The sequence below is a fragment of the Agelaius phoeniceus genome, chromosome 2 (genome assembly GCF_051311805.1).
Source record: "Agelaius phoeniceus isolate bAgePho1 chromosome 2, bAgePho1.hap1, whole genome shotgun sequence".
NCBI lineage: Eukaryota > Metazoa > Chordata > Aves > Passeriformes > Icteridae > Agelaius > Agelaius phoeniceus.
The window spans coordinates 36,607,353-36,679,441 of record NC_135266.1 but is presented as its reverse complement, the minus strand read 5'-3'; the positions used below and the strand labels follow the sequence as shown (position 1 = coordinate 36,679,441).

Below are 72,089 nucleotides of genomic sequence, written 5' to 3'. Positions count from 1 at the left end.
CATCATTACCACTGCAGTGCAAGTAGTCCGAGTTAATTTCTTTTCCTCAACAGAGCAAATTGCTCTAACTTTAGAGGAGATAGTCACAGAATAAGAAATTGCCAGTTTCCATAGACATGGTGTACAACCTCTTCTTGAAGTCAGCTTTTAATGTGGATACAGTAAATCATCATGAACATTTGTGTAATCTACTGGGGATTTTTCAAGTGGTGTCAGTTTTTCAGGTATGCAATAAAACTTTTTTTTTCCCTGTGAAGGAATGAAATGGTAAACCAAAACAGAACATTTAAAAATATTATCATTTGTGGTACTGAAATATCAAGTAGTAAAACTAAAGAGACAACCAGATGCACTTAGGGAAAAATCAATGCATATGAAATATTTCTTTGATGACACACGCCTAGTTTTAGACTCCAAAGAGGTGACAGGAGAGGGAGACCAGCTGCAGGGATGGAAAGGATGAGTGAAACAGAGATAAGGCACAAGAGAAACAGGATAATAACAAAGATAATGATTGAGTAATTGTGAAGACAGATATTAAGAGAGGAAGGAAGCATGGCAAGAACAGTGACTGCAGTAACAGGGTCTAATATATCAACTATTGGATATCATAGTGAATCACAAGTTTTAGTACAACATGCAAAAATAAGTAAGAAAAGGACGGACAAAAGAATTAAATGCAGGCTAAAATATTTTTCACTAGAGGAAAATGGAAATTATAGAAAGGAACACTGAGAAAGAGAGCGACCTTTCAAAGCAGAAAAAATATTGAAGCAAAAACATTGTGATTTTTTTCCCTTTAATTAAAGTTTATCTCTACTTTTTTGTCTCAGTCAGCAGTAGGTGCTGCTTATTTCTGAGTTTTATTTATATTGTATTGGAGGAGTATTAATATTATTACAAAGCCATGTTTCGTTAATAGCTGCCTTTGTTTCACAGGCACATTGTTGCTGGGAAGCATTTCATAAAGACTACCTCTGTTAGCAGGCATGCTCAGTGCCAAATCTACCCCTCAGGTATTTTCCTCCTGTAGGTGGGTAGAACTGCACAAGCTCAGCAAATGACAAGTCTGGGTAAAGCAGGCAGACATTCCACTGTGTGACAAACAATGCCAGTCAACATACCAGGACATGTGGCACACCTTCATGGCAGATTCATGTCACCAAAAGTGAAAGAAAGGTACTCAAGAGGAATAAGTAAAAGACACATCATGGGAGAATACTGGTCCACAAAGCCACAGCCATGCAGTGACTATTCTAGGGGAAGTTCTTTTCACATGAAGAAGATACACTCCATTTGTATTTGCAAAACACAGATTTGCTCAAAACATGAGGTGTGAAAGCTGCACTGAGGGGTTTTTTTCTCTTTATTTATAAACACTCTTAGTGAACTTCCAAAAATAAAACACAATATGATATTTTAAATATGCTAGGTTTTGTATTGCAGGTCCACAAGAAAAGGTCTATATACAGCTTAAGGTCTCCAGCACAGATCTCAACTTTATATTATGTACAGGACTTTACATAATACTTTATATTAAATGTATCAGAAACCATGGCCCTGTATATAGAATGAAATCAAACTTATCATATTGTGCATTAATTAATCTTCTTGAATTTTTGAGTGAGATCTAGAACAGAGTATGTGCTATGAGAATGTTTAGTTTTCTGACAGAAAATTTGCTTGTTGGTTGAAAATAGCAAAAAAACCCTGTTAGACCTATGTAAGTTTGTCTTTTTTTCCTTTCTCTCTAGAGTGAAAAAAATCCTATTTTCTTGATCTTTCTTACACCAAATGTAGTATTAATTATTAATCTACAGAAATTAGTCAAGCACTGAAATTAGTTCATTCTTTTTCTTATCATTATGATAATCACTTTCTTCATAGCTGCTTCTCCCAGTTAATTCAGCTGTAGATAATACCAAGCAAGCAGGTGTCAGTTCTTTTTTCTGAAATTTTAAAATATTTTCATTGAATTGCTCATACTGAAGCCACTGGATAATTTGGTCCCCCACACCATTCAGAAACTCTGTAACAGCCATTGTTTGCCTTCCATACAAATGAGGCTTAAGCATCACATTACCATGGGCTTCACTCACTGCAAACTGCATTTATAGTCAAGGAGACTGAAAGTTTAAATGGTTTGAAAGTACCAGCAAAGCTGCAAGTTTTCCAGTGGAAAAGAACTCTATCTTATTAGTTAAAACTCACACCTGTTCAGAGGACCATACCAGGTCCTTAAAAATTAATGTCTTCAGAATATTGCTATAAATTTAAGCAATAACTTATCATGTGATCCTTGAATTGGTTACAGAAACAGGAATGAATTTCACCTGTGGTGAGTGTTGTGTGAAGGGAAAAAAATGTATGAGAAAGATTCCACAGAACTAACAAGCTGATAAGTTAAACAAGAGGATTGGAAGAGAGCCTGCTATGATTGGTCATATTGGATAAACAATGTGAGAAAAGTAATGTGAGATATTTTAAAAGCCATTCTAAATCCTTACCTAGAAACAAAGGAGAGATATACTACTCTTTCTTTGTGTTAGCCAAGAAGAGGGAGTGAGGATATCATGCTTCCATTCATGCCTTTGTTGGGGCTCTGATTTTTCAAACATACTGAACTAAAGCCAAGAAGAAAATCTGAGCTCTAGAGATATGAAACAAATCAGTGATAAAGGAAAAGACTGTATAATAGGATAACTATTAAATACCATTTTCCACCAATTAATATCATAACAGATGCAGCTCTAATAGGATTAGAAGACTATAGTATGACATGGAATCTCTGTGATATAGAACACAAAACCCTCCAGGTCTATAGCTGAAGAAAGCTAAAAATGTTGAGTTGTATGAGCTAAACATTAGTAACTATCAAAACAACAAATATTTAATGCAAACAGCAAAAAGCTAGTAGCAGATACCTTAAAGTAGCTTGAAAATGTTTCATTGACCTGGTATTTGATCTGCAAGGCTGCTATTTCACACCTTGTCTGTGCTGCCAGCTTCAGCTTGCACTACATCTGTGCTTCATCTCTTTAGGCTCCTGACCACACAAACTACACATCTAAGTGCAGCTTGTACACTCATCTTCAAGCTTTTAGATGTGATTGATGCCTGTAACAAATAAGTGGATTTGAAATAAAGGTTAAATGAATTATCATATTTATCTGGGCCTATGAGCTGTTATCAAGCCTTCCACAAGCTGGCACTGCACTTAGAAATGAGTATTTCATAGTAAAAGGTTAAGGGTTTTATACAGAGAGAAAAATAATCAAGTAATTGACCGATTCTTTTGCTAAGTCAGGTGACAAAGACACTTTATCCTTAAGTGTCAGGACAGATGTAACATTGCTTGCAAAATCCTTTATGAAACTGAGAAACATTGAGCATTTTCTCTAAAACTTCATTGTTCAGTAGGAAATGCAATTCAGCTTAACAAGGTAATATATATGCTTGTGAATTACCTTCCTTTTGTTTTACAGTGACATCAAATTTTCTGACATAAGACTAGAACCAAGTACCATAGAAAGCAGACAAGGATTCTTGGTAGAAAATCAGCAAGTTTTGGAACTTAGGTTCACATTTGCAAGTACTCAAGTATGGATTTCACTTCAGGAAATACAGCATACAATTACAATATAACTGTCCAAACATTATTCCTGTATTGCAACCATATTTCATTCCCCCATTATGCATGATTTCTGAAAAAAGTTTGAAAGCTGTATTCTAGAAATGGCTCCATTCCAAGTCATTCTGTAGTGTACATTACTGAATATAATACAGCCCAGTTACTGCTGAAAATGAAATGGCTATTATTAATGTATTTGCTGTGCTAGTGACAAGCTTACCCTAAATTTGTGGTTAAACAAAGCAAAACTTGGTGCATGATGCAAGAAAAAAATGGAGATAATTAGTTATCTAAAGCTTATATGCTATCAGTAGTGATAATAAAATGCCTTTATTCACATTTACAGAGGCTCCATTTTACTGTTTAAATTTAAACCAGTATTTTGAGGGCTTAACTGTAGCTGTGCTCATTAGATAGAAGTAGAGTCATCCTTCATCTTGTTCTACCTGAGCAAAGCTTGTAAAAATGAACTGTAACTAGAGGAAAAAAAATGTTGCAACCTGTCAAGTCTGGGTATACAGACCTTCTTGTAGAGTGTGAATGTATAATACGAAGAATATATAATAGGCCACTTGGGTTTACTAGTTTCAAATATTCTGCATGCTTTTTATAAATGGCTTTTGTTCTGAGAAAGAGCAGTTGTTACATATTAACCACCTTTTTTTCCCCCCAAGTATTAATTTAATAAGTATTAATTAAATACAAGCATCTGAAGATTACAGGAGTGTGGACATGAAAGCACATACTGTGGCACATCCATGTGTACACATTACTTTTAGGAGAGGCTCAGTACATCTGCAAGTAAAAGATAAGGTCTAATTTGAGGGTTCTAAGTTCCATCTAATTTGAGGCTAAACCAATAAATAAATGAAACATAAGTTAGGGTAAAATTAAGTACACACTTTCTGGACCAAGCTATGTTTTCCTGTCCAGCAATCTACAATGTTTCACAGGGACAACAGGAATTAACTATGTCAGCCACGTGTAATGGATGAAAATGGCTGAATCAGTATTTCTCAATGTTAGTGATTATCTTTATTTCACCCTGCACTATGGGAGCTTATTTGAGTTAATTATGATTTTGCATTAAAAAAAAAACAAAACCAAAAACAAAACAAACAAAAAAACCCAAACAATTTTAAGTCTTTGAAGTAAAACTTTCTGGAGTTCTTCTACAGGAATCACATAATCATTATTATTGTGGTTTTTTTGACAGGCCCATTGTGTAGAACAAACTTATCGTTTCATTACTCCAGGACATTAAATTGCTCAGTGGAGTGAGCACATTGCCCTCTTGGTGTGTTGAATCATGAAGTATCTATGCAGGGTTTGCAAAATTCCTTTATCTCCAGTAACCTTTGTGACCCACCCCAATGACTGACTGGCACCCTCACTGTGTGGGGTTAGGATACCTCCAGACTTTCACTCCAAGGAGCTTTTGTAAACCGTTCTTTTAAAAGCTGACCAAGGCCTTCACAATTATGAAGTACTCCAGGAGCCTCTTCTGCCTTAATTCTTGCACAAGAGCCTGGTGTCAATAAAGCCCAAATGAGTGCCTAAATGAGCTCTACTACAAAGAGATAAAAACATTGAAATTGTGGTGTTTAAACTTACCTGTGATTACCTGAATTGAATCTGACACAGATATGCTCCATGCTAAAACTTCAGTGTCCACTTGCAGATTACTTAAACCCTGGCAATGCTACAAACATTTTCATTTTAATTGTATCAAAATGATGACCCAGTTCAAATCTTCCCATTTTCATCATCTGGGTTGGAAACATTGGCTGTAATGTCGTCAGTAAAATCAGCTATCCTAGCCAGAAAGCAGATAGCCCTGAGCAATGGTGCCCTCTCTCAATTAGCACTTTGCAAGCAAAGTTGGCCCATGAGTAAATTGGCATGAAAGCTCATTGAACTAAATCAGATGAGACTGAGCAGTCAAACACGTAAGAAGAGATGGTATTTATCCTGACCCATCTGCAAAAAATAAACTGAAAAAAAAAGTTGTGTTTTCTTTTTTTTTTTTTTTTTTGGTGTCTCCCCCCCCCCCAAAATCAATAGTACAACAATCTGTCTAATAATTCTGCCTCAGGGAAAAGGTATATGCACAAAGCTGTGGAGTTGATTTGTTTGAATTTGATTTTTTAACACAAATGTTCAAATAATAATCTAAAGAGGAAAAAACATATTCCACTATCTAATTTTTGGCTATGCAGGAAGTTTAAAAAGAGACATAGATGAAGTTACTTATTTTTCAATTAATTCTTTCATTTATATCCTTCTGAAATTACACAGTATTTTATATTGTGAGCACACCTAAAAATGAAGAGACAAAAGGAAGATAGTGCCACATCTATCCACAGAAGTTTTCTTTTGCCTTAAGAAAATTGAGAGAAGTTGTACAAAAAGACCCCAACAATCACAATCCTCCTGCAAGATGCAATGTAAGCCTACAGCCACAAAGCACTGAAGGGCTTTTGAATCATGTGATTATTCTTGTGGCAATGTAAATATGTTTCCTTGAAACAAGGTGGCACTAATATAGACTACTGTGACACTTTTGGTTAAAAAAAAAAAAAGGTATGGAAAATGCATTAAAATATTTGATAGAATAACAAAAAAAAAGTTGATCTGCTCTATACTAGGTGTATATACTACTACAAAACAAGTAAGAAATCAAATATAGCCAACAGAACAGTACTGCTTTCCACTTTTCTAGCACCCTGGATCTTAGAGGTTAAAAATCTTCAGGATATTTCTGATTAGTTGAGACTAGTTTTTAATATCTTTTTTACCACACTCTGTGAACAGCCATGTTGATTTCAAGCTGCCCATGCAGGGAATAGGGAACTGAGTGGAGATGCTGCGGATTTCTGCAGAGCATTGCTCCCTGCCTACCAGCATTCCCTCCTGCATTTTTCTTGCTGGACCTGTACATTATTGACCTCACTTGCTAAAACCACCCCAATCTTGCTTCCTGTCCTTCTTGAGGAATACCTGCCCTCTGGACAAGCAGCTCTTCAAACTCCTGATCTCCTGATGAAAGTATTTCTTGCCAGTACACTGTGCTGTGAAAACTGATGATGAGATAGGTGTCAGGTGGGGGACCAGTTCTCTGAATTGTTTCCTTTTCTGAGGCCAGAATGGCTGGAAAAAATCAAACTGGTTGACAGGTGTAAGATTACCAGAAAGTTATAGTTTATATTTGATGTCTCTACAAAAAAGGTTTTTCATGTTTGGTGATTGTGTTTGTTTTTTCAAATGGCCAGCAAAAGACACTTTGCATAGACATAGCTACTCAGTAGCACTTTGGGGTGGTGTTTCCAAGATACATTTACACTTAAAATGGCACAGTATTTTTCCTTATTTTGTTAGTCATTATATTCCTCTCATTTACCTTCTGAACATTTTTTTCTAGAAGCCTCCTCAAAGGCAGCCAAGTCTGCAAGTTACCTTTTATTTCATAGTTCCAAAAGGGAATATGGTAAATGCCTGCTCTGCTCTTTATTAATGCATAGTTTACAGTGGAGATGATCCACATGATCCAAGGAACAAAAACACCCACTTCATGCAGGTGCGTGGGCATGGCTGAGTTTCACTGTGCTGCCATAAATTTAACACAGGCCTTGAGATTTATTCACACTGGATAAATATGCAACCCTTCAAATGATTTTGCATCCAATATATCACTAATTTATAAACGTAAATAAATAAACAAAGAGCTGGCACTTGCCTCTTGGTAGAATCTTTGAAAAGCCTTGATACTTTAATTATTTATTTTGCTTAACAAGAGGAAAATAATGCCTAGTATGCAGTTGTTAACACTTTCTGTAAACCTCTAAACCATTTTTTTTTGCTCAGTGACAAGAGATCTTCACAGGTTTTTATACAAAATCTGTAAGCAGCTATCCAAGAACTGCAGGTTTTTTCCTCCAGCATTCTTCCTCCTTCTGTTTGCTATTCTACTTGGCTCTGCTCTTATGTGTTAGTAAGAGGTGCCATTCTAAACCAAAAAAAAGTTTAATCAAAAGCATATAAATTTGCTGATGTGATGACATATCAAATACAATGGCTGCTAGAGTAGGCTTTAAAGAAAACCCACAACATACATTGCACTGGATGACGTACATACTTCATTATGACATCTCAAGAACCAAATCCTCTATAACTTGACATAACGAGAAATTTAAAAATGGGGAAATAATAAACAAAACAAACAGGAGTAATTGTTTCCTGATTTGACCTTCATGGTACTGTCTCTGCACCTACTCCTGGTCACCTGCTGCTCTGGTTGTTTGCTCAGGTGGAGCAGAGTGTGGGTACAGAGAGAAAGCTTAGGCCACTAAGGGGTACTTGTGGCTTTTTTTCCACCTGTTTATGTGCCTTACCTAGAGAGCCCTCTCATAGCCAGAATATTATTCTTGGGTAAAGGCTGTTCAAATGTGACTTTGTTGTTTCTGGACAATTACTCCAAGTATTTGTGCAACACCTTGCTTAATCTATTATGTACAGCTAGAGCTACGGTTCTTTTGTGGAGTCATACCTGGCTTTACATCACGGCTGTAGTCATGTTTTACTGTACCTACTAAGAGCCCAAAACAAGGATTTCTCTCACTTCCTTAGACCTGACTATGTGTGTCCACAGCACATGGGAAGAAAGAGAGACTGGCGGTTGTCAGTGGCCAGTATTCTTTATCTCCTGATTCTCAAAGCAGCACAATATTCTTTGACACTGCTCTTTCTTACCTTCAAATGAAAGTGTTGAAAGTGGTAGAAGACAACTTTTACCCTTTCATTTTAATATATTTTTATAATGTACTTTACTTTGCACACTTAGGCTTACTCCACAAGACATCCCATTGATGTTATTAAAATGCCAGCATACAGTGATCAGTCTACTTTGAAGATCCTTCCTGGAAAAAAAATGGAGCAATTTTATCTCTATACATTTTATAATCTCATACAGATAAAAAAAAGCCTCTTCAAACAAATGCCCAATAGAACAGGTATCATAACAATTTATGTGGGGAGATAGTTATGTTAATTTGTTGTCATTTTTATTATTGCCTTTTATTATTACTAAACTGTTGCTTATTAAACAGATAAGCAATTTCCCCTTCACAAAAATTAAATAATCTTCATGTTAATACATTTCTAAAATAAAGGTACTCACAATACAAGAAACGTTGCAAGCAATGCATGATTCTGTTTTGGCTCACTACAGAAGTGAGTATCTGGGGGTCACAAGGAGTGCAAAACAGCAGACCTTGGTAAAGTGCAGAACCATGTGTGGGAGGAGCACATCAGACAACTGGGAAAGGTTATTTTTGCATAAGATATGTGTCTAGCAGTGTATAGGTTCATGATGTTTTTTTGTAACACTCCTCCATCTTCTATTGTTTACAATTCTCCATTGCCGTATCACATCTCTCATCAGAGTGCAGTGTTTGAGTCTGGGCTTGTGTCTAGCTGACACATCTCAAAGGCATCTGTGATACTACAGGGGTGTCACAAGTACATATTTTTAATCCTTTCTTCTTTCCAGTCCTACTCCCGTTTCTGTTTATTAACTGCCACTCTTTAGAAATCCTGGGCTTCAAGATTTGCCACCTCCCTGTTTCTTTCTCTTGTTGTGTGCTGCCTTCAATCTAAGCAACTAAATTAAGTCAGTGGCACCCAGCTTCTCTCTCAGGGTTTTCACCTGCTGCTTCTAGGCAGAAAAAAGAGCTGTTTGCCCCAGTCTGCAGCTGTAGGCTAATTATCTCTGGTCTGTCAGCAGAAAATTTAAAGAAATACACACTTTCACTCGTTTTGTCTTTTTTTTTTTCTTTCAAGTAAACCACAGGCTAAGTGTTTCCCATGTAATTTTTAATTTAACACTACTGGCTTCAGAGCTTGTGCATAATAGATGAATTTAGCTGGATAGGCTATGATTCACCTAATTCTTCTCCCTAGGCATCCAGTGGAGAATTCATGCACCATTTGGGTCTTGGATTCCACAACAGAAGTCAGACACCTAAAATTTAAGTTTGAGCATTGCAATGCCCACAAGTCTTTCTGCATCTGGGGCACAGAGATGTAACTCAGCTCTGCCTGAGGCTGCTTGTCCTTTCCCCACCCCTTCAGACTGAGGTTTCCCACCCCACCTCAGCAAATAAATGAATTAAGGGTATTAAACACATAAAGTCAGAGTGTCTCTTTCCCTCATTCAGATTATAAATGTTTAAGATTGTGCCTCTGATTTTAAGGGAAATTCAGCTTCATTTCTGAGGATACAGAGTTTTTCCAAAAGCAGGAAAATTTGATAAGAACTCTAGATGTATCAACAAGATAAGAAGCTTACTATTCCTCTTCATAGTAGAAGGAAGGAATCAAAATTTGTTTAATTTGTGACAGTTTCCTTTAATGACCCACTTAAACATGAAATAAATAAGGTCACTCAAAGTTTACACCTGTGCTGTTTGAACATCACTAAAAGAAGCATATGGAGCAACGTTGAATTCTCTGTTGACCTAGCAGTAATTTTATTCATGTTGCCAACAGGAATACACTGCTTATTAATTAGTTTATTCATCCTTAACTTTTTTTTTTTTGCATTAGTTTATAAATAGACATTTCTAGATTGAATCAATCATTTGTCAAAGATCTGAGGGGTCAGCCATGTCCTTGTCAGAGAAACTGGTTAACACTGCATTTAGCAGCTAAAAATTGTCTCTGCTAATGGAAGAGAAATAGGAATCCGTCCAAATCTCACGGAACTAATTCTAAAATAACAAGGCAAACCAGCCAGGCTTTCTTTTCCACCTTATAGTGGAGAACTGAAAGCAGTTGTAGACACCTAAGAAACTGAAGCCCATAGAAAAGACATATGGCATAGGATCCATCATGTGACTGCCTGGATGCAAAAAACCGAAGACATCTGAAAATGTCATCTGTGAATCTTGACTGTTGGTGGGAACATCCCTCACCCAGAGTTAAGCTTTTTGAAGTGCAAGGCCTCAGCTGTTTCCTTGGCACTTCCTGCTGACATCCTTGTCTTTGATGCCAGCACCAGCTCTGCCTCTTTTAGCATAAAGTACTTGTCTTTAACATGAGGATAGATTTTTACCTAAATTTTAAATGATTTTTAGCTCTTGCTCTGTTTTTCCCACGGTTGTTTATGTAATTTGGCTAAATAAATTTGGAACTGTGACTGTTATAAAGTGCCCCAAATGCTCCAGTGGGATGGTATTTTCTGCAAGTATTGTACCCTTTGCAAAAATTGTCCCTGCTGCCTGACCATTTGGCATAAGCCAGCTTGTTCTCTCCCTAAGTGTTAAAAAATGCACAAGAAAGTTGATTTCATAGATATGTTTATAACATTGTTCCTTTCTGCCTTTACTCTTTCTGAAAAAAAAGACCATTGATTTCCCATTTATTTTCCACTGTTTGGATTTTAAGCCCTTTGTAGTTGTATGAACATCAGGGGAATCTAAAACCACAGTGCTGAAAGAGTTAAGCATGTTTTAAGCAAAGAAAATATGTGTCCATACTTGTTGAAGCTTTTAAAATGCCATCTAAAAATCCGTGTAGAGGAGTCAGCACCGGCTCTGCCACTGAGCATAGAAAGCAGCACTTTGCAAAGAGCACTTTCTTGTTCAAGTACCCTAAAAGTGTATTTTTAAACATCTGGAGCTGTGAAGGCTGTTCGTCTGAGACTGTTTGTTACAGGAGGAGGCAGGGGATGGCAAGCAGCCATGGGATCAACAACACAACACCTGGTTTCTGACCTAAAGTGGCTAAGAAACTGAACATCTCATCATTGGCAGCCACAGCTTCCCTGCAACATGATCTCCTCTCTGATATATTTGTGTAGAGCTCTTTTTAGGCCTCCTGTAGGCTTTCACTCCAGAAAAAAAAAACCAACAACCCTCTGAATTCTTTCTTTCCCTGTAGAAACTGGCAGAGAGACAAAAAGCAGAGTATGAAAGACAGTAAATGGATCTCAGCAGGAGGAGCCCTGCTCCCCTTATAATGACCAGCCAGCATGTCTGTGGCTCCAGTGCAGAAATTCAAGTTTTGTCTTTAAAATCACCAGGCGTCTTCTAGACCTCATGGATTCCCTAATTTTTCCTCCAGTTCCATATTATAGCATTCACGCTTCCTGCTGCAGGGGTCTAACCATATCAAATGTTGCTCAGTCTGCCAGAAGGATTCCTTACAAGCACTGGGTATTTGTTTCGGTCCTACGCACTTCCATACATTTTTTGGTATAGACAAAATCAGTGGGAATTATGGTGTACGAAGTCAGTGGGAATTATGGCTGCGTAGGGCAGAGCTGAATGCAGCCCCAGACTCACTGTGTCATCCAGTGTTTGTAACACAATAGCGTTTGTCAAAGTGCCAGTGTGAAGTGCATGCGGATTTCAAACAGCTGTAGTGCTGCCATATGCTGCCCTTTGCTTAAGCCACGACTTAAAGTTCAGCTTCCCATTTAGAGCAAAAATTGACAGATTCATCTTTTTTTGGATCTTCAGAAGCAGTCAGGCTCTTTGTTCTGCATTTTCTCATCTGAATCTCTCTGATTGGTGCTGCTGACACCTCTCCCTGACATTGGCCCCTTGATTTCTGAAAAAAGAAACCTCCTGAAGGAGTCTACCGTTCACCTTTAGGGAAGAGTTTGGCATCTCAGCCCAAGACAAAAGCTCAGAGGAGAGTGCATTGCCAGTAAGACCCAATCTCTGACTTTAGGATGTGGCAAATTGGGACAATGTGAGGGTCAAATCAAACAAGATTTAGGCTGTGCAAGTGGGCTTGCAGTCTTCTCTGAGACGTGAACCATGCCCTCCATGTTAAAGGGGAACTCCCTAAATGTCAGGTTTGGGGATAACCTTGATCCACCTTTCTCACTGAGCAACAACAGGATAATGCCTCTGCAGGTGACTGGTGAGCAGAATTGCAGCCCGAGGCTGCTGGTTCATGACTTTTAGAGGCTTTTCTGAGCAACAGCTGTTTCATCTACCAAAAGTGATAAAACTGCAACAGAAAATAACTGACAGGGTACTAACCTGAAATCATAGCTCTGTTCTGAGTCATGCTAGCAGTGTGTTTCAACCCAGGACTCCTACATCCCTGGTGAATGACCTAAACTGCATGTTTTCAGAGGTCATGGAGATGGTCACAGTCTGGTTGCTAGCAGGGACTTTTAGGACGTGGGAAAGGACCCAGACTTAGCTCAGGGTGTGGTCTGTCTAAAAAAGATGGATTGAGAAATGAGGCAATTTGTTAGTACATGGGTGATTCATGTGGTTTGTGAGGAAAAGAATGGATTAAGAGGGCTATTTGAGAAAGGAGTTTTATGCATCTGGTTGGAAGATACAACAACAGCGCATTCAGAGAAATATTTCCTGTTAATATATTATAAAGGAAATATCCTGATTTTGCTATAGAGAAACAGAGGTAGAAACCTCTTAAGCTTTGCAACTGCAGCCAAAAATATAATCCTTTCTTTCTGGATAGGATAGCTAAGAGGTGCTGAGCAGTTTCAAATCCTGCTACTATTAATGCAAGCTTAAAGTGCTTTATCACCTTCCCGGATGTTTTACAGGAGTAGTTTCCTAAAATGCTGGGGACACAATAACTGGCCAGGATGGCATCCAAACTGTTTCTAATGCAGTTCCTCCTCAGCTTTACTAAGGTTATACATTAGGAAAGAGCCATGCAATTTTGACTAGTAAACTAGGGACTCCTCTCTCTTTCTTTTAAGGGACAAAGCAGAACTAAGGGAAGTTCAAAGTACAGGAAAAAAAAGTGTTTGGAGCATGGAAAATTCACTAAATGGAAATAGACAGGGAAGCATGGATACCACAAGAAAGAGAATGAGATGAATGAATTTTAACTTTTCTTTAAGGTAGAAATATGCTAACAAGTGATAGAATTTAGGAGTTGATTTTCCTGTCTCAGAAGAAAGGAATAGAGAGATTCAAAAGTGGAAAGCTAAAAATTGATCAAAGAAAACACTCTTTCATATGATGTGTGACTGAACTGTAAAACTCACCTCCACAAAAAGCCACATAGGCCTGGAATTCAGGGAGATTTTAAAAAAAATCATAATTTCAACATGCATTAAAAGTGCTTATAGTTCTAATTTTTCACCTCCCCTAAAGAAAAAAACCCTCAGTACACTTAACAATTATGTTTATCTTAGAACAGCTGGCAATGGATAGGATATTTCCAAGAGCCAGTATTTCTAGGGGACTTGGAAATGTTACTGAATGGGCCTTATATTTTATAGGGATTTAATTGCCACCTGATTAATGTCTGTCAGCTGGTTGGTAATCAGGGGCCAAATTCTTCAGGGCACCGAAATCAGTCGGCTGCACCAACGAGAAACTTCACTTTAGGCTTAAGAAATCCCGTTTGGGTCAGCCGCTGTTCCAGGAGCCGGCAGTAATGTTAAGTGGAGCCATCAAAGAATAAGCGGGAAGTGTAAACCTTCCCAGAGCTCCGTCTGCGGCCCACAAACAGCCTCTCCAGAGAGGTGCCGACCTCCGGGTCTGCAGAAGATGCTGCTGCGGCAGTCACAGCTGCTCGTCCCTGCATCCGTGATTCTCACCGCCCGGGAAGCTTCCAAGGGTTTAATTAAGGCGGATCCTCCTCATTGTTCCTTGCAAAGCGCGTCTGGCAGAGCGGCGCAGCAGCTGAGCTAAGGCACACCGAGGGCCCGGGCTCGGCCCCCACGTGCCTCCCTCACAGGCTCAGCCCACTGCCAAGGGATCTTTCGGATTCCGAGCGCTTTCTCTGCCGGCCGTGCACAGAGAGCTGAATGGCCCAACCTCATGGCTGGCAGCTCCAGCCCTGCGTCTGCCGCGCTCGGAGCCCGGCCAGAGCTGGGTCAAACTCCTGCCTTGTGCACCACGGAGCAGCTCTGCCCTTCGAGCGGGATTTATCAAAGTGCTGGGCAGTGGGACCTCGCCACCTCCTCTCCGCCTCCCTGCGAGAGCCTCGACTGCAAATCCCTCCCTGACTGCGGCCGAAAGAGAAAATAAAAGCGGTCTGTCTGACTTTGGTCAGCACTGATGGGGCCTTTCTGCAGCAAAGTGTGTTGGTTTTTCAATCCATCAGTAGCGTGACACAGCTAAAGTGCAGTGGTAAGATGTCTCAAAAAGCTGGTGCAAAAATGAGTCTCCCAAGTCTCATCTGGATGCTTGTAGGCACCAGTCTATTAATGGTGTCTTGTGTGAAGAGGATGCTGTGGAAACATTGCAAGCAGCCAGCTACACAGTTGTATAACTTGATAAATATAGTTCTGATGCTATCTTTGAAATATTTAGGCTGAGTAAAAAATCCAAAGTAAAAACGTCTGCTGGTTTGAAATGCAGCACTAGAACGGAGTGGAGGGAAGCTGGCAAAAGGGATTTATGTCTCTTCTGCAGGAACAATGTCCTAGTATAAATCCCTTGTATTGTGTGTAATCACATAGGTTACACCTTTCGGTGGCCAAAGCATCCAGAATTCAGTTTTATCACTAAGCTTGTCATAAGAGACTGAAAGGACAAAGCTACATAAAGAAGCTGGCTGCCACCAGACTGGGGCACTGGCAGTAAAAACAACAGCACTTTCTCCTCTCCAGTTTTGAGCTGGCTTAAGGAAACAAACCAAAACCAAGTATTGGTTATTGCCAAAAGTCATTCTGTCTTTTTCAAATATGCTCACTCAGTTTTGTGCTGCACATTGATAACTTCTTCTTAATTCTGCTCAAATGATGCTCTCCAAAGTGAACTGCTTACACTTTTCTGAGAAGAAATCATAATGTATTCAATAACTTTTCTTAAATTACAAGAAGCAGGACAAAGCAATCTGAGATATTTTTAGCTTAATGTATTGATAAATGGAAATGTAAAACCAAGTGGATTGAAACAAGCTATATTTAAATTGTATTTAGGAATTTTACAGCATGCTATTTTCCTTCAGATGCAACTGCATAAATACAAAAGGAAGAGATAAAGCCATATAAAAATTCAAACTAAAGCTGATTGAAAAATAAGGGGCTTATAAGAAAACACACTCTTGGTACAGGGACAGTTCCTGTGTTCCATCAGAATCTTATTTTTTTCAGGAAATGTCATCACCAGCTGAAATCCAGAGACAGGCATATAAAGGGAGGAAAGCCTAGGGCATATTTGAAAAGAAAGTTTCAGGGTGAGTAACAAAAGCTTTGTGCAGAAATTAAACCTCATTTGGGAACATATGAAGCCCCAGCGAGGGCTGGTGTGATGGGCAGGGCTGGTGTGATGAGCAGGTGATCAGGGCAAGGCATCTGGGTGTGCAATAAACAGGCTGAAGGAAAGCAGCCAGCATTTACTCAACAGTGGGAATTTGAGAAAAGACCTACAGACCCAGCCATATGCATCTCTACAGCTTGGACCCTGTTTTAAGACCTGGAAAATTCAGATATGCTTTGTTGGTTATGTATATAAAGAAAACATAACACATAATGAAGGGAAAGTGTGAAGCAAAGGCAGCACATGCATGATTTTTAACTCTTTCATCATCATTTGGATTTCCCCAAATCTCAGGATCTTTTAGTGTGACAAACAAAGGGCTCTTCTGGCCTCCTGGCCTCTCATCCTCCCATATTTCTCATGGCAATGAAAGCTGAAGTGCTATTGATTCCGAATGATTACTAAATTATTCATGTGGTCATACACGTCCAACAGCTGAGTTTAAAGACAGTCAGAATTAGGTATGTTGAACAAATTAAGAGATTTGGAAAGACTAGAAACATAGCATGTGGGCATGAACAGATAATGTAATAACACTGCACAGCTGACCTGCCTGTTAAGCATAAGAAATAGAATTGAATGCAGGAGTAGGAAGGAATGAGTTTAAATATTAAAGAGAGACCAAAAAGACTCATTAAAACATGAACAATTTTTATTACACATTTGCTAGTAATCCAACCTACTTTTAATGAACAGATACAGCAAATTGCTGACAATGTTCAGTAAAATACAAAATACATTTTTTATGGCATTGATAGCAGTATTTTATAAAAGCAAGTCACTGTTGGTATGTTTTTGAGTATGATCTTCATAATATTCAGAACAACACTCTTATAAAGCATTTCCTCATAGTTGAGGGCTATAGTAAAATCTGTATGAGTATTGCTTATCCATGTGCAACTCTGAACTGTGATACGTAGGATCAGATATCAAACTGAACTATGCTAATTTATAGCCACTGAAGGTCTGATCTAGAAGCAACTATCCTCCCACCCTCCAAGAATTCCCCATATTATTAATTTAATAATTGCACTTCTTCAGCAGTCTAAGCACATGAGGGTTTTTCAATGCACTTATGAAAACACAAGTTGTATTCCAGCTGTCTATGACAGCTCTGCACAAGGTTCTCTGCTTTCTGGAGTTTGACTTGTCCTACAGTTCTTGCAGATCCTTGATTTCTTTTTCACAGGATCCGAGGTTGCAGAAAGCACTGAGTTTTGGCTTGGGTTCTCCTTATTTAGGCTCAGTCTCCTCTCAGTGTCTAACAGAACAACCTGGCCTGATCTCCTCACCTACCTGAAACAACAACCAATACTTATCAAACACTACACTTGCTTTTCATCTGTCAACACTTTTCTTCTGCACGTGTTTTCCACCAAAGCCTTTCCCAGAGCTGTGAAGACCCTGTTTCTCTACCTCCACAGCTGCCACCTTGCTCTGATTTCTGCCTGGATTTTGTCATTGCAGATCTCCCTGAAGAAAGTCACTGCTCAGAAAGTCACTGCTCTCTCACACACTTTCCCTCTCTTGCCTCATCCCACTGTTCCACAGTCCTTCCTCCAGAAGCAGGCACCAGCAGCTCCACCTCCTCATCCTCACTGTGTATGGGCAGGCTCCAGCCCCTCCTTCTCAAGAGGGTTTCCTGTGGATTGCATTATGCCTTTATTACGCATCAAAGTATTTGCATGACTCATGTGAAAGACGAGTGTTATTATTTTGTTTCATAGACGATAGCTCAGTCAGCTGAATCCAGCACCATTTGGATTATGAATAGCACAACCATTAATACACTGTGCTATACGCTCCAACATCCTTTTTTTTTTCCAAAACAAATATTACTTGATTTCTGGTCTGATGCTTCATGTAATGACATACCAATTGTATAAGGAGTTTGTTTGGTGTTTTCAAACCTTGGGTATTTTCCCCACCAAAATTTGTATTGTGGCTGTGAAGATGGAGAGCAGCAGTTAGAAAGACTGCATTTTCATTGTCCTTTATTTTGCTAACCACTACAAAATTTTAAGCTTTTCTGCAAAAAGAAAATTTATGGTGCCCATAGAATCAAAACACGCGTGCTGCTGACTGAGTGAGCATTTGATCAATGCATCACAGCAAAGCTAAAGAGACAGGCTGAACAAGAGGTACAAGGTTTTAAACCAAGGCAGTAACATTGTTATGCTTACTTTGTGAGGCACTATTTTATATAACAGATCCTAATTCCACTCTAGGTGGATAACTACTGTGAATTATAATTTTATTTTCCACTTAGTGGAGCCTATTGATTTGGACTAGCTCTTGCCAGAGAACCAGTTTTGTAATAAAGGCAGTAAATTCTGATTTTGTGCTTGTTTGATAATTAATAGTGAGATGTCAGCAGCAGGAAAAAATGAAAGTATTTTTTTCCTCTGCAAGTTATAGAAGATGGGTTGTAAGACAATGACTTTATGCTGAGCGTCTAAGGCATCTTTTACTAAAATGAGTTCAGCAACTCAGTGGAGGTTCTGCTCTGTTTGGGAAGGTATGCGTGCAAGGCACTCCTGTTAACCAAGCATCCTTGGCCCCAGGCATAAATATACAGATAGTTATTACACTGGCAAGGATTTTTCCCTCCCAGTGGAGACACAGTTTTTTAGCAACAGCAATTTTCCCTTGTTGCTAAGACAGTGGCAAAAATAGGTGTCCATGGGTGTCAGTATACATGCTAGTTATAAATATATATTATAATATACTTGGAAAAAAGAGGCACAGTAATGAAAATGCCGTGTAAACTTGACACTATTGAAGTATTTGTTTATCAACAGCTTCCAGTATTTAACAAGGATTAAAATACAAACAATAGCCTTGGCCTTAACTAAGCTAGAGCCACAGCTCTAACAGATGGCTGTGCCAGACAGGCTCTCAGCACAGACCAGACCTGAGCACCTCACAGCAGATGACGACGTGGGAGCCCTCACGACAACCCACCGAGACCAGCAAGGGGAATTGCCGTGTGCAGCCATGGAGCAGGGAGTGAAACCACAATCCAGCTGAGTAGCTGTGTGCTCAGAGAACACAAGGCTACCTCCTTTGAAGTGGCTTACAGACCTAAATAGAGGATTAGGCCCAAGATTTACTGAGATGCCAGAGGATGCTCACATATTTCACTTATACCTTCTGCTGGACCAAATCTCCAAGGTCATCTGTACCAGAGCCAGGAGGTGAACCAAAGTGTCACTGTGACTTTCCCTTTAAGGTCAACTTCCAGCACAGATTCTGTGACCTGGATCTCCAAAAGGAGCTCCAACTGCAAGAAGTCATACTAGTTCAACCATCTTCCAGTCCAGGGGTTTCTGTACATCCCATTTCTGAGTACTTGCGTCATTGTGACATGCCAAGTGTGCTAGCTATACTGTCATTTTTCTCTGATTATTCAGAAAAAAATAAATAGTTTGACAAATGGGAATTGCATGACCCATACTACAAATAGCTAACTGTGAAATTTCTATGGCTAATTGGCATCTATTGTTAAAGTGACAAATGCATATTTGCCCTCTGTAGACCTTCCCACCTGTTACTCCATGGACCATCATACCATTTATGCGCTGCTAACAAACGGAAAGGTGCTTCACTTTCAGGGTGACTGGGCTTTGTCAGAAAATGAAGGTATTATTTTATAAGTGAATTTGTTACCCTAGTGAAAATTAGGGCAGCAGAATCACAGGAGTTGTATTAAGGCTCATGCTACCTGCACGTTGGCCCCCATCTCCCCCAGGCTGCAGTAAAAGAACCATGAAGAGATGTCTTGACTTTGCAGCACTTCCAATCCTTTGTTATCCTCCCAATGTCTTTCATCTCCTGTCCCTTCTTGCTCAGCCCTGTCACCCCAGGCTCACCATTGCCCCTCCTCAGGAGAAAGCTTCAGGTGTTTTTTTTTTCCTCTGATTCTGCCCACAGAGTACATCCACCACATAATGTCTGGGAATTATTTATGTGGTTGTACTCTCAACTCCAAGATCATCCAAGAAACCTGGCTACCGCATCTAACTGCAGTTCACTGCCTTCCAAGGGCATAAGATGCCAAGGTGATTCCTAAAATCTGCTGATATATGGAAGAGAGAATTTTATAGAAGTAGGCTAACAGAAGTCAGTGTACTCTTAAGGAGATTTCCTATAAACCACTAGCAATCACGTTGGAGAGAGGGGGGAGAGAAGGAAGAGAGAGACGGGGGGAGGCAGGCAGGCAAGCTTGGTGACTTTCTTATTTATTTTCATCCTTTAAAAAAGAAAAAAATTGCAAAACTAAAGAAGAAAATACTTAGAAGGCAAGGTTTCCATAGGAAAAAAATATTTTATTTTTTTAAGAACAAATTCAGTTTGAAACAGACGTGGAATGTGATTTTCATAATTTTCATTTTCTGGGAACTAATTGCAATGTGGAACTAAAGCAGATTTCAAACTTATGACCGGCTAGTTTTAATACAGAATGAAACAAACAAACAAACGAAACCAAAAAATAAAATAAAAAAAAAAAAAAAGAAAAAGAAAGAAGAAATTATTTATAACTCAAGCATAATACTGTGTTACTTACAAACCGGACAAAGAAATTCTTAAATAAATATTCATGGTACACAATTTCAGCACAAATATGCGGCAATTTGGCAACCTTTTATATAATTTTTTCCTCAATACAGTGCAAAGGGGAATGACACTGCCTTTAAACAAGCTGTAGCTAAATACATTGCAAAATTCAAATTTTATACAAAACATCTTGCTCAGACTTTATAAAAAACCAACATTGCTCTATATACACAATCTGGTTAAGAAAAGCCTTTTTTATCTTGTTTTAATGTGGGTTTTTAAATTATTTAAAAATGTGAATAAGGCTACTGTAACACCCCAAATCCATATACAGTAAATCTGAACCTATTTACAGCATCTTCACTTAGACATGATGGTGCAAATTCCAATTTGGGTGACTAGGGATGATCATACAAGCAAGGCATTTACAGTAACTTTTCAAAGCTGGACCAACGTCAAAGAAAGGAACAGTTGGTAGATTGTCATAATTCTGCACCAGACACAAAACAGACGCACAGTACTTTTTTTTTTTTTCAATTGGTTGCAGGTTGCTCTTGAGCAATTAGTCTGATTTTTTTTCACAGTTTAGTATATAACTAGAATGTAGCCAACTGATGAAGCATAGATATGATTTAATAAAAATAAGGATCAGTAAGCCCATCTTTTCCCTTCCCCTCCCCCAAAATAAAATCTTAATGACTTACAAGAGAACCTTGTATGGATGGATTCATAGAAAAGAAGGGTTGTTGAAAAGAATTACATATGTACTGTAGTTAGTCACCATGGTAACCTTCCACAGAACCATGGGTTGGAATTTTTTTTGTTTTTTGTTTCTCTCTTTTGGGCCAACATCCCAACATTATCTTCAGGTTCAGAAAACAAAGAAAGTGATCATTTCTATGACAGATATTTTTCTTTTCTTTTTTTTTTCTTTTTTTTTTTCTTGCAGGTGCTCACCAGAGGTCTGAGAACCCTAAAATGCTGTTGCTACATTTTCTTTCCAAATCAGAAAGCGAAGTGTTACCATAGTAACATGACTATGTTAGAAATGTCTATTTGCATAGCACATATAAAAGTAGAGGGTTTTTTTTTTTATTTCCTCCCTAGGGTGGGAGCTTTAGGGGAATAGCCACGCTAAAGAGAAAACTTTAACCTGAAACCCCCCTCTACGAACCTCAACAAAATCTACAGAACACATCAGCCTGTAAGGCAAGGGAAAACACAACACATAAAATAAATGCCGGCACATCTTGTTGCTGTTAAATATGTGATGCAGTAACACTGAATTCCTGATATTTTGGACCTTATATTTTCTACTTTCTTCTTACAAGATGCTTTGGAATTTTTTTTTTAAACTATGCTCCCACTGGTGGTTTAGGATAGCTGTTTTTTTTTTTTTTTCCAGAAGTAGTTTATTTTTAAAAAAAATGTGCGCATATGCATACATATATATACATACGTATGCATATATACTTATATATGTGTGTATATACATAGACACACACACACACATATATGGAAAATGATGACAAGTTAAGACTATGCAATTGCCGCAAATGAATTTCACATCTTCTGGTGTAGATTCTGTGCAATCTCAAAATATATATTAGTAAAAAAATCCAAACCAAAAGTAAGAAAGAATGAACAAAAGAAAAACTCTCACTTTATATCCCTTGTGTTCTATACACCTATTATAAATAAGACATATTTTCCTTCTCCATCTCAGTGTCATAATTTATTTTACCCTTATGGACTGCCAGAGGTTTGCCATATGTGCTTTAACTTTGCAACAGAGCACCAATGAACTGCTGTGTCAGTCAGTACCTACACTCACTGTGCAGGGACAGCACTACAATAAGCCAAAGTGCCAAAAGGGTCAGTCACAAAGAAATTCTGCCTTACTTTTAGAGATGAGCAAGGTTTTGTGGTTTGTTGTTTTGTTGTTTGTTTTCCCCACAACTTTATCAGTGATAGAATTACAGCTCATTTGACCCACTGGCTTATAATCATCTTAGGCACTTGGCTCTCAGTTGTTTTCTTAAATGCTTTCCCTGTGTTTAGTATAATGTGATCGTATAGCAGCTGAGTCTGCTTAAAAGTCATCCAAGGCAGACTATGTTTTTGCTACAGCTTCAAAGCTGTGCATTTTATTGCCAGTACCACAACAGCCCTGCCCTAATACATCCTCAGTGGCCTGCTATTGTCTTGTCTTCTCCAGGCTTGTTGACTTACTAACAATACCCCTTTGTTCTACTGTATTGAAGGTACTATTTTTTTCTGCACAGTGGTATTTGATAACCGTGAATTCCTTCAAATGCAGCCTTAATCCACTGCACATGTTATTGTGTTTCCTACTTGCCTCTTAAAACTTAGCATACCAAAGTGCTGTGCTACCTAAATGCATTTTTTTTTTCCCAGCTTCTATTTCTGAGGCAGCAATATTCAATTGCAACCTCAATCAGCCCTTCCCTCCACCACCCAGTCCTGCTCTTGACTTTGTTGACAGCCTAACTTTTTGGCTGGAAGGCTCCTTACTATCAAACACAATTTTTATAAATGCATTACCCATTCGAGTGAGGCTGCTGTAGCAGATGGATGGAGTGCGGATCTCCAAACATTAATGTTCCATTAGTGATTCAGGAGGTGGAGTGAAAGGAAATCTTATGTGAAGGATGGCAGAGCCCCGGTTAACAGAAACAAATGGAACAGTGACGGACTAAAAGCAAGAGAACTTTAACAAGTCTTACTTAGACACCAAGGTCTGTGTGACAAATCCAATACGCACTGAGAGAGACACACAAAAGTCAGAAGATTGCATTTCAAGCTTGATATATCCTAGAGCACCTTCCCAGGATGCCTAGAGCTATTAACATCCACGGATTGCTCCATCTTCCCTTGGCTTTTGTACATGCCTGAATGCCCACAGCACATGGCTTTGAGGATGATGAATGTAACAAGAGTACAGCAATCAGAATGGGCATCTTCTACAGAAAAGTCTTCCAGCTTTTAGTGAATACTTATTCACCGAGATAGGGATTCTACAGACTAGGTAAGCTGTCCAGCTCGCGTCGGTTCCTGGAGAAAGAGCTGTTGCCTTCTCCCCCCTGTGCTTAAGTCAATGCTAGCGCACAAGGCGTCATCACAAACCCCAACAGAAAGCATTTGACCAGTGAGTTTCCTCTACGACTCAACTGTACCACAGAGCTGGTTGTGTGTTCCTCAGACCTTGTAATAAATGTTTGCTGGACTCTGAGGAGGCATCTCTTGAACTATGTACACCGGATGTCCATAGTCGCCGCTGACCTTTTCATAGTGGGGGCAAAAGACACTGTCTGCAGTCCTTAGAGGAATGATAATGTCACTGGGCTCAGAACCATTGTTGTTGCCACTGCGTTTTGGGGTGGCTAATGTACTAAGTGATAGAGTTGTCGTGTGTTGCGGGGAATGCTTCCTGTGTCTTCTCCGGTACTTCAACAAAAGAACCACCAAAGTGATGATGATGACGATGAAAATGATGCACCCTGATGCAATCCCTGCAAATAAGGCCACCTCTGAACCCAGTATACTGGAATGCCCAGCCTTACTGCCATCTGTGCTAGATCCTGGAAAGAATGGAAATACAATAGACAAAAGTTATTGCCATCCTGTGACCCATTTACGTTGCTTAAAAATGTGTAGAGTAAGCAAGACTGGAAGAATTAACTGACAGCTAAACTTTGACAAACCAATTACCCTGTTAGATAGCTAAATGCAAACAGCCGAAGTCAGCAATCGATATAAAGCAAGACTTTGTGCCTGTTGGTCTCACTTTTGTGTTGCTCCCAAACCACCCTGTTTCATACATCATCATCCATCAGCGGTGAGAACTGTCACTGACAAGGCAGCCTTTGATGCACACAGCATCTTTTAACAGATGCAGGCCAGCCCCAGGCACAAGAGAGGGGTGGGATAAGACTGGAAGGGAAAATAACACAGGGAAATTACAATTCTCAGAACAACTGGTACTGTTCAGAGCCACGCTGTTCCCTCTGCTATTTTATCTTTCGCATATTGATTTAAGTTAAACCATCCTTAGTGCCTCTTTACAGGGACTCCTCTTGCTTGGAAATGAAACTAAGGAGCTTGAGGCAGCATGGGAGACAGGCAGAACGCTTATGGCATGTCTGTTAGTATTAACTTACATTTACTTAAAAGAAAACAACACCACTCATTTGGTAGTCAGGAAAAGCTCATGTGCTGAACAGCCTGTTGAATATTTGCTGCTTATCACACCATCATATTATTTGTCACAAAAATTACATGAATGCTCATTGACACTTCTTCACTTTTAAGTTTTAACATATTCCCCTCTCTTGATGTTCACTCACAACGGAAAAATGATGCAGATGCTATATTCACGTAATTGTTAACTCTTCCCACCAAAGCCTAGGCAGGGATCAGCTGAAGCCACTTACTGTATCAAAGATTCACTAGCGCAGTAATTAAAGACACAGCTGGCAAGAAAAACTTGTGGCCTTTTTCGGGAAACCCAGAATCACCTGTCAGCAAAGTTTTGCTTTGTAGCATTACTAATTACTGAATTTTCTTCTGGACAGTTTGAGTCTTAAGAGTTAGGTTTTCTCTTGTTCACCCTATGAGTGAAATACATACTGAAGATATTTTTTTCGAATAATCTATTTATTTTGCTTAGATAATTATTGAAATAAAATAAAACAAAACCCCAAAACTTTACATTTAGTAGAAGACCAGCCATACATGTCTAGACTTCATATGGTCAGCTAAAACATCAGGACATTAATTATAGATGCCCTGAAATAAACTTTATAAATGGCTATCAAGAACCACTTGATAATGTATTATGCGGGAAGAGAAAGAGACTCGATCATCTGCTAGAGTACTAAATGTAAGGCAGCACTGACCACTGTAAAGCTGCTTAGCAAATGCCCTATCCAGAAATTTTCCTGTAAATGAGAGACACTGTGACAAGATGTAATTAACTTCTACAGCAGAGTGGAAGAGGGGAGAGAGCAGCTGTTGCCATAACTTGCAGCTCCCACACACTATCCACCGGGGCAATCAGAACTGGCTTTTGCTTCATCTCACGATGAAAACATTTGCTTTTCTAGGATGTTAATAGTAAAATAAAACATTTGGGGACAAAGGAGGAGAAGATGCTCCAGGGCAAAGTCCCACCACACCTACCTGAGTGGTCCTTCACAAAGGGGCTGGTGGTGGAACTCTTCCCGTTGGTGCCAGCTTCCTGCTCGGGGCGCTTGGTGGGATCCGTGTACCGGGGCTGCCCTGCTGAGTTGGGATCTGGGGAGAGAAAGAGGACTCATGCAGCTTTGGCACTTGATGGTATGGAGCCTCACAAGCTGGCTCTAGGTACCTCGTGAGACACAAATGGTTTAAACAGAAGAACCTTTATGCAAAGGACTGGGAGATATAAGAACGTAATTTCCCTTTTAAAGCAAAATGGTTATATTAGTTATTTCAGGTTTAAATTGTGAGGCCATCTGCAGAAACTATAGGGTCTCCTGTAATTGGCAAGAAAAGCTTAGCAGATGACATTTCAGTTTAACTGAGGAAGTTGATTGACTACTAAACCAACTTCTACTTAGAAGAATAATGCTTTCTTCCTGCACAATAGGTTATCTATATGTGAAAAGAGACAATGAACAAAAACCTCTCTGTAATCAGAATTCATAACAAGCAAACTATAGAAATATTAGCTTCCCTCTTTTCATGTATTTTAAATAATTCTGAGCAGCAGAGTTGTGGCTTTTGTTTTTAAAATAAAAATAAAAATGACTGAAACACACTACTCCCAGGTGACCTTTCCTTCTAGGGATCTCTCCAATGAAGAGATCTTATTACACTAACCCTCCTTCTGTAGAAATCTGTCAGTAGCCGAGGAAGAGAAAATAGGCTGTGCTTTCAGACTATAAGGGAGGAATGACCACACCAGGCTTGACTGCCTCTCTGCTCTACGCTGCCTAAAGAAGCCTGAAAACTAAAAAGGACATTAAGACCGATCAAAGTGATTTCATGAAACAGCAGATGGTCTTTACCTTGTCCAACTTTCATGAGGATCTTCATGGTTTTTGTCTGGCACACCCCTCCCTCCTGGTTATCCAGGCCCTCCAAAGACCCATTTGATGTTGCTGATTAAAAATAAAAGAAAAATAAATAAAAATAAAAATAAATAAAAATCAACAGGAAATCAACAGGCAAAGTGATGTGAATATGAGTGTCTGAAAGCAGGGATCTTTCAATCTACCAGGACCTGTTTTTGTTGCTCGGGCTGACCTATGGAAAGTTGTGAAATGTTGAAAGCCAAAGGAATGAATACACTGGTAAGCTGTACAATATATACAAATGGAGGAATGTGTTATCAAGGTTTCAAATTTACCCAGCAGCCTTTTATTTTCCTATGCACAATTGACTGACTGACTGACTTGGACAAAAACACACCATCTTGCTAAAAGGTGATGGAGTCAGTTGAAAAGGAAGCTCTGGCAGGCTCAGAGGAGAAAAGCACTGAAAAAAATCACTCTTTTTTTCCCCCTCCCAACAATATCTTTATAATCACCACGTTACACCTGCTTCCTCTATTACAAATCTCCTGCTGGAATAAGTGAACGCATACAAAAGACCCAGGTGAAAGCTAAGATTCTGAACTGATTGGAAAACCATTTAATATTTTAAAGCACAATCTCACTTTTCTCAGCACTGAGGAGCCTCTGTGGGGGCGGGTGGCAGAGGGGAGTACGCTCTACTCTCAGGGAAACCTTTCAGCTCCCACAAACAACGGGCTGCTTTCCCCCGTGTCCGCATTGTTCTGGCTTATCTAGGTGCCAGCCGGAGCCACGCGATCCGGGCGCAGGCTGACACTGCTGAGCCATGCCCCACTCCCTTGGAGAACCCACAAGGCTGAATCACGGCGCATGGGTGCGCCGCTGCCGCCCCAGCCAGCTGCTGGTTGCAAAACAGCTGCTGGCAAAGGATTCAGCAGCTCCTCAGCAGTTGGTATTGCAGCCACTGCACTGCACTGGGCCGCCAGCCACCATGAGCGGGGCACAGCTGCAAACGGTGGGCTCTGGATTCACTATGCAGGCAATGCACCGGGGGTTTCCTGCCCTGGTTGTCCTGGGGATGGAAATTTCACTGTCATTTCTTGAAGTTGTTTATCTGAGGCCCAAAATAAACTTATGAGAGGGCACAGTGGGCCACCAACTGGAGAAAACAAATGGAAAATGGGATGTCAGGGAGCTCACTGCTTGGTGTGGTGGTGGTGGTGGTGAACTGCTTAAGCAGCACATGCCTCCCTCTGCCCCTCTCCTTTCAGCCTGTGGGCTTTACACTCTTCAGGTCTTTGTTTTTAAGTCTCGCTCCTTCTCTTTCACCTTCCTTGGGGATTTTCTTTCAAATGCAGTCTATGTATATTTCCTTTTTCCTTCACAATGTCTTCCTACCCCCATGGCAGTATTTTTCTTGCTCTAATCTTCTCTCTAGCCGTAAAGATATAAACCCCATACTGCTGAACCCTGCTTCCTAGCCTTTGATCTGAGTCTTGTTTTTGTTCCACTTCTGACTCTTTTGTGACCAACTCGAATTACAGCCACCATACAAACTTCCCAAACTGTGCTTTCTTTTCCTAAAACTCCCCTCTCCTAATACGTGGTCCCTCCCAGTTCCTCCTCTTGTTCCCTCCCCCCTGTAAAAACATGACAATAGCTGTATGGCAAAAAGATTTTTCAAAATACAAAAGAGCACGTTGAGTAATTTAAGATAAAAGCTGATCTGAAATGTGTCACTGCATTGCCAGGCTTGGAAAATAATGGAGACATATAGTTTTGTTTTCTTTTGTTTTTTTTTTTCCAGAGGGGAAAAAAAAATCAATACCAAGAACCCATCCTGGACATAAATCAAACGTGTCTTTGCTGAAAGTGTTTTTTATGATCTATTTGCCAATGTACCAGCACAAGGACACAGAGAAAAAATGCAGTAAATAGAAATACCAAAGCTGAGCACCAACTGAACGTACAAATAATAAACACTGACTTTGTCTTGTGGTTTTGTTATTTGATTCTTTTTTTAATAGAGCCGAAGGGAATCACATCTCCTTAAACACCTTCTACTTGATTTTAATTGACTAGAATGCTGCTTCTTCTGAACACCAATGCCTTTTTATTCTTTAAAGGCCTATCCACTTAACCCATGGAGCAGGAGACCTCAACAGGATGCAGAAGATGCAGTCTGACCTCAGAACAGAATAAGAAAGTAAGATGAAAAAAAAAAAATGCAAAAATTACTTCAAATACAGTCTCCAAATGGGAAGACCCAGATGTACAATGAGTCTGGTTGTGTGCCTACGCCAGCGCAATCCGCCTCGCTTGCTTGCTAAAAGAATGCTTTCAGAGCTTTGATGTCAGATGAATGAATTTGCAGAAGTATTCACTTTTTCCACAGTTCTTCAAGGGATTTTAGGAAAGCCTACGTTGTAGCTCAGAGTACAGACTGCTATGTCCTGAGGAACAGGGAATTTTCAAAGAGAAGCATTTCAGTGACAAAGCAAGTCTCCTTCTCAGCTTTTCCTGTAATTAAACTGACAATTACCCAAGGCCACTGGAGGAAATTATTTTTCGAAATTCATTAAGACTACCGAAATACAACCTTGCGTATCCCTAGTGTACCAGGAAGAAAGTGGGTAGCTTTAAACACATCGTTTTAAGCTTTGACAAGCTTCACTGAGAAAAAGAAGTAATCTGGGACAGCAGAGAAAACACAGTTTCATACTGCTAATGCCCCTTGACAGTGCAGTGTGCAGAAGTCAAACAAGGGAGTGAGTATGAAATATTCCTCAAACACTTGCTGCGGCCTTTCTATATTGATTTCCAAATGAAAATTACACCCACTGTCATTTTAGCTCCTCCACTGCATCCACACCTCTGTGGGAAAGTGACCCAGAACTTGCAGCTCTGCTCACACTGAAAGGATATCCAAAAAAAAAAAAAAAGTGCCCCCGATAGGAGTTTTGGATTTAAACACAAATGTAACACAAGTTTCTGGTACCCAAAATGGAAATGTTATCCTCCAGTGTGTTTATATAATCAGATTTTAAACTTTCTATCCAATTTATTCTTATATGCATATATATATATATATATGTATATGTATATGTGTGTGTGTGTGTGTGTGTGTGTGTGTGTAAAAGAACAAGGTTTTTTTACATTTTGGTCTAAATATGGATATATTTTAAAGTCAATTACTTAGATGAGTTACCATACAAAGCCCTCTGCTAAGAAGACTAAATACTTAAATATTAACATTAATAAGCATAACTAATTATTAATATGAAGTTTCTCATTAGTATTAGTATGTTCTCAGGATCCCACACTTCACTTTCTATTAATACAGCAATACATAAGAACATAGAAGTAAGTAAAATGTTGCTAAACAGGTAGCAAAATATTTTTAAATCTTTTGATGGTTAAATACCTCTGATTTTCTGAGACCTGTCCTGCTCCACTGGTGTCAACTGCAAAACTAATAATTACAGCCAAAACCGCAATAAATTATTCAACAGTTTGTCTATACCTAAAAAAAACCATATATACTTGTGCTAAAATCTCTACTAATTTCAAGGCTTTCTAACAAAATTGTAATAACTTATAGGCCATTTTTACAGTAGTTTATCAGACACTGTTTGTCTGTATTGCTTGAATACAACATCACATGCCATTTTATAAGGAATGCAAGTTTAGCTTTTCAACATTCAGAAAACACTTATCTGTTATGAAATTATGGTTTAAGAGTCTTGCTGATACATACTTACTTTAGAGAAGCTAGTATACATTTGCAGGTTCATAACACACTACTTTAACATCTCCTCCTCCATACACACGGGAGAAATTAAATTATTCAGACCAAAAAACCTCATTCTGATCTGCCTCCCCCTCTTTGAAATACATGAATTGTATAAAAACAAACAAAACCCCCAACAAAACAAACAAATAAACAAAAAAGGCTGAAACTCATGTAAATCAATGTATAATGTTTTACATTTATTAGCTTTTAAAACTCCGCAAGTGCTGTTTATTGTACAAAGTGCATTAGTCATAAATGCAGAGGAAGGGAGTCAGTGAGCATAGCAGAGTCAGCTGACAAGAACAGTTCCTGGCTATGATTCTTATACTGTCCCCATGGAGAGGAAGTAATATTACATTTTAATATGTCTTCATTTGATTGTTATTACTCTGCCTCCCAGGAGGCCACGCCACTGCATGGATCATGGCTGTTTTCAACCTACCAGGTTGGTAACATTGCTCTAATCAGACAGAGAATTAAGCTGCTGGATTTGTGCCTGCATATAGCTTTTCATTCACAAAGAGATTAGCAATGAAGGCATAGTCACAAAAATTCAACTTCCTTCACTCCTAAAAACACACATTAGTTAAAAAATGAAAAAATGCCATCACAATTACTTAAAACAGCAGCAGACAAAAATCGCAGTCTTTTAATTCTGCTGCACTTATTACCCGCAGTTTCATGTTTTAGGATTATGAAAAACATTACCTATTTGCAAATTAAATGTCATATGCTTTGAACCAACACAACTTTAAAACACATCTATTTCTAGAGCTTGAACATGAAATGGACTACATAGCTGATGAGAGAAATGATCATCGTATTTAATTTTCCTGTGAAAACTAAATGGACCTTAAACCACAGACTATAGGAATAAATGAGTGATGTCAACTGATGGGCAAGGGCAAAATTGATTTTGTCCCTCCTTAGTGTGCTGGACAAAAAAAGTCATTTGGCAATATAATAAAGACACATCTCTGATGAGGTCGTGAAGAATTAATTACTGCTGATGTGGATCTTTTAATAGCAAATTGAGAATTACAAGTTTTTTAGGGGCAGATCAGTAGTATCCAGTAGTAGTGATTTTCACAGTTTTTGTTCATTAAATACTGCTTGAATACTGCATCAGAAAATAAATTTCTCAAAATCAGAATAAAATCAAATCAAATAATACTACCCATTTCCACTTTTCCCCTGCTGTGCTTAGAAAAAGAATGAAAAAAACAACAAAAATCCACACAAGCTTTAGATCCAACAGCAGTAAGAAGTTATTCTTAAAGCAAAGTTGCACTCCATCTCACATGCACTCTCAGGATTACTGAATACATGAAAAGTTTTTGAGAGTTTTTTATTTTATCAAGTAATAGAACATTATTTTGGCCAGGCATCATTGTTTGTGCTCTGCTTTCATCTGCTTTTGGTCCTTTTAATGATCCTCTTAGTAAAGCTCTGAATAAATAATTCTTCTTTTCCATAAATTTAGATAATTTATGGGAGAGGTTTAAGAACACCAGAAATCACACACTGCAAAACCACAAATCACTGATCACAACAGGGAAGTTGTTTTGAAACTACCCATGGATGAAAGAACAAGATAGCTGAGAGAATAGAAAGTGTTTTAATTAAATGAAATTTAATTCTGCCCCCCCAGTAACAATGCCAGATCTGCATGGTCATCTGAAACAACAAAAAAAAATTTGTTCAGGCCTCTCACCAAAGAACAGGTAAACTTGGCACACATTACTCTGGGTGAGCTGAAAAATATTTAGAGAGAAGAGAAATACACTAGTTTCAAATACTAGCAACTAATGCTTTCCCTTCTCTTGTCGTGATGAAAAGATTGACACTGAAGCCTTCACTTTTGTTAAAAAATTAAACTGTCTTCTGAAATTTGACTGTCAGCAGTCCCAAACCTGGACCGTAAGTACTAAAATGTAAATGCATTATGAACATTTGAATGGAGTGCTGTTATGTGTTGACTGTTTTTTATCAGCACACAATAAAATCAAAACTTTCTACTGATCTTCTAGAGACAAAGAAATAATCCTAAAAAAAAACCAACCAAAAAGCCCAACAAATAAAAAACCTACTGAATTTGCCCAATATAATTTAGGACTCCAAGACTGTAATGAAAAACGTATAAAAGCAGCTTACCAATAATTTTGCTTTTTCTTAACGTCTGGTTTTTTATTTGCAAAGGCAAGGTGGCAGAATTTTGAGGAGTTTCTCAGCCTAAAAACCATTAAAAAAACCTCTCATTCTACCTTACTCCATGAATTGTTTCAAATTAAGATAGATTTTTTTCCCTTAAACTAGGGCTCATGAAGTGTTTACAAATACTCCTGATGCCAGCCTTTTTTCCTGTCTATCCACATGTGAGGCAGAGCTTCAATGAGAGGGAAAGGACAAGAATTCTCTACTTTTTCACTTTGCATTCTTGCTTTTTAAATTAAGTCCTATACTGCGTGTCTCAGGATTTATATATAAAGAGGATCCACAAATTATATTTTCTACAGCAAGTAAGCAACAACGCCCTCCCCAGTCAAGCTAAAACCAGAACAAAATAAAGCAAAATAAAGAACAAGCCTCTTTTTGACAGGAAGAAGCAAAGCCTCTGCAGCAAAACTTTGTAAGTCACTTTTCTAACCACTGCTCTGAAATGTGTTTTGTCCAACTGTGAATAGCACGACCTGAGGTACTTAGATGGGACTCATGATACAAGGGTATTTATATAATTCCCCATAAAAGTCTCCACTTGTATTCATATGTTAAGAGAGGAACAGATTCTATTCCTGTTTCAATGTTTTTTTGAGGGTGCAATGTGGAGGACACAATCAAGACAGAGCCAATCAGTTTTGTACTGTAATATACTTTGGTATATACCAGCTGTATGATTCCAGGGACATCTTTGGAAATCCACAGACTCTCCTTCCCACATCTCATGTCATCCAACAGCACAAAACAGGGAGAGAGTTGTAAAGTTTCCTACAGAAACTTTATATAATTTTAATAAAATAATTCGTATCAGAATTATTTTATTAATTCCAGGGAGGCATGGCACCAAACAAGAAAAATATACACCGTAAAAAAAAAAAAAAAGCTGTTTCTGTCAACAAAGTCTTTCCATAAAGGGAAAAAGAGACAGTGAGAGAGCTGGAAAATATAAATAAAAGCTGTGAATTCTGACTGGTTGCTGCTGCCTATCATTTTAAAAACACCACCACTTTCTCACTGAGTTAAGGGATACCACAGCTGAAGTGTACTGAACAGTAAACTATTTGCTGAATTATTATCCATTACTGAAGGTCACAGGTTCCACCCACCCACAACAAAATCCTACTTGCTTTACTGCTGTCAAGTGCAGTGTGCCCCTTTCCAAACTCCTGGGAATGATTTAGAGATTATATAAATCCAACCCATCTCAATACTGTATCCCTATGAACGACGAGTCTTTCATTACAGTTAAGCATTTCTAAAAGAATTTCAGTTTTATATTTCACATACTCTGAGAAATGTTGTCAGATAATGATCCACTGCACACATGGTTGCTTCTAGTTTACATAAACAAATTATATATTTGTGAGTGCTGAAGTAACTGTGGCAGATGTAAGCCCACTAATTATGATGTATTTAGTGTACACCCAAAAGTATGCATCTAAAACAGATTACTAGTTAGTTGACTTCACCATTCACAGACAGGTATTTTACACAGATTTATCCTCTCTCCCAGCATGCTACTGAGAAAAGCTTCTCATGGATGGGGAGAAGTGTCTCCCACCACCACAGCAAGCTTTGCTTTACAGTTCAGCTGAACAGAACTAATAGAATTAGTTAGCATTCAAGTTACACTGATTGTTGCTAATGACAAGAGGGCTTGATGGAAACAAAAGCAGAAGCTTCAACATTAAATGAGGACCTACTTTCTGTGTCATACAAATTCAACCTCACTCTACAAGGATGTTCACCTGCCTTGAAAATCTCTTTTTTTTTGTCTGTGGCACTTGGATAAGAAAGGGTTATAGTGAAAGTTCATATTAAATAAATAACAAACCTCTTGCTCAGTCTACTGTCACTAATTGCATGCAATGATATTAATGACCCAGTAATTGCTGTACGAGTAGCACTGAAGTGGAAAACATCATTTTGAGGCAGAGTTCATCTCTAGGTGGTAGGACTTCACCAGTGACTGAGTTAATGCCTAGTGACAGTTTAGAATATAACACTACAGATGAGAAAATGTGCCAGTCTCACGGTTATAACAGTTTAGATGGACATGATGTTATTTGCTTTGACCACACAGAGTCTAGGAGTAACCCCAATAAAGTACCACAGTCAGACTTTGCCCTGTAGATGAACCTCATTCCTTTCAGGGGAGATGCTCTGTACTATAACAATCTAGAGCAATTTTCCACATGTTTGCTTCAATAAAAGAATACCTTCATCTCCTGCTTTTACATGTAGCACAACAAAAGTGTGCTTTATTGCAAAACACAAAAAGCTATTTACATCATCTAACTATCCTTCAGCAACACAGAGTTTGGCACCTTAGTACTGAGATCAATTATGATACTATTGGATGACTGTACACTTGGCAAAGATGATCAGAAGTTAAGCACTGTTTTGACTGCAGTATGCTTATGTTTGTGTTTAGAGCTGTAAAATACCCTCAAAGTAAACCTTAATGAGGGAACGCTGCAGAAATTAAGCACTCTGAATTTCCACGGTTCTCCAGGATCTCCTGTTCAAATACTCGCCATTAAGAAATTAAGAGGTTTAGCTTCTTTAGAAATTATCACATAGGCACATCTTGGTTCATTTTAAGGAACTCCAGTGGGATATGCAGTGGGATATGCAAATTCTGCCAGTGTTTGGAATTTTGAAAAGTCACAACTAGACTGGCGAAAATGTTCACCGGGGTTTTAACAGTATAACATTATTTAGTTGTTTGGTTTTTTTCCTGTTGCAATGAAAATTATTTTGCTAATGTCTTGACTCTGCTACCAAACTTGCTGTAGCAGCCTCTGGATGGCATGTGAAATCAACTTTCAGCAAAAGCTAGGGCCAAAGACATGGAAAGCAATTCTGCAAAAAAGCCTCGAGGGTCCTGGTGGACACCAAGTTGACCATGAGGCAGCAACGTGCCCTCGTGGCAAAGGAAGCAAACAGCTCTTGGGCTCGATCTGCAAGTGGCAGTCGGTTTGGGGAGGTGATCCTTCCACCCCACTCTGAACTGGTGAGGCCACACCTGCAGAGATGGGTGCAGTCACAGGCTCCTCAAGACAAGACAGAGGTGGACTCACAGGAGCAAGTGAAGTAAATGCTCATGGAGATGATGAAGGAGGGGCTGCATCCTCAGGGATACTCAAAACTCAGCTGGACACAGTTCTGGGCAACTGCCTGCAGGTGGGCCTGCTTGAGCAAAGGTTTGAGCAGGGGATTAGATGAGCTCCAGAGATGCCATCCAAACCAATCCATTCTGGGATTCCGCAAACAGCTGGGCTGCTGTGGTCTAATGCATTCATGTGCTAAGATGAAATACTTGAAAAACAGATAATTTTAAGTTTTCCTGCCAGGATCTGGATTCATAGCTCTGTTTCTCTCACAGCAGCCCAGTGAGCACATAAGGACTACTCTGCTGCTACGGTTTAGTGATTTTTGCTGTCTTCATCTACCGAACAGAAAACAGATAAATCATGCTAACAAAGATCCAAACATGCTTTTAAAAACCAGCCTTATCAGCTTAATACGGAGTCTTCTCCAAGAACAGCTAAGACTACCTTAAGCTTAATCCTGCTTTTACTTCCAGAAAAATTTGCATGATTTCCTTGGGACTGAAAAAAAATACTGGAAGACTGCCCATTAGGACTTAGTTTTACAGTCTGATTTATCAGAAATAAATCCTGAAAAATTCTTCATCCAAGGTTTTCAGGATGGACTGAAGTCAGGAAAGAAAATCCAAACTGACATTTAACCCTGGTTTTCAACCATTCCAGACTTTTGTTTTAGCTAATGCAGTTCTCAGACAAAAGTACATTTCCCTCCATTCCAGCTAGGTAAAGACTTTAATGAGGTAAACAATTTCAAGTCTTTAAAATGAGTTTCATTAAAGTCCTTATAAATCCTTATGCAGCTCCTCATCTTTAATTTTAGGACTTCAAATACTGTCATATGTAACACATATGATACAAGCAACTCTATAAAGTAAAAAATAATCATTCCATTTGATGAGCTAAATGATCATCATCAAACTTACATACAAAATAGAAATTAAATGTGTTTCAGTGTGGCAGTGCACTCTCAAGTTTCAGTTTAGACAGATATTTTCTTCATGCTTTCCTCATAGCGTGGCACATCTTTCCAATCCGCAACACCCCCCTGATTTAAACAGTTACTCATATCCTGAATATAAAGGATAAAATACACACTCAGCACATTCTTCTTCTGCATGTAGTCCTGTTAAGGATGTTTATGCAAATCTAAGAACATACACATTTTGGAGAAGATCAGAGTTTAAGCTTTTTTTTTTTTTTGCAAAGCACTACAAATGCTACATACATAAAGACTTCTAAGGGAGAATACTGTATCCTTCTTTGTGAATCTATTATATTTCCCGTATTTATAAACTGCTTCTGAGGAACTACGAAAGCAAGATATAAAAACAGCAACTAAAACTATTAAACAGCTTCTTATGAAATTTTAAAATCTGTTCAACTCATGAGTATTTCCTGAATAATTTTTTCTTCCAGTCTGAACAATTATTCTTCATTTTCATCTGATTCCATATCTATTCAGAATACTTGCGGGGGTGTGGGGGAAGATAACTGTATTTTTTTCACAACATGCCATCAATTAAAAAACTGAGAATTCCTATCTTTCATTTCCCTCCCTTAGGAATAGAGACATAATAACAGATTTCCTGCTGAACTATCTCTGTCTACTTTAAAAGAGATAAACGATTGGTATTGCCTAGGTAATGGCACCGAATATGAACAAAGTCCATCAATATAAAATAGCCTTATTCTCTTACAAGACCTGTGTGGTCTGGGACAAAACCCCAAAGGACCACGACTCCATTAATCCTGCAGGTCTTAGACTCTGTTAGAAATCTGAAGCTGCACAGACAGTGATTTTTCTCTCTAATAATATTATTTGTATAAGCTGTATTTATATTTCATTCAACAAGAGCTAAGTGGTATTGCTGAGACATCCCTTAAAAGACTCTTCAGCAAAGTCAAAGACTGACCTCTGGATATCATTTTACACAAGGAGAAATTATTTATCTAATTTTCTGAGGGAGGAGAAAGGAAAGAAAAAAGTGATCTTTGTGCAAATGGAATCAGAGTGACTATCATTGCACTGGCTTTCATTAACACCATCACCACCGCCACAAAAAAAAAACCCCAAACCAGTAGATTTCTGGACCACAGACTCTTTAACAGAAACCAGGAAAAATGTCTTTGCTGCAAAAATAAAGTGATTGAATTTCTGAAACAGTATTTGTTCCTGTTTTGGCTAGTTTGGCATTAACAAAGGAAAACCTGTTTACTGTACCCTTTTGGGCAGCTTTCACTAGGTGATTTGGAGGTGGCAGGGGGCTGCAGGCTGAAATCTGCCTCAGAATTTCAGAATTTTTCAGAATGTCCAGCCAGACAGATTAGCCAGCACTTAAACTGGTCAGAATACTAAAATAACATTTTAATGTAAATCTGTTTGGCCATGCAAAGAGATTTATTCTTCCCAGCTGGGCCATATTTCAGGGCACAATCTATATTGTCCTTTAATATGTTCTTCCTCAGACAGTTATTGCCCTTTAATTGTAACAGAATGACAAAGTGAAACATAAAAAGCCTTGTGATTTTTTTCAAACACAGCTAATGCTAAAGTTTCAGAATGACTGTTTTGATTTTAAAAGCCACAGTACTATTAAAGCAGTTATCCAAAATATAGTGCTACTAGCCAGTATAAACCTTTAAATCAGTCAGGGATCAAATATATATAAATACACGTTTTTTAATTTAAGCCAGAAGCCAATTATGTAAGTGGGTCATTTGAAAAAAAGTTGACAAAAAACATTTAAGGAAAGCTGCATATTCAATTTTGCCAATGTCAAAGCCAATGAGCATCATTAGCTCAGCAAGCTCAGCTAATGAGGTCCAGGCAGAGCAAGCCTTATAGAGGAATCTTTCAGAGAGCCATTCTGTAGCCCCTTCCCAAGTCCCAAGTCACTCTACTACAAATTTGGAACAGGTGAAGCCTTCATTGCAGGTGACTTATTTTTTAATGTTGATGATGTCAGCCCATAAACTTCACTTATGCAAAAGAAGAGATGGCGTGAAATATGTGCTCGCTTGGCCAAACTACCTAAGGAGCTTGATGGTGGCTTGGAGGCAGGCGGCACTGCTCCCTTCCCTCCAGCACAGCTTCCCACAGGCTTCCTTCCCCCAGAGCTCGCTCAGCACAAACCCAGGGTATCACCAGGTGCTCTAGGCCCTCTGACTGAAGGCCAAGTTTACTGGGAAGGGTTCAGGATGACTCCTGTACACCAAGAGTAAACATCTTTGGTATATGAAGCGCACTTGAACTATGCTAATGTGTCTCTCTCACAAACAAGAAGAATCTGCATCTGAGAGGGGTACTGAAGCAGTGACATCATGACCCAAGCACTTGCAGATCAAGAACTTGAGTATCTCCCTCAGCAGTGAGAATATGCTCAACTGCTTTTTCTGAGCAATTTGTAACAGCAGAAAATTATTCCCTAACCATGCAAAGACATAAAATGACTTTTAATGCAAACATCAGAGTTGCAAATCTTCACACCCTTCTGCTCAAATTTGCCCTTCATGTAGATATTTATGTTGTTGGGCATGATGTATCTTCTTCCTTCATGCATGTGATTAAGGACTTCCTTAGAGACTTATGATATGTTAGCTAAATGGTCACATATTTTAGGATAATCAAACATTAATATTTCTGGGATCTCAAGTACATTTGACCTTCTCCAGTTCTGCTGAAAAGAAATCAGGTAACTGTAGGAAAATGAATCTATTCATTTCCCAGGAACAAAAAATTGATGATAGCAAAGAAGAGAAAAGCAAGGACATTCTGTTACATCATTTATTCACTTTCACAATACCATTTAGTATCATCTTTCCAATTACTGCTGTTCATAGAATTAACTCTTTGGATACTGATAGTCATATTGAGGAATATCTCACCAAGAAATGGGTTACCTTTTTTTTTATTTAATAAAGTACCACTAAATGTGAAAACAGATATGAGAAACTTACCACACTTTTAAAAAATTGGGAATTGTGAAATGAGAAGATTTTATATGCTTAGGTTTAGGGAAGCACTGAACAGAAAAGATCTCCTCCTGCTATACTTTTCATGAATACATCTGGATGATATAAAAATTATGGCTTGAAAAACTCCTGTGCAATCATATGTCTCTAAAGGGCTCAGGAAGCTGCTTCATCCTGTGTTGCAATTCCTCATCCCAAAATGACTAACCCCCTAATATGAATAGCGATTTTACTGTTTAATACAGCTCCACAAACCACATACTATTACCTTAGAAAAACAAACTCAGTTTTCAAATAATGGCAAGATGATAAAGGTGCATGACGATGCACAAAACATTTAAAGGGGCTGACAACAGCCTGCCAGCATAAACAGCGTGAGATTAGGCTGTAGGCGCAGCCACAGCAGGCGCTGCAAAGATGCTGAGCTCGGTGAGCTCTTGTGTTAGGCTTGTTTGATGCCACTTAGCTGAGGGAATGCAGGATCCTAAAATACTTTAAAATCAAAAGCTGGCACATAAAATGCATCATTGCCTTCATTTCACAGCTTTTCCACCTCTCGAAAAAACTCAACAAAACAAGCAAGGCAAAACAGAGGGATGGACGGACGGACGGACGGAAGGAAGGAAGGAAGGAAAAGAAAGAATTACAGGTCTGTGAATAGGAATGTATGCAAACAATTTAAAGCCTGATTTGCATACATGACTAAGATACATTTAATTACTTATAAAAATGACAGCAACTGTCCCGACTACCAGAACTTGCACTGACAAGGCTGTGTCACAACCTTTTGAATACAAACTAATAAAACCCTATCTAGCTCCAGTACTCTCTAAAATGGTGTCCTAGCTGAGCACTGGCCTAGTTTTCTACTAGGCCTCTTAGTGCTTCTGAGACCAGCATCACTGAGTTTGTTTTCTCCTTGAATGACAGGAAGGTGAGGGTTTTAGCTTCAGGATGGCTGGGTTTTCAAGGGTGGGGTGCTTTTTTGTCCAGCCTTTTAAAATGTATGGGTACCCTTGCTGAAGCTCAGTCAGTATGCTAGAGTGATAAGTTAGCCATTTGTTTATGCCACAATGAGTAGGAAAAATAATACCCTGAGGCACTCCAGTATTACTGCTAGGCCAGTGTGATTTTTGAGGCATTAGACTGAAGGCTGAGTAAGTTCTTTCAACCAAGTTATGCTGTAATCTTCCAGGAAATGCAATGTCTATTATGTGTTATTGCTATAATGAAATAATTATACCAAACTAATGAAAATGAGACGTACTTAATAATTCTCTGGGTAAATCCATGACATAGATATGACAGAACTGACAGTGCATCAGAAAGCTCCATTTGTGCCCATAATTTTCAGGTAATAATTGTAACAGTGCCATTTGTTCCACTACAGTTGGTCTTCTGTGGATGTTTTTAAAAGCAGCACTAAATAATGAGCACATTTCCTCATTTAAGCCAAATATTTTAGCATGGTCATTTTTATGCTACACATTTTCACAGGAGTTACTATCTCTCAATACTACTAACTATCTCTCAACAAGTAATTTTCTTGCTTTCACCCTGGTAAATATCTCACTGTATTTCAGTAGGAAGTTTGTCAAAGTTAATATTGTTTAAGTGGGATCACATTTTTATATACTCCCCAGCTAAACAGAGAAAGTGCCCATATTTAGCAATCTTTAAAACAAAAAAATGGTGGTTTGTATCTCCTGTAACTCTTACTTAATAATTTCTAAAACTAGTAATTAATATTAATAATGCAGTGAATTCTTACTTTAGCTGCTGTGACATACAACCTTGTTTTATACATTACCATGTACTATTATGGATATAACAGGGAAGTGAGCATTAATTTATACTGAATTAATTTCCATTTCCATTTCAAAAGTACTTGATCAGAGCACTTTTTAAAAGTGCCAATATTTTTAAATCAGAAATTGAGAAATAATTACGCTGGCAGACATTACACAAAATAATTATCAATCCTCCAGTTTTCACAGAGGTGGCAGAAACATGTTCAGGGACTAATCTTTTAGCAGGACCTGTTGTGACAGGACATGGGTTAATGGTCTTAAACTAACAGAGAGAGGGTAGATTTAGACCGGGTATGGTGAATAAATGTTTTACAGTGAGTGTGTGAAATACAGGAACACGATGCCTAGAGGGATGGAAGATGCTCCATACCTGGGAACAGAGCTCTGAGCAACCTGATCTAGTTGAAGATGTTCCAGCACACTGAATGAGGTTTGGACTAGATGAGCTTTAAAGGTCCCTTGCAACCCAAATTATTCTATGATTCTATGAAATAAGACAAACAAGTATCTAACTTGTTTGTAACTGCAGAAAAGCCAGGTATTTGAAGAATTTGTTCCGTCACCTAATAACTGCAGATACTTGCTCAAGACTTCAAAAGTGCCCATGGGGCTAAATGAGATCCATAGGACATAATATTACAATGACAAACCTAAACTAATGTAAATTGTTGTTATACTGCTGAGGTCTCAGCTTATGCTAACTCCTGATTCACATCATTAACTTCACACATCATAAGTAATTTGAATCACTGAACACAGTGGCTACCTCCAGACTTGCTTTCAGCCATAAATCCCTGATCAGAAACTCACACGAAGTTTGTACTGCTGCACAGAGGCCTGTGCCATGCGTATTTGTTTAGCAAGCCAGGACCATGAAAAAGGATAAAATTCAAGACCATGCTAGTCTAGGTTTTACCCAAGAACTCTCCTAGCTACTGTATGGACATAGTAGGTACGTTTTGAGGAAAGGCATGTTCAATTACAGGCCCTTACCAGTAACCCTTGTACTGACAAAATTGGCACTGAAGTGGCCAAAAGATGCTTCCTGTGAGAGTCCCCAGAGCACCTGGAGCAATGGCAAGCCCTGTCACACAGGATTCCTCATCTGAGAACAGCTGGGTCACTGTACTCCTGCCCCTGGCTTAAGAGAAGCCAAGGACAAGGCCAACAGCACAGCATATTACTAGGGCTGTGAGCGGGAAACACATCACAGTTTAGTTGCACACAACTTCTAATGCAAATACAGGACACAATACTGTGCACAAAAAAAAAAAAAAAAAAGCAAGAAGAAGAAGGAAAAAAAGCCTTTTACAGGCATAGAAGTACAATCAATCGTGGTTTATACAAACCAAGGAAAAAAGAGACAGAGACCCTTAGGAAATCATAAACAATACTGAAAATATGCTGGCAAGAAATCATTTTCAGATAAAAATACATAAACCCATTCATATTCCTCTTAGCTTGCTTATAATACATAAGACAGCATGCAAAATAAGGAACAATTATATTTAAAGAATGAACAACTGAAAGTTTGAACTTACATATGACGTAATAATCTTTGTTCTTCTGAAATTCCAGGCCCCAGAGATTAGGACTGAACTCTTGAAACTTGATGGTAAACTTAACATCTTGATCTGGCTTGGCACAGTTAAGTAGAGGTGTATTGTCCTTTTTAATAGCACAGCTATCTGCTTGGTCTTTATCAACCATGTAGACCTTATAATATTCATATTGGCCAATAGTTTTAGAGTCCACCTTCGGGCATATAATATCCAGTTTGTCTCCAATTTGTGGATATAGTACCAATCCTTGTCCAGGAAGGAATCTAAAAGGAAGGAAAGAAAAAGGGGGGATGGGGGAAGAGAAGAAAAGATAAAATTTGAGGTATTTAATAAAATTGCATGCAGAAAAGTAGCAACTGCAGTGAACAGACAGGAATAAACAGTTTCCAAAACCAAAATGACAGACTGAGCAAACCAAATCTTAATAGTTTGGGCTTGGTTCAATATCAACAGGATGTTTATTTAGATCCTGGAAATTATAGATGGATTGAGTCTTTTAGTCCTTATCCCAGTTTTGGGCACACTAGCAGATTTTACATCTCTCTCTGGCAGGCACTGCTGTTTTTTGCACTGCATTTAGCCATGCAGAGCGGCTAATACAATACCTGGTGAGCTATGATTCTGTTTTCCTGTTTTGCTCATATTTCTACTATTCTTGCACATATTTTGCTAATTTTGAATATAGAAGGGTGACAAAAATAATATTTCAACCCCCTTTAACAGCCATGTGGGACAAGAAAAAATGTAAGACCTTAACAATATATCAACATGCTGATAAATATTGTTATATTACTAGTGTAACACAGAGGAACATCAGACACTCAACCAGGACCATGTTTACAGATCTCTGCGATGGACAGAGATTTACCTGATCCATGGACCACACGTGTTTTTAGGAAAAATACTTATATCCAGGACAGTGTGACCATTCCACTACAATGATTTCTCTTCACAAATTCCACCATTACTGTCATTATTTTAGCTCTTCTTTGATTTTTTTTTTTTTTTTGTGCTAGTAGTTAAAGATAGGTGTGCGTTTTTTATTTGGGAAGACTTCTTACACAAACTGGCAGGGAGCTTTAATATTTGCAGTTAGACACAGTATTTTGTCTTTCCTACTCATATTAATTAACAGGCAAACATGACCACTTCTTCATGGAAGAAAAATACAAATAATTACTTATAGTATTGATTCATGCACAAAATAAGGAGTCGTGTTCTCACAAGGACAAAGCCACAGCAGGTTTGTTTGTTTCTCTCTCCATTAAGACATATTTGTTTCAATTAAGGCCAAGAAGTGCATGTTTTAGAACAACAGCCAGAAACACAACCAATGTACTCGAATGCACAGACCTAAAAGACTTTCTTTCCTCTTTTTCCTGCCTGCCAGCATTTTCCAAAGATCTTCCTTAATGGAGAATCGGCCTGAAAAACCAAGTGAAACAATTCCTGTCTAATGAACGCCCTTCTCCAAGTGCTAATATTTAAACAGCACACGTAGTAAATCTAGCTTATTCACAGGCAGCCTTCCTGGAAACTTTAAATTAGAGTATCAAGGCCCACGCAGAACAAAGCTGTAGGCGTCGGTGACCTCCAACCTCTGGCTTGGCAAAAGGAGCCACCAGCATGAAGTACTGGTGGGGGAGAACCCACTAAATTAAAGCATGATGCAACGCCCCAAATTTCGAATCCATCATTTACAACTGCTTGCTCCACACAATTCAAGTTTATGATCTGTGCTAATTGAAGCAGGATTATTTTCACTCACAAAGCCAGTGTAAGAATTGTATTTGTTATGAAGCAGCACATAGCAGGACAAAGACGTGTAATTACAGATTTAGGGAACTAGAACAATGAAATGTTATGGCAAGAAAAGCGACTGTTGATGTATAAATCACTGCGCTCTTTTGTGCTCTGCAGTGTAATTTCCAGACTGCAGAAACTGGGCTTGGCCACGGCTGCTCAAACCGAGATTGAAGTGGAGACAGGGCAAAGCTGCGCCTCCTCCTCCAGTTTTCAGACATGCCAAAGGAATGCAGCGACTACCGCCTCCGGAAAGCTGAAATGGTCAAACAAATGGAAAGGTGGGAATGCATCCTCGGAGTTACCAGCCTGCTGAAGGACAACCAGAAGTGTGTGTAGATATGGCACCTAAAGATGTGGTTTAGTGGTGAACACAGCAGTGCTAGGTTAACAGCTCGACTTGATGGTCTTACAGGTCTATTCCAACCTGAACCATACCATGATCCTATGACTGAGGGGGATCCCAGCCAGCAAATATTCCCAAGTGAGCAGCATGTACTCACTCTGATTTTGGCTCTCCTCAGGGATCAACTCTGACCAGGCAAAAGCAAAGGGACAGAGTTTCCAAGCCAACCTGTGTCACCTGTGACTGACTTTACCACCTTGTCTGACCACAGCCCCATTTTAACTTTGCCCCTGTGCAGCACAGCTGTATCAGGAAGATGACAATCGCTCCTATTCCCCTATCTGTATGCCAGGACAAAGGCTGGTCACTGTATGATCCCATTGCTGCAAATACTTCTTCTTGACAGCAATTCTTCTTCACATAACAGGACTGTGTAATAGGAAACCTGAGATTTCAAAGGATTGAATCTTTGCTTGTAAGTTAATCAAGTTAGATTCCCATACATAACAAATATGAAATTCTTAAGGTTAGATAAATGTACCTGTCCATCATTATCAATAATATAACCTAGAATCTGTCCTGAGCAACAAAAGACACTGATTCTAATTTTAGACTTTGTGTATATACATGTAACAGCCACAGTATATGTTCTCCATGCAAACTCTGAGCACAAACAGGATGGGTTGAGAGATGCTATGCCAGGCAATCCTCAGAAACATCTACAGGAAAGAGGGCCTGTGAGCCTTAGTTTCAGCCAGGAATTGTCCCATAAAAGGTAGCGGACAGAACTGTCCCCAACAGACAGTCAAAACTACATTTTACAAGAGCTTTAAATGAATGCACTTGTTAGACTTTATGGTAGGGAATATTCTTGCTATGACTCTGAAGTCTGTACAGTTTTAGAACTAAACTCAGTAAATCTCAATCTCCTTCTACTTGAGTGTCTGAACTTGTAGGATCTAACGCTGATGGAATTAGGGAAGAAAAAAGGCTTAAAATGCAAGGATTAATCTGAGAATTTGATTGTATTGAAATTTTTCCACACTTTGCAGTTTTGATCATAACCTTTGCTAGGAGAGATATTTTTCCAATTTACTTTCCTTATTTTCTTACAACAACAAAGCCCAAATATGGATGGAGTTAATAAAAAAGTTTCACCTCATGCATTTCAGTTCAACCACAAAACTTACAGAGGCTGATGAGTCGTAGGCATGATTATTATCCCTGCATTTGTGTAGTACTTTTGCTACTATACTTTTTATAAAGACTTTAAATAAATCATTTGCTGGGTACTAAGCATTTTCTGAAGCTATTTATGAAATGTCAGGAGGATTAAGACTACTGTTCTACTGTTTTTTATGATCCTATTTTTGAAGACCTTCTATCTGATAAAAAAAGAAAAAAGAAAAAAGAAAGGACAATGTACATTCAGCCTTGGTGGAGGTTAAAAAGCATCAGGATTAATCCTGAGTCTTCATTTCTTCAACATCAGCAAGTGTTGATGTTGACTTAAGTATTCCAAAGTAGCATCCAGACTGATGAAATGTTTGCAGGATGGTGTCTATAAAAATTAAGTTAACAAAGTGGCTTTAAAAGTCTGATCAAAATGTGCCTTCAACTAATTAGAAAGCTTTTTTTTTCACATCAAAACAGAGATATAATAAAGATGAAGCAAGGTGTTTCCAGAATCCTGGGACTGATCCTGTGGAGGCTGTTACTTCAATGGTGGCTTGGGACAGTGACATGCTCTCCAAGTAGTCAGGGTAGCCACAGCACTGGAACCATTGCTTTCTATAAAAAGCCTTCTAACTTTCTGCATTTCAGCTCTAAGTATGATTTACTGCAAAACTTAAATACCAACATAGGCCCCTGGATCCCAACAAAAACTTAAGAGAAAAGCTTAGCAAGCTTCCCAACTCATTTCTGTCAGCAGTCAGATACAAAGAGACTCTTGGAGCATTTGAAAAATCCTGCTCACAATAAATAATCCTGGTGCCTGCTGTGAGAAAGCAGAGAAAAGTATATTAAGTACCATATAAGCTGTATGATGAAATTCATGCACTTTCTGTCTGGCACTTTTCGATACAGATGGCATTTTTACTGTCAGCCCAAAACTGGTGCATTGTGGGCGACATTTGACATCTGTGCAAAAGCCCATGGATGTGAATCCCTCCCACATGTCCAACTAGTCATGCAGCTCATCAAATAACAACACCTTGCAGAGTTCCCAAACCTTTTTTAAAATAATTGTTGTACTTGACCAAAAAGTCACAGAGTTACAAACAGAAATTAGGAACCGAGTAGTAAATTCCCGACTCACACCAACACTTCAATGATTTTATTTACCACACTTATTTTGAGTCTCAGCAGCCGCTCCTGGCAATAATGCAACCTTACTTGTCAAAGTCTTCAAGAAGTTAAATTTGATTGTGACATTTTTTTAAAAACTATATTAGTTTCCAAAGAATTTCTTAAGAATCTACTTATTGTTTAGAGAAACAAACTTAGCACATTCAACCATATTAATTTACAAAGGAATTTTGCTTAATGATAACCACTCAAACTTGCCTAACCTCATAATAGCAAACTCTCTCTCAAAAAAAAGTAGAACTTAACCTGCCCACACTCTCATTCAGTGAGAATATTCTATCATTTCTTAGTACGCAGAAAATTCTGAAATTGTAAAATTATCTACAGAAAAAAAATCTTAGAGAAATAAATTCTTAAGAGATTTTGTTAATCAGTATTGAGTGATGGAACCCTATATTTTGTCAGGGTTTTTCCAACTTGTGAAACTAGACACTACATATATGTACATATACTATAAATATATATGCATACTTAGCTTTAACTATATTCTAGTAATTATAAAATAAATATGATTTTAGAAAGCATGTTAGTACTTGATGCAAGGCTTGTATATTTAACTGGAGAGGCAGTGCCAAATTTCTGTGCTTTAATAACTTACCCGAACTAATTGGTGTAGGCAGTTAGCTTTAAATTAATGTCACAAAAATAATCCTAAAAATGTGAACAATCAAGACGCTTCTTAAAATGCAGTCTGAAACCTACTGTTGGGGAATCCTACCCACTTAACTTTATGAAGTTTTAACTACAAGCCTGACTCTAAAGTTATTCATTGAAAAGTTTATTAAGGAAATATCATGAATATTAATAACACAGTATGTTAGTCCGTTACTTATAAAACTGCAAACTGAAACAGAATACAGAATTACATTCCACATCGAGTCCTTACTGTCTAAAAAGAATGTTTTTTTAATTAGTATATGTATTAATCATCTGACTTTTGAGAAAACAACAACATTGGTATTTCAAATATCACTTAGTCCACAGGAGAGATATTTAAGCAAGGCAAAAGTCCTACCAGCTTGATGCAAAGCAAATTGAATTTTCAGGAAAAGGCTAGTGATTTCAGTGAAGTAGCAGAAAAACAGTTTCCTGTTTCCCAAAAACACTGCACTGCATAAAATCCAAAAACAAAGACCAGAGTTCTCTGCAAAAGCTCTACACAAAACTTTCACGTTAGTTTTTGTCATATTCAATACCATGCACAAGAATATGCACGTGCATATAAGGTATACACCTGGCTGTAAATGCTTTTTGTGCATAAGCAGTGATTTTATAGGACTCATCTCTCTCAACTTTAAATAGATTAAGTGATCATGAATTCAATAAGAACATGATCAGTAACTGCTGTGGACAGACAGACAAACAAGCTTCATCAAAAAAAGATTAACGTGGAGTCTGTCTTAAAATGGGTACATAATTTTATGAGGAAAAAAGGCACTATGCTTCTGCAAAATCTCTGCAAGGAAAAAAACCATAGTGTGACACAGCAAGATGACAGACTGGCTTTATACACAGACTAGCAAATGAAACTTTGAGAGCAAAAAAAGCATAGCATTTCATATTATTAGAATTCTTTTAAGTGAGTTTTGGAAGCTACTTTTCTTTACCAGTGCAGTCTTATTAAATCATTTTAATACTACAGGAAAGTTTTACACAATATGCTAAACAGGGATGTTTTTGAATTTAAATAAAATTGAAGAAGTTTAATCTGCTAACCTTTATTTATATGTAACATTTTTCCACACAGTTAATGAAACAATTTATGTAAGGAATAGCTGCTGGCATTAATGGGACTTGCAGGCTAGAAACTAAAAGGAATTCAAACAAATAAATAAACAAATATATTCACGCTCATCCCTTAAGATCTTTAATGGCAAGCACCACATTATACAAAGCCAAATTATAAAATATTATAACATTAGTTGGTAAAGCAGCGAGTCCTGTATTTCTCACTTCTACTGTAAGGGAAAAACCTATGTTCAGGCTCCCCTGAAATAAACCCGCAGTAAACTCATAAGTGCTTTGAAACAGTTCCCTGAAACCATAGCTGATCTCCATTCCAGGATTCGGGGTACCTTATTCTCCTCACTCTTCCTCACCTGTAAAAGTGCCCATCTTTTTTCAGACTACCTGGGCCAAATGCTTGCAGTGCACTGAAAAAGGGAATGGTAAAGTTTTATGTTGTTTTAATCACAACGCTGGACACAGCATGTCAGTGGTGCCACCATTTCATGTGCCACAAGTAGCCATGCAAATGGGCACTGGTCTTGGTGCCTTTTTATGGACCTATTCTGACATCAGCTTCAGGACTTCCATTTACTTCAGTAGGGCAAAACGAAGCAGTATGTTTGCAAGTGAAATCTTAATAACCAACACAAGAATGATTCTGTAGCTTTATTATATTTTCTCAAAATTTTTAGTGGACAGGGAATTAGGAACAGGGAATGTATGAAATTTTAGCTATTTCATTTATCCATTCATTGCACTACCTTTAGCAAAATAATAGAGGAAAGCATTTAAAATACAAGGGATTTCTAATACGTGTAAACCAAGGATGGGCTTAAAATGCATATGCTTCTCTCCAAAAGAAATACTCTTTTGCATGGACCTGCTGGATTTGACAGTCAAATTGTACCATCACATCACAGTTCTAAAGGCACAGAGCTTCTACTGTACAGAGATACCCACAGACACCATTTGTCTTCAAACACATCAGAAAATGCCCTAGCTGGTCTCCTAGATCTGTCATGAGCTTCCTTCAACAAATAACTCTTATGACTAGTGCTGTTGCAGAAATACAGACACTTTTTCATTCCACTCAGCTTAGAATCCTCCCAAGTCTAAAGGTGCCTTGCACTTGAGAGAGCACAAACCCTGCAGCCAAGAGGTGATATTTGGCAAAAGCGTACCCCTTTCACCCTTCACACATATGGAAGGTCACCTGCAACCCTGCACCAAGCACATCTTATTGGAGACACTCAAGGAGAAAATCTGTTTCCTTAAAAGCTGTGATGTACAAGGTTACAGATGTGATCCCGTTCTTCATACAAAGTAAGCAAGCCAAAGCAAACGCTGCAGACTCCCCATCAAGGCTCCCCCAGTCCTGGGTTCCAGCAGAGGCACTGTGCAGTCCCTCTCCAGGGAATCATGTCACCTCAGGCTGGGACCATGGCATCTTGGAGTGACCACAAACGCAGAGGCACCAAGAGCCCCCTTTCCCCAGCCCACCACGTGGAGCCAAGGCAGCATCCTGCCTTCAGCCACCTGGTGTGCAGCTGCCAGAAGGGTGTTGCTGTTAGGAAGCCTATCTTTTCCAATGGGATGTCAATCTCCGTGTGCGAGAGGTGGTTCAGTTTTGCTGGAAAGTTGCCCTTTCCCTTTCTGCTTTGGCTCTCACTCACAGAAAAAAGCAAAAAAACCTATGTACGTAACTAAAACCTTCAAACCAACTTGTGTTTTTACCTCTCCATCCCCACTAAATCCAGAGTGCAAAAGTGAATACTTGTGTTTCCCCACATAAAAGTCAGTCATGTTTTTCCCTACCTTAAAAAACTTATGAGAACAAACACTTATTTGTCTTTTCCTGTGCAATGGGCTTTTTGCACAAGAATGTGAAACCTGGCTCAGAATATTTGCCACAAGGGTAAGGCCTGAAATATTGCAAAGATACACAATCCAATCCTTTACTAAATCTAAGGATTTAAAAAAAAAATTATAGATTTTATATTCCGTTTTCATATATGACCTCCACATAAGGCACTATTAATAGCAATTAACTTTTTGTATTATATGCAGAAAGCCATTACTGCTCTGCTTAAAGTACTTAAAGCACCAGAGAATTCTGATCCATTTACTAAATCAATTCCTGTTACCACAAAAGAGCCACTAATGTGCTTCACGACACTCTTTTAAGTAAGGAGCAAAAAAAAAAAAAAAAAAAAAAAAAGGATGAGTATGACCAATGTTCTATTTTTCTATTTTAAGAGTGTATTATATTAACATTTCATCAGCATTTACAGAAATATGAACCTCACAACAGTGCTGGACTTATTCAGCTTCAGCAAATGGAATCATTGCTCACTTGCTCTCATACAAAAGCATGGAAACACACAGGCACATTCTCCTTCCTATTTAATTTCATTTCAACAGAAATGTGCTTTCTGTGTAGAGTTTAAAAACTGCAAGTGGCTGCAGTGGAAAGCAGCAGCCAGTCTGTATAAATGGCTTACTCTGAGAAATTTCTGAAAGAAAAAACACTCAGTAGGTGCATTGTAATTAGTTGCTCTTTCTAGTTACCTCTTGACAAATGATGCACGCGGGTCTGGATGAGAGCCCAACTCTTGACCCATGCCACCACTACACACTTTAGTACTTCAGGCAGAAACCCCTAGCCTCAGCATTCTTTTCATTTTGCTTTTTCCAGAAACGTGGTGCTAAGTAATGCACAACATGAGAATCAGAGATGATTAGCAAAGCTGGAATTCTTTCAGAAGTGCTTCATATAGCTACGTCTAAATATATCTGAAGAAAGTTTCCTGCCTTTGATTCCTTCCAAATATGTAGCATGTTTCAGGGCTCTATTCAAGGACACAAGTACATGGAAATACACAGGACAAACACTACTTCCACAAGACTTAATGATACATTTTGGCAACGTTTGTAAGCCTTTCAAACAGAAGATATTCTCGTGATCATTACTTTAATATGGCACTTATCAGCCTATTGAGAAATGCAACTTTTGCCACAAAAAGTACCCATAAAAATAAACATTTTTTTTTGGATAGCACTTTACTGCCCCCTTTTGCACTTTAACATTAGAACAGGTTTCAGTGTGAGCATACATATGAGGAAGAGTGTGAAGATATGGGGTAAAACTACAGGGCATCATGTTTAGTCACTAATACACTCTCAGGCACTGCTTTAAGGACATCTTCTACTTGCCTACATTGCAAACAAATGAAACATTTAGCTTTCATTGTCCTTAATCTTGCATGGGAGAGATCAGTAATGGATGGTTTAAATTGCTGTCTTCCATTGCAATCTGAATGTTTATGGGTGACTGGAAAAGAGGGGGATATTGCTCATTAACACTTGTTGTCTCTAGCATAATTTTCTAAAGCAAAGATCATCTGCAACTTGAATTCAGTTTATTCATCAGGATGACAAAGGGCTTTCCAGTCTGAGGCCATGCATATGTTAGCCATGCCTGAACTAAAAGGATGGGTGTATCCTTCAGAACAAAACTTCACAAACTGGCAGGCAAGAATATTTCCATGAAAGGTGAAGACAAGAAGCCTAGACATTCAAATACCCTGCAAGCCTAGAGGCATAAACCCGTTCTGCAACTCTGCACTGCAATTACAGTCACTACAGAATCGATGTACGTCTGTGTGTCCACATAGATCTGCAAAAGGAAATAAATCTATGGTCTAGTGGCCAGTTATTTACAAAATACTAATTCGTTATGACAGAGCCAGAGGGGGACCCATCCTGTACCAACCCTCGGCTTCCAATTGAAAAAGTCCATGTGCTGCTGTGTACACTTACATTTAAACTTAATCCATTTTCCTCTGTCATCCTACAATTACAATACAAGTCACAATAATATTAAATTTCAGTGCCTACAGCATTGCACAATTGAACCATTACTGTAATGAAAACTGACTCCCTTTGATATTAACACTGGTGTTTTCTCTCATTTGCTAGCCATGAAACACAGGAAGAGACCAATGTTGTTTTAATTAAAGAATTGTTGTTCAAAATATGCTACTGGGAATATTAAAGTAGTTCTTTGCTCTTATGGCAAAGATAATCAGGTATTTATATGGTTTGAATTTTGGGGAGAAACCAAAAAAAAAAAAAAAAAAAAAAAAAAAAAAAAAAAAAAAAAAAAATCTGTGCCATGAATTCAGCTCAACACAAAACCACTGCTCTACTTGACTTGTGCTCACAGAGGCGGGGTGTGCCAAACCCAAGAGATGGCACTTTATGGAAAAGATGCAGAGTAGTAGTTAGCATGGAACAAAAAGTCAAACCAAAGCATGTGTGTTTCTTACACAAGTCACTAAAGCCTTCGCTTTTAGAAAGCTAACAGAGAGCAGCTGGCATTTGCCAAAGAACTACTTTTTGAAAAGTGCAAACCAGATTGTTCTATTGCTGTGCTATTCTGTGCTCTTCTCTACTATTCCTGTTAGAAAAACAAACTTCTTATGTCAGCCACAATACAAGGATGCCAACCAAAGTTTGCAGTCTTCCTTCCCTTAACTACAGTTTGCTCACACCTGTACAGTCTTGTTTCAAGACATGCTCCAAGCAAAGTCTATAAAAGAGGGCGGGGACTGTCTTGTTAGTTGATGAGACATTAATAATCGGTGATTGTATCTCCAATTCAAAGACAGAATTTCATCTACTTTGCAGTTGTTAGAAAATGTATTATTGCATACCATTTGCCTGAATAAGTAAACACTGGAAGTAGAACAAATTGTTAACTCACAACTTTCGGGAAAAGTTATGCCAAATCAGTAGCAGAATTGTATAACAAACAAACCTTTTTTGGCAAATCATTTTTATGCCAAGGAGAAAATGGCCTTGAGCATAAATCCAAATGGGAGACCTATAATCAATCTGCACTTGCTTCTTACATTAAACCCAAGATTCAGCCACTTGCAAGCACAAAGATCCTATGTTCTTACATGAAGTACCAACTTTTCCAAGGTTTGACTGACATGCAGAAGCAGAATAAAACCAGGTGGCCACAGCCACCTTCAAGGCACTAGTAATATCTGACCTATGAAGAAACAAGATTTTGGCCCACTACAACATCTGAGCCTCTGAAATGAAGCTAAACTGACAACAGAGTAGTTTAAAAAATTCTGTAAACATCAAAAATGTGCATTTGACACAACTGACATCCCTGGCCCCAGATGGAAGAGTCCACTGGAGGGGTTCAGCAGAAAGCTGGGGCTAACAGGAGATCCAGCCAGTCAGTTTTAACCCACTGCCCTTCCTCTACTGCAGGGAGGCTCAGCCAGTGCACCCCTCACAAACCAGGCCCTCTCTTGTAGGGGGAAACCTTGGCTCTCAGGTCACTCTCAGAGATCAGTTTGGCATTACACCTAACAGTGAGCTAAAAAACGCGCAGAAAGTTCAGGTGAAGCAGGGCTACCTGCGCACCCAGACTCCAGAGGCACAGGTGATAGACCTGCTTGAGCTCCCAGCTGGCACAAGGGACACACTGACTACTGACAAGCTATGTATCTCTTTCCAAATGCAGACAGGGAAGTAGTTTCTGACATAATTTTCTGATTTAAAAAAAGGCAACAAAGCTTTGGAGAGATCTGTATTTGTCCAACCCCAAAAACCCTCTTACACTGGCCTTGGTTCAAGACAGCTCATGCTTAATTCGTCCTGCTTCAGCAAAAATATTCAGCATTCAGCACATGTTCGACATGAGCTTTTCTGAATAAGGACAGTTTCCCAAGTCAGGCTGTAGGAGCACAGTGCAATCCTGCTTGCCTTGGTGTCCACACACTGATCCACAGAATGGAAGACTACAATACGCTACAAATCTAATACGTGGCTTTTGGTTTTCTTCAAAAGGTGCCTGAAAACTGTCTGATACAAAGAATGATTACACCTTTTTAATATCTTTTTCAGGCAGTGAAGTAATCTCTACGCCAATGTGACTTTCCCTGTTCAGCTAATCTGTTCAGCTCAGAAAAACACCCCGGAAAAAGAAACCCCCCCCAAAAACCTGAAGGTAAAGTGTTGTGCAGCGATTAAGCTGCCAGCTTCTGAACTAAACTGAAATTAATTAAACATGAAGAAAGCAACTGAAGTGTGGACAGAGAATGCTATGGGACTGCAAATCCTCAAAAGGAGTCAAGATGTTCCCAACTCCAAATTTACACTTTCATCTAGTCAGGTATAGAAACCAACTGCTGCTCAGGCAGTAGGTAAGCAGATGGCAAGCACCAAGCAAAAATGAAACTGTGAAACGATGCACCACTGACGAGGAGTCAGAAGAAGCGCAGTTATGTGTGCTTCCACCAGTGCTCACTGCATAGGTTCCTTAAACAAACTGCTTCAAACTTGGAGAACATCAAAAGCCAGATGGGTCTTCCTGAATGAATCTGCAGGCAAGGAGCCAGGATTCCTGTTTGCTGCAGAAATAGGCCTGGACTTGATTTGAGTCTTCTTAGCTCTGACAGGCTGGAGTCTGGCAGAACTCCCAATCCAAAACAGCATTCAAGTGAGACTGGGTTTTAACTAACAAAAATAATAATAATAATAATATTTCAAATCACCCTTATTAGCTTTAAAACACATTTCTCTTTACAGTGCAGTGTTCACCTTCCCCACTGCTGTTCTCTGGTTTGGGTATATAAATAAAAGCCCTATTCAAACAGAAGCTAAGAAAACAGTGAGAAGCAATTTGCAGCATCACAAATTTTTCAGCCTAACATAATTGCACCATCTAACCTATCCTGCTGTGTAAAACAAGCCAAATAATTTCTTGTTTTCCGTTGACACATGTAAAACTTGACTTTCCTTTAAAGCGTACAAAGCTCTTATCCTACCAAATAAAGTTTTGTAAATCCTATTTTAGCCATCACCCATGAGACATTTTAAAAGAACACTACAAGTAGGAAACCCATCTTATAGTTATGTATATGTCATACATCAGGAATGATTCACCTAGCAACACAATCCTCTACCAACCTTTATCTTTTTTGGCTTGGAACTTATGTTTAAAACCAGAAGAAAGCATAGACTATTACATCAAAGTTTAAATCAGCTGCATTATAATTATCATGCTGATACCTCAATAAACACTGGGTGTTGGCTGGCCAGGATTGCCAAAAAAGATAGAGGTCCTGCCCTTATTTGCTGTCTTTGACCATGTATATAATCACATCAAAGGAAAGTTCTCTGCATCACAGCTAACAGAAAAGAAATCATCTGTACATTCTCTTTCCTAGAGTTAAATTATAGAATTTTTTCCTAACAAGAAAATTTAAATTTTGCCTATATGAAAAATAATTATAATGTAAAGTCCTTTCAGGCTTACAGGACCTTGCAGTACTCACTGAAATCCCTGGAGGTATTTTCACGAATGACCACTAGATATGCTAAGATTAAACCTGAATTTATAGGGACAAAAATGATAACAACAAAAAAAAAAACCCCAATCCAGATAATTCAAAATTACACTGAAGACACTTCAAGTTTAGAAAATTTCTGTGTGAATGTTTTATCCTTTTTGGGTCTTAAGTCTATCTGGGGGTGGAGGAGCAATGCAAAACTGGTTTTTGTTCTGCCATTTTGTTTTCATACCTGGCTTCCAGAAACATACTGAGCTCAATGTACATGTTTTCTCAAAGCCTGTCCACACTTCAGTGTTAGGGGTTTTTTCGCCCCATTTAGGGAACAGGATCGAAAATTGAGAAATCTCTGTTTTAAATACACCTTCGAGCTTCTATCAGTGAAAACTCCTCAAAGTGAGGGGAACCTGGAGGGGAAAGACTCTGGATGCAGGGAGAGCTGAGGTCTACTGTCCAGGATGCTCTTCGTAGATGATTCTCCATCTCTCTCTGTGCCCTGCCAAACCTGTCCTGCCTTATCTGGGACATTTCTGAAATGTGACATGACAGGCAGGTTCGAAAGCTAAACTTTGGATAATGGTGGGCAAACAAAAGACATCGGTTTTTGCATTATTTCTTTAATTACTTTAACCCTTGTTCGAACAGAAAGCATAAGGCCAGAGTAATTCAGCTTCCCCCTTTGTCATTTGCCTGCCATAAATATGCACCAGTCTGCATTTGAAAAGCTGAAGGAGGCTGCAAGCTTGCTGGACATTTATCATGCTCTGTTCCCTGTTAACAAGCAAATACTTTAGTTGAATGGCCCATTAGCAATCATTGTCAAATGCAGAATGCAAGGTGCTTGAATGTGACCGGCCTGTAAATTAGATGAGGTTGCCCCTATGCTTTGGAGAATTTCAGCAAATGAATTGGATCTCTTGCTATAGATTTGTGAAGGTTAAGTTTCAACACAGGAAACCCATCTGAGCACTTCAGGTCCTGTGAATTCTGCCAATCCGTTCGGCTCCCTATATGCACTTGTTTATTTTTCAGTTGTTAAATCACATCAGCAGCTTGACAGTTTGGGGTCTGGAGTCCCCTTTTCAGTCACAATCGTGAAGATTTCCAGCATACTATTGGATAGGGTAAGAATGATAAAGTCAAGCATGTAATTAACATCTTTATATAAAAAACCCTGGAATAATCAAACAAACAAAAAACCCCCAAACCCAATCCACTTTAGAAGCGTCCGAGCCACTGCCAAACAAACAGCATGAATTCCATTTTGCCGAGCTCATCCCAGGCTCCTTCCCAGTAAAGAAAGACACAACTGTTATTGTGGGCTTCGGTGTTTTTTCCCCTTGTGTCTAGACTGCGCTTAACAAAGGCAGAATGCTTTCTTCTCCCCCCTTCGCAGACAAATGAACAGGCAATAAAGTAGATATTTCTCATTTGAATCGTACCCCTGATTTGCAATGTAATGCTGACTTTAAGTTGTGGGCGTTAAGGTTTGTCAGTTGGGTAGAAAAGCAAGTATTAACTATTTAAAGGCTCTCTACCAGAAAAAGCAAGAAAAACCACATCCAACCTGCACTAGGAGAGGTATATCACCACCTTTACAGCTGCAGATCACTTAAAATAAATGATTAAACAATAGCTATATTGTCTGCCGGCTAAACTCAAGGAGCTGACAGCAAACTCATCCCAGTGATTGTAAATTGGCTTGGGGGGGGGGGGAGGCAGATGCTTATCTCATTCATTTCTAGATTTCAGCCAGCCTTTCGGAAATAAACACCACCTAGAGACTGAGCCAGAAACATTTGGTTATCAGTAGCTTGACTGGTAAATAGGAATGGATGCTGGTTTGTTTGTGGTTGTTCGGTTTTTGGTTTTTCAGGTTTTTTTTTTTCTTTTATATTTTTGCAGGATGGGAAACACAAGAGATGCTAAAGAATCACCTGGCCTAGGCACAGACAATGCAGCATGTTTATCTTTGCTGCTCCCATGGAGTGTGAGATGGAGACCACAAAGTAAAACACAGCTGAAATCAAAAGCTCTCTGTTTTCCTTCCAGATAACCCCAATACTAGCTCTCCCCTCTGTTCTCTGTGCCTTGCCAGCATGCTCCTGCCCGAAGCCCAAATAGATTAAGGCAACAAATCCCAAGTGCAGCCAATTCCTCAGAAAGGCTGCTGCTAGGGCAGGAGTTAAAAATGAGAATCTTCCACACCTCACAATTGCAGCCATCTCGAGTTTTAATCGGCCCCCACCTCGGCAAAAAGCAGTAAATGAAATCTATCTTTACCATATTATACACCACCAATGAGCAAGAACTGAGCAGCTTTTCTTCATCGCTCCAACCACCCCAAGCCACAAGTAGGCCTTTCATAGTTCCTAATCCCGGCCCCCAAGTTTTGTGCGGTTTTCACATAATACCTTACAGCCCGGAGCAAGGCCCTTAGTTTATAACACCCCTTTCAGAGTCGTGTCATTTCTAACATCAAGCTAATCTATATGTTGCCATGGCATCACCCTTTATCTGCCTTTACATCTTATGAACTGCATGGATTTACCACATTATTTTTATCTGAAAGACAGAAAATGGTGGTTTTATTGCCATACAATCAGATTACTGCTGCTAGTTTCTCTATGCCTTTTTACCATACTTCAATCAAAAGGGATCAGTTTCTTTATACTCTGCCCTTGATTTACATTACATCTGTAAAGACCTAGTCTGGGTTGTAATCCCCTTATTAACTATGACCAGGGTTGATTTGCCTAAAAATAAAAGCAAATTGTGTCAGACCTTTTCACTTTGTTTTTGATTCGGAACTACAAAATGGATTACTAAAGAAATCTTCAGAGTTCACACGGCTGGTATAGTACTGAATTTAAAATGAGAATTAAACAAGTTAAACATGGGAGCTGTGTCAACGGTTTACATTTTCCATCATGGGAGAAAGGCTGAACTGCATTTGTCTTTGTGCTCTCTGGCTTTAAGGAGACAATGAAGCCACAGGAGATTTTTCCAAGCCCTTCTAACACTGTCCATTTGCCATCCTCCCTTCCTCTGCTTTTTCATGCAACTCCCCCAAAAACTCTTATCCCTTGCTGCTCCCTTCCCCACCCCTCCCCACAAAAACTTCCCCTCCTTCAAGACAACAGTGTGTCAGTTAAAAGTCCACGTACTGTGGCACTCAGTATTTTAATCAAAATATTTCAAGCAGTTTAACATTCCTATGTAAGTTTCCACAACGCCTCACAAAGAATGAGCTCATAAGCAAATCCATGTAGATGTATGATAAATGACCAGAAAAACAGGTTTCTTTATGTCAGAAGCCAAGGCAGACAGACATTAGGCACACATGAATAACATTTTAATCACTATTTTTTTCTCAGAAGAACACTTTCTTCTCATTTGCAACAAGCAATTTCAAGTACTGCAGGTTTGCACGATGCATGAAGACCAGATCATAAAGGAAAAAAGGTCCCCAAAGGAGGCCTGCCTGTGGCTGCTGCGCAGGGCTGAAAGGCCTGTCTGTGCCAGAGCAGCCACCTCAGCTCCTGATTTCCCATGCCAGAAACCTTGGCCGAATTTGAGGGGATCCAGAGTGTCACACCTCAAGCAATGTGATCTTACAATAAAACACGTAAGAGGGGGAAAAAAAAGGGAAGAAAAAAAAAAAAAACAAGAGGAAGGCATTCTCATGTGTGGGAAGAGGGAGAACTTAAGTGATTTTAGCATGACTTTTAGTCACAGCCTTTCTAAAGGCAATTACTTCATTAAACCAAGTGAAATAACGTAGCACAGCTTACAGATAACATGCTTTAACATAATTACTATAAATAATATAGCAATTATACTCTACCTATAAAAGGCTGGGGAAAATAACCAGCTCAAGAAATCGGCCTTCAGTTTATTCTGAAATCATTTTGCTAAGTCACCTGTGCTTCAGAGACCTGGCTACAAATGCCAGAACTATCAAATGGACTGACTGGAAGCCACCACTTGCTCTATCTATTAGCACTCCAAGTGTCAACAGCTATGTTTTGGGTACAATTTAGGAGCATGTGTTTAAACAATTTTAACCTTCCACTCCTGTTTCTTCAGCTTGAAGCTGTAATTGCATAGGTTAGAAAGTGTAGTCCCACAGCACAGGACTCCCAAATAAATTCCTGTCTAGCTGAGAGCCTCCCAAACATGTTGTGTGATATCGTTTTAGCAAGCTCTTTGTGCTCTGGCTGGCTTGCCTGTCCTGTGAAACAAGGGCTGTCCATTACCTACAGTTTATCATCCTGACAAAATGTGAGGAATGTGGATGTGAAAGCACTAACAATTCCACCCCTGGTGCTTTCTCCTTTTTTTCCCTCTGTATTAAAACCGACAAGATTAACCCAAATGCAAACTGCAGAGCATAGTTCAAGGGGCTATTCAATCGGTAGTGAATGTGCATTTGTTTACCTACAAAAATAAGAATTTCAGATACAATGAGAAGCAGACTAGTCTATACGCTACTGAATAGAACATTTAGCAGGGTCATCAATTGTAGTTTATTTTATCAGTTTCTGACATGTTAGCATTCATTCAGAGGCAGGCTGTGAAATATCCCATATATAACTGGTTATCAGAGGGAGAGAAAAACAGCTATATAATCTAACTTAATCAGTGTCAAAGGCACCACTTATGAGGATAACCTTCCACATGTCACTAAGGAGACCCGCCTTGATCGCTGGCCTATAGCACGCAGGGAAATAGTGACGCTTAAGACATTTTTTTGAATGAGATTTCTTTACTGCTTCACTGAAAGGTGCCCCATAACATTACTCTGGTCCAGCATGTCAAAGGCAGTGCAGAGCCCTTGTGAGGTGAAACTGAGGTAATCCATGCTATCTGCATACATTGCTTGTCTTGGCAGAAACAACACAGGCAGAAAAAGTCTCCTGTTAAAAGGTGTCAACAGGAGTTAAACCTAGAGTAATTTTTCCTCTGTGTTTTTAAGATCAGATGATCTAAAAGTTCTTCAGATGATAAGTCTATAAAGTATGCCAAGACCATCTAAAACAATGATGTTTAAACTCCCAAGCAATATAGTCATAGGTATAGTTATTTTATGGAGGTCACTTCAATCTCATTATTTGGTCAAGGCAATAAAGCAGATCTCTAAAAAGATAAGGGGGGACCAGGGAGGGGAGCTCTGTGTTCCAATAGCTACTGCGTGCTCTCCATTCCAGCCACCTGCTAGAAATTATAACCCCTAGACTTCAGTGCAAAACCAATTCAGTTTATACGATCCCCTTAACCTAAAATTTATTATTTCATACCTTATATTAACCTAACAACTTCTCCCATTTTAACTGCCTACCTGTTCAGCAGATTTTTACCTTGAGACTTTCAATAGAGTTAAATGCACAGCTTCCCTGAATAAATTAACCAGCATCAAAGATAGTTATTATTTCAAATTGAGAAAGGAGCTTTATTATTATACCATGCCAAGATCTATTCAACAGCTTTACTTCCCAAGCTAACAATCAGCTTGAATCCAGAGTGAGGACAACCTTCTCTAAGGAGAAATTATTCAGGATCCTTCAGGCAAACAAGTGTGAGAAGAATTAGTAAGAAATTCTGCTTGGAGAAGTAGAGCTGCCTCACCAGCAGCAGTGTCAGGAATGCATTTGCAAGCCTCCTCAAACTCCAGGCCTCCAAGAGGCCTATAAATCACTAGCCCCAGCAATTGAAAAGACTAATTTTAATAGTGTACTTCTTCACTGTGGTGATTAAGCCTCAATGAATCACTCAAGAAAATTCAATTACATCAGCAACACAACCTATTTTTAAGCGTGCATTTAAGTTGAAAAAGTAATTAGATATTATCATTAGATCTACCATTAACAACATACAAACCTTTTTTGTAATCAAACAGTTTAGAATTAACTAAATGGAAACACAAATCGTGTTTGACAAAAGAAGCATATCCCCAGGCTCCGTGAGATGGGCTGAATTCAGCTGCTCGGATGCTTTCGTTTCACTGATGGCTAATAAAAGCGATCAAGGTAAGTTAAAAAAGAAGCGAAAGCAGGTTGGGGCTGGCAGAGGAGAGAGCCCCGAGCAGCCGGCTCTTCTGCTTTGGAAGAGTGACCTCTGTAGGCACAAACCCAGCGAGGCCTGGGATGCAAAAGCATTCCCCTTCCTCCTAGGCCGAGCCAAGGCTGTTTTCCACCAGCACAGCAGGCCCACTCCTGCAATGCAAGCCCGGCTCTCAGCCTTTGCCTTTCGAGAGCCTAAAGAGCCTTATAAAGCCCGCTTTATAACCGGCCAGGCCGCTTCATCCTCCCAAGTGACGCCGTGCCTTTCTTAAGCCAAAGAAAGGCTTCAGCTGTGCAACACCATGCAAGCGCTGAGCCAGGGACTGGAGGTAAATTTTAACAGGCTTCCCACCTGATGCATATACAAAATAAGTATTTGTCAATCAATATTACAAATAAAGACTCTGAACTGAGCAGTCCGGCGCTCTCCTGCCAGTTTCTTTTATTTTTAGTTCTTTTTCTTTAAGAAAGATTAGGAAACTTCTCGGTAAAGAGAAACAGAGCAAGTACTAAAAAATAATGCAGGCAGAAATCTATACTTTTTTTTTCATTTAGTGAAAGCAACAGTAGATGATGACTGTAAGGCAAGATAACTTGGTAAACTTGAGATGCTACTCCTAATTCAAACTTTGAAATCTTCACCAAACTCTTAGAGATTCTGCCACCTGTGCAGGATTAATCCCTGATCCAGGAAATACTCCATTCATACTTGTCTCATCACCACCTAACATTTCCTTTACAAACTCCCCCGGGAAAACAAAACATGTACTTACTGGAGTTAATGGGAAACGCTAAATTCAATTAACACATTGCATATTATTTCATTTTAAACATATATAACTGAAGATGGAGCATGCATATAAATATTATTTTAACCCACTTCTGCTTTAAAATTCCCTTAACTCATTAGAGTTCTACTTCTTCCTATCGTGATTTTTGTTCTCTAAACTAGTGATTCTAATCACAGAAGTTCAGAGGCTCTCACAAGTGAACAAAGCCAACTTCCATTTTTTATGTCAAAAATCCAAGGAGACAAAAGAGAAGTGTAAGTAGCTTTACATCACCGTCTCAGACTTTTCTTTAGAACAGCCCACTTTTCAAAAAGTTCCTCTTTCTAACAGCAATAATTTTGTAAGTTTAAGTAAAGAGGTTTGTTTTTTTTTCTTTTTTTTAAGATAACTCATCTCTTTTGAAAGAGTGAGCTTTTAAAAGTGAGGTCCTGGGAACGCATGTACATTTTCGCTTTGGTTTGTTAATGAAGAATGACACTATATGGTTGTGTGATGGGTAATGCTTAGTTCATTACTCACTGACATGTGCCTTGATACCATCAACTCCACAACCAAATTTAGCCCTGTTATAAGCAGATGTAACTTCGCTGGAGTCAATGGGATGAGTTTGCATCTGCAGACGGAGAAGTTGGAGAGTATCACCCTTTCCTGGCAGCTCAGCGCAGCCCGGTTCCTCCGCTGCTCCAGCCCGGGCGAGCCCGGACTTTGCCCGCAGATTTTATCCTGCTACCGCCGCACCACTCCCCAGCCCGCTACCGGTCCGCCGCCCCGGTCCTCCCTCCTCCCTCCCGAGACCCTCCCGCCAGGGGCAGGGGGCGACGGGGCAGCTCCGCCGTCACACGAAACAGCCGCCCCGGGAAGAGCCGGATCCCGCTGCCGGCCAGGCCCGGAGCCCCCGCCGCTCACCGCTAGCGCACTCCGCCCCGTCCCCGTGTCTGCCGGCGGCCGCGGCCGACCTGCGGCACCGTCCCGTCCCTCCCCCGCGCACGGAGGACAGCGCCGGTCCCCGGGGAGACGGCGGGCGGGAGCGGGATGGAAACTTACTTGGGGTTAGAGGAATTCCAATATATGGGGTCTAAAACGATGGACCGCGCCAGTGCAGTTCTGCATAAAACCATCACGGCTCCCCAGCAGTACTTCCAGGCGGAGGCATCTCGCCTCCGCGCTGCCATGGTCGCAGGCGGCACCGAGTCCCTCCCCGGAGCCTCGCCAACTCCGCCGTGCGCCTTCCCACGCACCTGAGCGGCAACAGCAGGGTAGGTGCCCGGTATCCCAACAGCCGGGATGATTGATAGGAAAAAAAAAATAATAAAAAAAATTTAAAAAAAAATCAGTAAGAATCGACGATGCACTTGGCGAGAGCTGCAAGCAGATCTACTGAGTCATGTATGCCACTCGCATGTAGGAATATCTCCTGTGAGGTCAGATCCAAGCTACCTCCGAAGTAACAGCAACAGCAAAAAAAAAAAAACAAAACAAAAAACAAACGCCTTAGTCCTTCCTCTTAGTGGGGGTCTCCCGGCTGCCTTGGAAGATGCCACTCAAACTGCCAACTCCCATTTGGATCCAGAGCGCCATACGCGTTCACAGTGTCTAAGGCCCGCGTAAAAAGGAGTAAAACAAAAAATAAATTAAAAAGAGGTAAAATAAAGGGTGCCGGGAGAAATAAAAGGGTCGGGGGGAAAAGGACACAGCTTCAGCAGGCGGCTCCTCCTGTATGTCTCTCACTGCTCCCCGCAGTTCGCAATCCGCACAGGCACCAGCTCGGGCTGTTTCGGGCAGCTCGGAAGCAACCGCGAGTCAATAAATCCACTCCGAGTCAGCTCCCCCAGTCCCGGGGAGGCGCATCCGCAGGGCTCCGGCTTCCCGAGGGGCACTGCTGTCCTTGTCGCCGGCAAAGACCACGGAGCGGAGCAAGGAAAGAAACAGGGGCGGACAATAATGATTACAAAAGTAAAAAAATAAAATAAACCAAAACGGGGGGGCGGGGGGGTCGCAGCGTCAAATCGTCCCTCTCCCGTTGAGCGACCTGCAGCGCGCGCCGCGGCGAATGACTGAGAAGGAGGAACGACGGGCGCGGGACTTGCGCCGACGCGCAACCCACCGCGGAGGAGAAGGAATAGAGCGAGGGAAGAGAAGCGGCGCCAGCCACTGTCGTTCCCAGCGCGGCGCTTCCAACCTCCGATGCCGCCGCTGCGAGTCCCCGGCGCAGGAGCGCGGCCGGCGGCAGCGCGCTGCCGTAGCCATATAAGCGCGGCCCCGCTGCCCCGCCGCCGCCGCTCATAGGGCCGCCGGCGGGCCGCCGCGCTGGTTGGGCGCCGTGCCTGTCACTTATCGCCGAGCGGCGGGCGGGGCCGCGCCGAGCCCGGCCGAGCGGGCCGGCAGGTAACACCCCCCGGCCCCGCCGCGCCGCGGGCGGCTGCTGCCCGGCGTGCGGGGAGAGTCCACTCGCTCTGACTCACAGCGGGGCTGTGCGGGGAGCGCGGCGGGCCCAGATGGAGCGAAATCAGAGGGAACAAAAAAAGGAATAAGCACTAAACCCCAGCCTTTGCTAAAACTGTTTCCCAAGTACGCTGCCGTTCAAAGTGCGGGGAGCAGCGGCAGGGCCGGGAGGCGCGGAGCTCCCTCTCACCCTGCCCACCGCTGCGAGTGCAGCACCCCGGGGCAGCGCGGCTGCAGGCGCTGCGCGGCAGCGGCCACCTCCGCGCCGCGGTGCGGGAAAGGGCCGGGCCGTGTTCCCACTGGCGCGGAGCTCCGTGCACAACTTTCTGCGGGTTCCTTGCTGGGAAGGAGGCCCGTGGATGCTTCCGCGCTAGCTTCCCACTGGCCCTTCTCACGGCTTCTGTGAGTTTTCTAAGTTTATCTGGTTGCGCGACAATTAGCCACAGGCTGTCTGAATTAGAGTCGGACATGCGGAGCCCTTCAGAGGGATGCAGAACGGCGGACAATGCGGGGCTCGAGGCTGGCCGAGGATTCCCTCGCCTTTCTCTGGCGATTGCTCAGAGACTCTCTTCCTCTCTAGGTTTTCGTGGGGAAGGGGTTCGGACACAATTCGTTTCCAGACGCCGCGTATCCCAATGTCACGGCACCTTGCCGTTTTATTTCATTCCATCATTAATTTCTGGCCAGAGGGAGCTACCTGCGGGCAGCACTGGAGATGCTTTCCCCGCGGTCTCGCAGGTCCCCCGGGAGGTGCGGAGGGCGCCGGGGGGTCGCGGGCGCTCCCGACGGCGCGCTCGGAGCCCGACACGCCGCGGCAGCCGCGGCACTTCCACGGGGCCACAGCTCCCACTAGCGGCCAGCGGCTGCCCTCCGCCGGGGGAGCGCTCCCCCGCGGCTGTCCCCTCCGCCGCTCCGGCGCCCACGCCGTTCCACCGCAAAAGCCAAGCGGGGCGGCGGTACCGCTGCGCCGGGAGGTGGTACCGGGCTGGGGAGACGGCACACGCGAGGGGTTTGCGGCAAGAGCTGTACCGAGGCTAAACAGGGGTGGTGTAAATGGCATAGTCGCTCCTGTGGAATTAAGGGGGTTACCGAATTTCTTCCAGTAGGGATTTCTTGCCAAAATAGTATCTGCAGAAAGGATTAAAAGTTAAATCCCAGTAAATTACCGCGCTCTTTTCTGCCATTTCCCTACCTATTAGTCGAGGCATGCAAAGAACATCCTACCAAAAACCCTAATAAAGAGCCAGTTTCGCATAATTTTATTCCTGAAGAAATATGTATATTCGCTTAAAAATCGGTTTCGTGATGGTACTCGTCCGACTTTTAGACGAGCGCCAAGAAGCTCTTATAAGGAAAACAACTTGCACTGTAATTTATTTCCAGGATAAATTTTGGAACCCAGTGTTCTTTTTCGACCCCTTTGGAACTAAACGGGTGTTTCAGCCTGGCAGAGCCCGATCCTTCCGCTCGCAACGGAGAGGAAAGAAATTGGAAGCGCGCTCGAAGCCCCATAGATTTTGTGTTAATTGTGTTCGGTAGTTCTCTAATGAAATCTACCACTCAAGAAAACAAGGAAATCAGTTTGCTTTTCACACAAAACATCGAATACGCTTTAAGTAAACTGCTTAATTAAATTTAATTTGCAGTGAGGAAGGAATTGCAGATCCGGCGACGCAATTTGGTGGAAAAGGATCTGATTCCCGGGACGGAAACTTAGCACTCAAGTGGGAGCTTAGGTATCTACGCACACCGAGGGGCATCAAAGGAGAACCTCACCAGTGAGGGGAGGAAAGTACTTAATTATTAAACTTTTAAACAAATGTGTGGTGTTTAGCCGGTCGTGAGGCAATGTAAACACGGAGCCTGACAAATGCTTCCAGCAACAGAGACGTGTAAAATAGGTCTACCTCAATTTTGTGATGCTGCTGCTTCTGTTTGTTTAGAAGCAAAAGGTTATGAGCGGTGTTTTGTAGAAGTGGTGAGTAAACTGTGACCTCTAACTCTTCGTATCCTTGCTTAAAGTAAACCAGAGGAAATGAAGAGCCCTGGTATTGTCTGAAAATATCCTCTTGTAGCTAAATATATCACACGGCTCCTATTGTCCAGTGCCTAATCATTTTTACGCAAATACAGCTGTTTTACTCTACTGTCCAGCATCCTACCGATGCACACTGTAAGAGTATAAAAATCCAAGTTAATAAAATATTTTTTCAGTAAAAACTAAGACAAAACTGGGCGCTTGCTTCCGAGATAACCTAATCAACAAAGATTAAGATATCCACAGAAACGCGGGCTCAGTGGCTACTCTGCTCAGGTCACCCTTTTTTGGCCGAGGAACCGGTCCCTGCGGTGGGGTCGGGCCGCAGGGCCCTTCCAGAGCCGCGGAGTTACTGACGGCTCCGAGCAGGGCCGGGCCGGGCCGGGCCAAGAAGGGGCCGGGCGGGGGCAGGCGGCGCTCGGAGGGGCTGCGGCGGCGCGGAGCCCCTGGGCAGCCGCGCTGCGACCGCAATCCTTCCCCGGTCCCGACCCCTGCGCCCGCTGCATCGGCCTCCAGCCTTCCCGCCTCCGAGAAGCGCCTCGGACACGGGAGAAACGTGAGAGTAAAGGCTGGGGACTGGGGTTTCAAAGCAGAAAAGCCGACGAGTGCTCGGAAGTTAGAAATCGGCTTCAGCCGCCGCTTCTCTGGGGGCTATTTCAGGAGGAGGTCCCGGCAGACATTTCGGGTTTCGCAAGGAGCGCGGTTTCCTGACAGACGAGCGCACAGGGAACAGGCTTCGGGGGGAAATCCTGCCGCCGTCCCACGGCGCCCGGGCGGCCCGGCTCGGCGGACGGGGATGGACGCACAAATGGACGGATGGTGGATGAGCGCTGCCAGCGAGCAGGTGAGACCTGCCTATCCCTTGCCTTCACTGAAAAACTGGGACTTTGCTGTTTGTGCCGCTTAAACCTTTATTCCTGTACCTCACACTAGCTTAAAAAAAAAAAAAAAAAAAAAAAGAAAATTCTGTTCATCACTGAATAACCTCTTTCACATTCTTTCCAACAGTGATGACAGCAATAATTAGGTAAATACAGGCTCTGGTACTACAAAATCTATAATGAAGGGCAGATAATCTGAATGGGAACAAGATTGGGCCCACAATCTCTGATTCTCTTTTAAACATCAGCCTAAACATGAAATTTTTGAAGTGGAAAAGCTCACCAGAATTCATCATTATATGAAAATATACCAGTTTTGAAAGTCAAAAAGATATAACTCAATGGATACAATTACTGCTAAATTCAATAAAGAGAAATGATCATGACTGATGCTTATTCACTTAAATGGATTGTTTATCGTTAGTACAAAAGGCCAAGTGTGCCAGATACCTGCAACAGTTCTTAATACACAATTCACATTGCAACAGTGCATTTTCTGCACTTATGGTAGAGTAAGTACACGTCTAGATGATAATTTGTCTTCACCAGGTCTGTTTTAGAACTGTAGTTTTGGTCAACATAGCTTCTTAGAAAATGAGTTTGGCTTCTCCTAGATGCAGAATAGAATTCAAGCAGCCTTGTAATAAAAATCAGAGAAGACATTCATACATCCAAACCATGTCTTTTAATTGTGTTTGACTTGACTTATGCTGGTTCTCTGTACCACTCCTTGAAAACAAAAATATTTACATTATTCTATGGTCTGTGATATGAAGGGTAGGAAAAATGACCTGGGATCAAGCTTCTGCTACAGAACAGACCTTTTATTGTCAAAGGGGATCTATGTCCTTTCAAGCAGAGCTGATGCTGAGCTAGCATAACCCTTGATTCTAAGTGTCAGTCCATGGAAGATGATTGTACGCATGAGGCTGCATAGTATGGAAGTGTCAACAGAAACTCAGCACCCTTCTGCAGGCTAACAGAAGGGTGGGATGGAATGAGTGGAATAACCCTGAAATGCACATGTGGCAATACCAGCATGAGAATGAAACAGAGGTGCATGGAAGTCATTGTTCAACTCTTGCTAGACTGGCCTGTCAGCCTGAAACCATACCACCCTGGGCACTTCAACCATATCCTCCTGTCTTGCAATGAGCCTTAGGCACACAGACAGCTCCACAGCTCTCTTCTGAAATAAATCCCCCCTGTAACACAACCTGGAAGGTGTTTATTGACTTGAATTTCACCTGCACTTGCACCAAGTTGAGACCTTGTAATGACAGAACTAAGATCCCAAATTCTCTGAAAATGTTTAATGAAATACTGCATGCACTTAAAAGTGAATAATAACCAACATCTCCATATTTGGTGTACATGCAAAAAACAGCAGAAACGTGATCCTGAGAGCATTTTCCCGATATGTTAATAGCATCACAAAGAGGGAGATATCAGCTTCAGGTCAGGAAGGACAATAGAGTGAGGTGTATGAGGTGGCACGTAGCTCAAGAGAAAAGGAGACATCAAAGGTAAGTCCTTCTTTTTCAAGACAAGATAGGAATGGATGAACTGTTGATACTTCAGTGAGATTATACATACGAATGCAGTTGCTTGGCAGTTTAGACATCTCACTAATGTAATTGTCTCTGCTTTGCTAAGCTGCATGGATGCCATCCCTCCAATGCATTTCTCAGGAGTCAGCTTTCCACTTGGGCTTGGAAAAATGATGATAAATGAACATGCAAAGTTCAAAGGGCAGTTTAGCAAATCACCAAAGTAAGAGCACATGTTTAACGTGCTGTTCTAAGGCCTTCCACGCTCCTACCTTTGCCAGACAGATGCACTGTTTCATATTAAAATAATTATCCAGGACATTTATGAACAAGTTTGGGAAAACTAAGATCTCTTCTGTTACCATATAAGGGAAATGAATACTGCTCAAGGTAGGTGGCAACAAAAATGCCTACCTGCCTTCCTGGGGTGGTCAATGACACACAAAATCCCAGAACAATCCAGAACTTGTCTAACCAAAATTTGAAGTACAAACTTCAAACTGTAATAAAATAAAACACTGAATACAATCACCAACAGCATTTTCTCTATGCAGACACATGCAGGGAGCTCACGGTTTAAACAAAGTATGCAGTCTATGTTCCTGCATACTTTGTGTTAAAAGCGTGTGAAGTCCTACGGGAATACAAGAATATCCTGAGTTCTTACCATCAAATGTCAACTTGCCCCCTTTCCAAACTATATGCATCCATATTTTTCCTAGAAATCAACAGTATCCCTGAAGTCCTAAAATATTTTTAAAAAGAAAACCAGGTCTACAAAGATCTAAGACACAGAGAATGCCTTAGCAAAGAGACAGCAGATTCCACCAACTGAACTTCTACCCCAACAGAGAAAATCAAACCAAAGCAAAGCAAAGACCTGACTGCTTTTCCTTTTTTTTTTTTTTTTTGAGGGCAGGGGAAAGAGAAACAGGTAGTGAAATGTATGTGGAATGGTAGGCAGGGCAATCTCATTAGGGATGGGCATTTTGTCCCAAAGATAATCCTAGAGGTGGGACTGAAAATAACCTGGCAACATCCAAGCCTACACAATGTTACATGCAGAGAACAAATGTTGCTCTTTAGCAGCAAATTACGTGATGCAGAACAAAATGCTTGATACCACAGCTGTATGTATGATTACTTAGCTTCTTGCTTTTAGAAGAGGAAACAAAACTGCATAGGTCTGTTTTGAGTATTCACTTTTAATAGCTTGTTTCTCATAAGGGAACAGGGGATGTTTTCTGCTTTAGAAATACAGTTATCAGTTGATCTTTAAATACAGCCTGCTCCTGCCAACAGGTCATGTACATGATTTATTTGGCTTCAGCTTTTGTTTTTATGCATTAAGCAACTTTCAACCTTCTTCTGTCATACAATATATAGACAAATTTAAGTACAGTAATAGTGTAGGTATTTCACCATCTTCACATTTTCTTGACATACTGGATAAAGTGATACACATCAGTCTATCCCCAAGCCCCAGTTTCAGACAAAGCTTGTTGAATACTGCTTTCAGTGGCACATTCAACTTGCTCCCACATTTAATCTGCTAAATCTACAGAAACAGATCCTTTGGGAATATCAGGAATTACTTCCAACTTTGTCCAGTGACATTCAAATGCTCAGGCCAACTACTGGTAGTTTTATGGTTACTGTCATTTTATGGTTATTACAGATGTTGCACGCTGACAGGAAAAAGA

The 72,089-nt window shown here is 40.2% G+C and overlaps 3 protein-coding genes across 3 annotated transcripts in view; 1 reads left to right on the top strand and 2 right to left on the bottom strand.

The window, feature by feature from the left end:
• Nucleotides 1–16,528: 16,528 nt before the first annotated feature.
• On the bottom strand, nt 16,529–65,705 carry EFNB2 (ephrin B2). Its single transcript, XM_054654870.2, has 5 exons — nt 64,520–65,705; nt 42,979–43,262; nt 26,526–26,618; nt 25,657–25,770; nt 16,529–24,056 (listed from the first exon to the last, which is right to left on the bottom strand). Exons 1-5 carry the CDS (start codon nt 64,645–64,647, stop codon nt 23,674–23,676), a joined length of 1,002 nt encoding a protein of 333 aa, XP_054510845.1. The 5' UTR covers nt 64,648–65,705; the 3' UTR covers nt 16,529–23,673.
• Nucleotides 65,706–67,952: 2,247 nt separating this feature from the next.
• Nucleotides 67,953–69,211, top strand: LOC143693437 (uncharacterized). The gene is made up of 4 exons (XM_077174664.1): nt 67,953–67,965; nt 68,325–68,511; nt 68,616–68,799; nt 68,964–69,211. Exons 1-4 carry the CDS (start codon nt 67,953–67,955, stop codon nt 68,964–68,966), a joined length of 387 nt encoding a protein of 128 aa, XP_077030779.1. The 3' UTR covers nt 68,967–69,211.
• Nucleotides 69,212–71,571: 2,360 nt separating this feature from the next.
• The window catches only part of ARGLU1 (arginine and glutamate rich 1), a 10,512-nt gene continuing 9,994 nt past the window's right edge, over nt 71,572–72,089 (bottom strand). Inside the window, exon 4 of the mRNA XM_054653129.2 lies at nt 71,572–72,089. This exon is cut by the window's right edge and continues 1,517 nt beyond it. The gene's annotated coding sequence lies outside the window, so the exon portion shown is untranslated.

Bases quoted from the DNA above. Each gene is read 5' to 3' on its own strand.
- EFNB2 (XM_054654870.2), bottom strand. From the start codon at position 64,647: ATGGCAGCGCGGAGGCGAGATGCCTCCGCCTGGAAGTACTGCTGGGGA. The intron at 26,619-42,978 runs GTAAGTTCAAAC...ATTTTTAATCAG, and splicing joins CAAAGATTATTACGTCATAT to CAACATCAAATGGGTCTTTG. The intron at 25,771-26,525 runs GTAAAGACCATC...TTCTCTCCCCAG, and splicing joins CCTCATGAAAGTTGGACAAG to ATCCCAACTCAGCAGGGCAG.
- LOC143693437 (XM_077174664.1), top strand. The intron at 68,512-68,615 runs GTGAGAGTAAAG...GGGCTATTTCAG, and splicing joins GCCTCGGACACGGGAGAAAC to GAGGAGGTCCCGGCAGACAT.